The sequence below is a fragment of the Amblyomma mixtum genome, chromosome 3 (assembly GCF_055824585.1).
Source record: "Amblyomma mixtum isolate Tamu chromosome 3, ASM5582458v1, whole genome shotgun sequence".
NCBI lineage: Eukaryota > Metazoa > Arthropoda > Arachnida > Ixodida > Ixodidae > Amblyomma > Amblyomma mixtum.
The window spans coordinates 288,614,236-288,686,031 of NC_143014.1; the positions used below are offsets into that span (position 1 = coordinate 288,614,236).

The window sequence follows — 71,796 nt, forward strand, 5'->3', positions numbered from 1 at the left end:
AAAGCGGGCCACACGAGAACATATGTTCGCGTAGGTCTAAGTTTAAATGGACCTCTACCGGGTTGAGAATTGATAGAAATGTTAAGAGAATAAAATTATTTATATAAACTCCAATACCGGGGCAACTCAAAGTGCAAGAAAGTTTTGTCTGCACCGGGACGTCGAGCTGTCTCGCGATTATCCTACATCACGGAGATTGCAGATTTAGGCGCCAGCTATGGGCGGAAATAAATACTTTTCGTTCGTTATTCCCTTGTCATTTCCGCACCGTTGAAATGTGTTGGTTGTTTTAGCCTTTTCTGAAATAGTCATGTCAGAATTTTTATTACTGCATATATCTTACTCAGTTTGTACAGAGCCAAACTAGCTACCGTAGCGAAGCTCTCCCAAAGTGCTGTCCCGTACGCCGCCGTTACCGCCGTCGTCGCCATCTTTATTTTGCCGCACTCAAAGTTGTTGCGTTGAAAATCACGGTGTAATACACGAAATGGTAAAGTATTTGAGCAAACTTAGCACGGAAATTTCTTTCAGTTAATAAACTCAGAAATTGAATTTAATACGCAATCTAGGGGCATGTGCTGTAAATGCGGCACCACCACGGCCTGTGCAGCGCCTGGCTGGCCTGACCTGTATGCCTGTAGTTCGTCCATTGCTTTTCGAAGTCGGCGGCGGCGCATGTGAGAGGTAAGTGCTTGTTTCCTGATTTTGGTCTTAGTACGCATTTCTCACCATGCCTAAAATGAAGCACAAATCGTAGCAAGTTCGTGTTAGTAGAAGAATAGCTAAAAAATCATTTTCACTGTTTGAAGGCAGCGGGAATGCGACGGAGCAGCGCGAGCCAGCAACGCGAGTTCTGTTTGAAAACACGTGTGATCGTGGCGCATCACCCGGTTGCGAATCCGCTTTTGTTGGGCGTTCAGAGAAGCAATCCAGTGCACCCAGCGCCGATCTAAGCGTTCCATCCAGTTCTGTAGTGATCGATGGCGCACACGAAACGCAAGGGGCTTGTGTTTTTGTGTTTACGTCTAAGTTAGTGACTGAGCGTTGCAACGATTAGAACAGCGAAGACAGTATTGTGGATACAAAGTATTGGAATGTCTGACATTGCAGCGATTAGCAAAGTAACAATTCTTGCGTATGCAGCGTGTTGTCGTTGTGTGTGACTGTGCCTGAAGAGCGGCAAATTTTGTATATTCTTCATAGTGTGTGACTTATGTAATTCCAACAGTCTTCTTTATAAAGTGCTGCTTTTACCTGGTTTATCTTGGGCATGCCAACACTTGTTCAGTCATTGCCTTCGCTGGCTTGGTGAGGTTGATGTCTTTGTTGTTTTGCTTTTGTGTAGTCATATATACTACTTTCCCTTGCTTCCATACTGTCATACAACGTTTGACACGCCTTGGCTCCTGCTTTGCCGTGTAGGGATGTTGCTCAGATGGATTCTGTGTAGTGACCAGCTACTTTTTTCTCTCTTTTTTTTTGCTTTTAATGCTGCACGAACATGATTCTGTGTAGGGACCAGCTACTTTTTTCATTTCTTTTTTTTGCTTTTAATGCTTCACGAACATGATTACCAAAACCCTGTGTAGGGACCAGCTACTTTTTTCCATTTTTTTTTCTTTCAATGCTGCACAAACATGATTACCAAAGCCCGCCGAGTTTTTCTACCTACCCGAGGTTTTTCATGAAATTCTCCCAAGGCAGCTATAACAACCACTTTTGCCTGCCCTTGACTCCTGCAAGTACTTTCCTCATCACTGTTTCATTAAATTAGTGTTTCAGTTCAGTCTTTTGGCTTGAACAACTTTATTCTCCTCAATTTCTTCATTTTTTTCTCTTTAACGTCTTTCCTATTTGAACTAAAATACATAATAAGTGGCCAGCATTAACCAGTGGCCAGCGTTAACGTTTAACCAACTCATTCATGCACTTTTTGATGCCTTGTTGCCTCCAATGTGTTCTATAAGGTGGCCCCTGATAACAGGTGCTCTCATCATCCCGGAAGGGTTCTTTTTGGCTGTGCCTTGTTAATATTTGTGGCATTAACTCTGGCCACATGTGTAACTTCTCTAATATCCAACCTTACCATGATTAGCCCAGCAGTCTTGTGCAGTACTTAAGTTTTTTGTTCACTTGTGTGGGCATGAAAACTGCTCCATGGTATACTTGTCATCAGTTTATGCTTTTTCTTATTTTCACAGCTCACTGGAAGTGGTGAATGAAGAGAAATGGACCAAGCATTTTTGAAATAAAAATTTCAAAAAAGATATTAGCTTGTCAGTTCAAGTTTTTTATATGTGCATGAAGCAACTGCCTAAATTCGAAGGGGTGTTCAAGGTGCATGCATATTTAATGTTCAGTGGGAATAACTGTCATTCTGGACACCCAGAAGACTGAAAGGAGATGTCAGTAAGACATCGCAAGGAAACTTAAAATATGTACTGAAGATGTTGACAGGATATCCTCTCGCCATCTTATTGGGTCTCCCTAGGACATTCTGTGGATTGCCACTTTGTGTCAAAACACCTGTCCAGAGGATGTCCAGTGGACATCATGTGGGTATTAATGGACATCATATGGATATCTGATATCTTCAGGGCGATATCAAGTGGATGTCCAGAGGATACCACCTGGTTATCTGGGATGACCTGTAACTAGAGGTAAGTCCCCTGTATAATTATGTGCTCGAAATATGCGAAGTACTATCAGCTCTGCGAAATAAAGCGAGACACTTGTTGATCGTAGTTTTCAGTTGTTGCATGCGATGCGCAGGGCGATCCACTTACGTGCGAGTCGAAAGGACATACGACCAGGCAACAGTTCGTCAACATTCTACTCCACCTTGGGGGAACCCCCTAAACATTTGACCACCATTGTTCACACTTGCAAGGGCGACCTGCGGGTCGCCTTCTCGCCTGAAACGAAAACTCTCCGGAATAACATTGCTTGCGCGCTTTCGAGAATTTCGTCTGCTTTGACCGCGTCTCCTGCACTCGCGCTCGGTGCGATTCGGAATGCACTACGGCGACCAGGACGATGTCGTGACGGTACTGATGTGCACCGCAGTCGTATAAGCGTCATGATGACAGCGACAGCGGCGCTCTTCTCAAGGCCGGCCTGCCGCCGCCGTCAGAAAAATACGCTAATATTGTTTGTTCGCGTTCATACCAAACCCTGGAGTAGAGCAACGTCAAAAATGAATCATTTTTGAGGATCGTTGGCCAATACCGAGCTGCTGGTAGAAGGGATAACTGCGATGCAAGCATATTTCTTTTCCAAAGCCGCTTTGCTGATGCCCAGTGCTGCTCGCCTGTTGTCACCTGGCTCCGAAGTTAAGGCATCACGGAAATCGATCGCGTCTTTGTTTTATTATGTGACGGTGAACATAGTAAAACGGTGACGCGAGTAGCACCTTTATTACAGCGCTGGCCAGTTCCGAAGTGCCCTCAGCTGCAGCCTCGATGCGAAATGTTTAGGCTTAGCGCCGACTACGGCAGCGAGGGAGCAGCGCAGCTCGTCGCCCGGCGTGGCCGCGGGCGACGTCGTTGCCGAAAGCTCCACTGTCCGCGGACGGCGTCATTGCCAAAAGCTCGACTGTCACGCGGATTAGTTCAGCGGCTTGCGACTCGCAGTCGCAAGGCTGGAAAATCGAGCAGCGAGCGACTTGCCTGCGCGTCGTCTGCCACTTTTTTCTTGGATGGTAGGGACAGACTCACTGGCTCTCCGAAGAGCGCGGCCGCATACTCGCGTGTTCGCGGTAAGAGTGGATCACCGTGTACATACGCTTTGGTTTTTACATTACGGCCTTCGTACTACGTCCTTTTTGCTTCGCCGAGACCGCGTCTGTCAACGCGAAGATTGCGCCTCGCGCGACTCTCCCGTCGCGCGTGCACACAAAGCTAGCAGGGCGTCTGCTACGGCGCCGCCCCGAGTTTCCGCTGCTCGCCGCTGCGGCGCTGGCGTCGCGCTCCCAAACTTGAGCTTGGGTTCCCAATATGTTTTCTTTCTTCCGGCGAAGTTTCGCCACTTCATCGACACTGGCGCTGGGATCAGCGGTCCGGTTCGGATGACGCGGCTGGTATTTTATCTGGCCGCTTGCGGCCAGTGCGTCACCCGCGCAGTGTCTCACCTATATATCTTACACCGTGACCAGTCTCGACTCGCTAAAATAGAGTTCATGCAAACACGCAGTGGTTGAGTTGGGCTGACCTTGCTCAACTCGATCCCCCGACTCGACCCGCCGCTGTCGGCTTCATGCAAACGAGGCTGACGAGGCTACAGAAACGCGATACGGGGTCGTTCATTGCATCGGAGGGGGGGGGGGGTGCTTTTGTGGCGCGGCTTCACGTGACACGTTTCCCGCAGTTTTTATTCTACTCTTTCTTGTTTCTTCATTGCTGTACTTACGTTACAAGAACAGGGTAACCTGAAGCTAATTAATACGTCCGCGTTAGCATGGTTAAAATCGCGGCTGAAAGCTAACGCGAACACGCGGAAACAGCGCGCGCAGTTTTGTCAAAGAACAGGCTACTTTAAAGAGCCGGCGCGGGCGCGCGTGAGTCGGTACTTTTTCCACGTTGGCGTAGACTTCTCCTCCGCTTTACCGCATCCACCCGGAGATAAGACAAAAACGGCGGGAAATGTGTGTCACGCGACGCCGAAAGCCCCCCATCCCCCCTCCGATGCAATGGACAAACCCGTACGGCGTTTCTGTGGCGTCCTCGAGCCGAGAAAAAAAGTGTGTGAACGAATAGAGGGAAGAGGAGAAAAGAAAAAGGAAAAAATCTGGAGGAGGAGGGGTACGGAGCTGCGAGGAGAATTAAGCAAGGCTAGCGAGGAATTTGCCGCCTTATCTGTAGAGGACTGGATAGGGTTACCTCCCAGGGGGGGGGGGGGGGGGGGGAAGAAAAAAAACATGACGACAATTTATGTCTACCATCTGTCCATCACATTATCAGCTCAATGCCGCGAATCGAAACCACGTGCGGCCGCGCCTCGTATGTACCGCAAAGAGCCTTGATATTCCGAGCTGGCCACGTTAACGATACGCCGATGCTAGGACCATTTTGGCGCACGTTTTTCTTTTGTTTTCACTTCACGCCACACTAGTATAGCTGGTTCAGCGGGTTTCTTTTCGTCGCAGGCAGTGCATATAGTGAGTTGTTCCCCGCGAAAACAAAGTGCCGTCTCGATAATGACACCGCTGATAAGAGATGAATGTATACATACCTTGAAAACGAGCAGCACCTCCGTCGTCCGGCCAAGAGATGCTGCTTTGGTTGCTACACAGTTGTAGCACTTGTATTTTCAGTCTCCTTCAGACAATCTTCGTAGGAGCTGCCGCATTATGTGGCACTCCGCTCTGCGTGCAGCGGCTCCAGGGGTGGTATTACTCCACAGGACAATAATGTCCCGAAGAATATAAACCGCCATTTCAGTTTGCGAAAAGCCTGCATGTGTGTGACGCTTCTAATAAGCGTACAGTCGCTCTGCGTAGCGCCGAGCATACACGGAGATACCAAGGCTTTTGCACTTTAGTTGCTCATTTCTAAATTGCGTAGCAGTTCCCGTTTCGAAACAGGAACTATACCTGACTTGCGTAAATCAGACAAAATCGAAAAAAAAATTATCTCGGCCTAACTGCACGTATGTTCGAGCTCAGATTTCGCACAGAGGTTGCGTTTGGTAGTCAATTTTGTTGGTACTTGCCTGATCCCCATCGTCTGCGGCGACGGGGAACCGAAACCGAAAGCCTTCGCCTCAATGGTGCCCGTGGCGTCATCTCGCACCCACCGGAAAAACGAGCCCTCTACCGAGGACGGTGGGGGAGGCTGCGCGGTTTCTTTATTAAAAGGGATTTTCTTCACTACGTTATCAATGTTGGACATAGAGAACACTGATTGCCTAAAATTGCCGCCATTTCAACGAGTTCGGTTTCTGTCTGTCGCTATAAAGCGACACAGAGCGAGCTATAAAGCGACACATCTTCGTTTCGCGCTGTCTGCTTTCGTTTTTCTGTCACCGGTGGCAGCTGTGCTAAGTTGGTTAGCGAATTATCTTTGCTTGGTGCTCTCTTCTGCCAAGCAGCGCAAGATACCACCGAAAATGCGGTTGTACAGCGATCAAGAGAAGGCCATAGCCGTGACTTGGCTATGCGAGTCCAACTCCCTTTGCTTCGTACGGAAGCAGTTCAGGGCGACAGTTCATCGTCGGCCGCCCCATCGCTCGTGTCTGCAAAGATGGCTGGACAAGTTTCAAAGTACGGGGACCGTAGCAAGGGCACGCAGATTCGATGCCGGGAGCTCCCGCGGGGGCAATGGAGGTACCACTGAAGGCGCATTTGAGTCGGATCCAAAGCTGTCATGCAGGCGCGCTGCGCTAATGTTTGGAACCGTAGCCTCGACCGTGAGCCGCGCCCTGAGGAGAAAAGGAATGCGGCCGCATAAAGTTCGTGTGCCGCACGAACTGACCGACGGCGACCTGACGGGGCGGCAGCAGTTCTGCAGCTGCTGACCCTGACCATCTGCAGTTTCTGCTTGTCATCAATGAGGCCGAGTTCCACCTTGAATGTGTGGTGAACAGGAAGAACACACGCATGTGGTCTCGACAGAACCCTGGGTTCGTCATGACACGCCCTGTGCACTCCCCAGGTATGACAGTGTACGTGGCGCGGCATCTGGAGGGAAGGGGTTATTGGACCGTTTTATTTGACGCCACTGCGGACACTAACTTGCTGATGCTGGAAAGTAAGTTCTTACCGGAACTCAGCGCGAACCATATGCAGAAAGAAGTCTGCATTTTTCAACATGACGGCGCACCAGCACATTATTCCGCGAAGGTTCGAGACTGGTTGCATCAAAATTTTCTGCAACGATGGTTGGGTCGCGGATCCCCATATGCCCTGGCCTCATTTTGTGAAATCCATCGTATACAGCGCAGGGAGACTCAGCACTGTTGACGAACTGAAAGTGCGCATTGAGGATGCGTTCACCCAAATTGACGACTCCATATGCGGGAGGATGCCTTGTCAAGCGCATTGAGAAATGCATTGAAGCAAACGGCGGCCACATCGAATGCTGAGCTCAACAAACACTGCCTGAAGCACTGCCCCATAAACGGCCCTCTTCAGGGCCACCCAAGTCCTGTCTGAGTCGAGCTAACTCGTCTGCTGCCATGTTGCCCCTCATCCCCTCATGTCCAGGAACCCACACTATACTATGTTTAGTGTTTTTGTGTCTTCTCGTCGTGTGTAGAATATGATTGGCGATGCTGTCGATCCTGCCTCTTGTGTAGTTTCTACATGCTTGTTTGGAGTCCGTCACTATAATGAGGTTGTGTCCCGTTGAGTTGCCGTGCGATATTGCAATGGCGGCTTCTTCAGCTGCTTCTATGTTTGGGTTGTTTATCGTTGCGCTGGTTATTTCTTGCCCTCCTTCGTCTGTTACAACGGCGATCGTTTTGCGTTGGTATCGGTACTTTGCTGCGTCCGTGTAGACTACGTTGGGATTTTCGCTGAGTTCCCTGGTGAGTGCTCGGACTCTGGCTTGTCGTCTTTCATGATGTAAATTCGGATCCATGTGTCGGGGTATTGGTCTTACCCGGATGTTGTTTCTGTCTTTAATCTGTTCCTTGTCTCTTTGTGTACCTGAAGTCGCAAACCAAACGTCAGGGAATGACGTATTCGTGGGCGGGGCCCAGTCCCAGAGCTGCTTTCTTTATTTTTTCTTGTTGCTCCGCGCGTACGAGTTGAGGGGGGAGAGGAGGAGCGTAATTTTTAATCGTCTATAACTTCGTTATCATTGATGCTAGCTCAAAAATTCTTGCGCTGGGGTGACGAGTGATGGAATGCCTATCTCTCGTCTGCTTTACGTAATCGCAATTAATTTACGGCATTGTCCCTTTAAAAGAACTTTCTTGACTACGTTATCAATGTTGCACATAGACAACATTGTTTGCATTAAATTGCCGCAATTTCAACCAGTTCCGTTTCTGTCTATCGCAATAAAGCGTTTACATCTCGCTTCGCGTCGTAATATGCTTTCGTTTTTCTACCAACGGCTACTATATGACGATGTTGAACTTGAGACAGCAAGCAGCTGCTGTGCCACGCCGTCTGAGTTGTTCATGTTTTGTTCTGGTTTATTTTTAGAGAGGAGGGTGCGGAGCGGCGGGGCTGCGCGGTCTGTCGCCAGACTCAGCACTTTGCACCACAGGCACCTTTGACCCAGTTACCCCCACGTACTCAGATATACTCGAGCAGGGTCAGCGGAAACGCTACCCAGCCCCACACAAAAGGCTCACCAAAGAGGAGGCGGTAGACTAGCTGGCGCAGACTACAAACCGGTACCTACCCACACCTGCACAAACTATACACAAGTTTTTCCCTACACAATATGCAGACGAATGTCCGTGGTGTCAGGGTAAACCTACACTAGAACATGTCACAAGGACCTGCCCTAAGGAAGACTTAGAGCCAAGAATAAACAACCCGATCGAGTGTGATGCAGTGGGAGCACTTGCTGGCCAGCGAGGACGAGGAAGCGCAACGATTCCTCGTGCGCCGAGCCACGATGGCAGCAGTCAGGTGCGGCATCATGGACCAAGGATCGACCACGGCGCCCAGTGACCCGTAAGGGTCAAGAACGCCAATTTATTAACAATAAAGTTTCTTCCATCCGGTTGTCGCACCTAGCCTCACGGCCTCACCCAGCACCCCAGCAGCAGCGTCGGCAGTGTCTCTCCTCCTGGATCGCGGCGCACGTCGGATTTCTTTGCTTGTCACTGCGACAAAGGCACTGCGAGTGGTTTCCGAACTCCCGACAGAAAGAGGCGGCAGAGGTAAATTGAAAACATATGCGTGAAGGCAATGCTCTGGCTCGCGCTTGCCCGAGGGGGTCGCGCGGCGGCTCCGGCTACCGGAAGCGTGCCAGTGACGTCGTGGCTGCCGTAGCTCCAGCGAATGACAATGTGTGGTGGCCTGCCAACGTCATGGGACTAGTGACATCTATTTTCCCGATTTCGGTTTCGAAGTCGGTCACTACGAAGAAACACGGTTTTTAAAAATTCATAATAAATTGCCGGCTCAGTTCCGAAGACTCCTATTTGGTGTGAATGCTTCTTAGCATCATTTACAAACATTTGCAAGTGACTTTTGATTCATTGCATACTCCCTTTAAAGCAACCGCGCAGCCTCCCCCACCCTCCTCGGTAGAAGGTTCGTTTCTCTGGTGGGTGCGAGATGGCGTCACGGATACCATTGCTGGCTGCGAAGTCTCGGTTTTGGTTCTCCGTCGCCGTAGACGATGGGGATTTCCAAATAATTCAGATCGATTCACGCAGGTACCCCGCCTAAATGCAGTATAAAGCAAAGCTGCAAAAATGCAACCTCTGTGCGAAATCTGAGCCCGAACTTTGGTGATCGTGCCGACGTGCGGGGCGAGATGTGTTCAAATTTTCCCGTAGATTTACGGCATTTTCTAACAGTGCAGCGACTTCTTAAGGAACGGCCTCAGCCGCTATGACACGACGCAGAAGAACTAAAATCGGGAGTGCAAGAAAAATTTCGCTAATGGTGACGCATGCCAGAAAGCTTGCTTCAAACAACGGGGAAGTGCCCATTTCACTTTGTACAACTGATTGTGTCCGATTACGTTAGTATCGGCCGAGGCGGCCGTAAGAAGACACCACGCCCAACGTAAATTGTGACCAAGGACGCAGTTTATTGGACGCGCGCCGTTAGCGCCGTGGAACAAACAGCCGATCAAGAAATACATGTAAACACAGACAAGCAAATAGCCAATCCATAAATTTGAAACCGAAAGTAAAAGCAATATACAACATATATTTTTTTTCAATATATGAGGAGAACGCTGGCTTCAGTAGAACAGAAATGCAATCGCTCTGAAATGCACGCTGTGACGTAAAATGAACTAATCTCTCGGCACGGTTGCACATTCCAAGGGATTCTGCCAGCCTTTGCAGGTTTCTCCGCTAGCTGACGAAGTGCTCTCCAGGTGGGGTGAAATCTGGCAACAGCTCCGCATGGGCATCGTCACCATCAGTAGTCTTTCTAGGAACCCTACCATCAGTATTGCTTTTGTTCACGGTGCTTTTCACATTCCAGGAAGTTTAATTATTATTTTCATTATTCGCGTAATTCGCGAATCTTTTCTTTCTCTCTCCGTCCCTATGTTCTGCGAGCTGCTTTTATTCTGACAGCGCATGAGCTTTGGAACCGCGCACATCACACCTCCGAGAGCGGGTGACCGCGTGCTTTCGACGCGCGTGCACGGCAGCCTGGCTTGCGCATTCTCCGGTGGCTGCTCTGCGACTGCCGTAAGGTAAGAGAAAACGCCGTACTTGTAGCTTTCCTATATGTCAAGGTCTCTTTCTTCTCTCTTAGCAAGCGTGACTGACAGCTTCCGCAGGTGCTAATCTCAGCAGCCCGCAGTCAACTTTCGTTCTTTGCATTTTTCCTGCCTTAGAGGTAAGACCGGGATGTGAGCGGCTCTGTAGTGAAAGGCTTGGAGGCAATTATAACACAGTAGCGTTCTCCTCACCTGTGCCGACTTCTTGGCACACACAAGTGCATCTACGGAGAATGCCGTGTTCTTATCTGGAGGATTTAAAAAAATTCCTGTGAGCAAACTACTGGCCTAATCGAGAGCAAACTTAGCATATTAAGGGGTAGCATATTATGGTCTACGTCCTTTGAGACGTAATTAAACGTCGGTACTGGCCTGCGTTTCCTGAAATTAAAAAAAAAAACTGCTGTCAGCTGCAAGTAAAGCTGTCGCAGACGCGAGAAAAGCAGCTGCTTTGACAGGGCGCGCCATCTGCCCGAAGGCGAGGCAAATGACATCCCGGCTCAGTGGATGGGAGGGTAGCGCTCTGGCTTCGAAGATAATGCTCGTCTGCTCGTCGAAATGAATGCGACAAGAAAGAGCTGTCGCTAATACTCGCCTTCCGGCAGATGGCGTGCCCTGTTAAAGCAGCTGCTTGGCTCTCGTCTGCGACAGCTTTACTCGCAGTTGACAGCAGGAAATGCAGGCAAGTACCAACGTTTAATTATGTCTCAAAGAATGTAGACCATAATATTGTAACGGAAAATAGGGCGACAGGTCGCTAACCAGCAGAAAACAGCAGCCAGCCAGCCAGCGCGAGACACTTCAACGTCTTCGAAGACACTTCAGTGCCACCTGAGAACACCAGGTGGCATTACTCCCTCTCCCAAAAAAAGAAAAACATAAAAGCGGGGTTGCAGTACGGGCAGTGGAAAGAGAAAAAAAAAAACAGCACAAGCACACAAAAATGTACAAGGGAGGTGGGTGAAGGTGTCCCACGCGAATACTAGCGGAACACTGAGCGTACTATCCATTACCGCGTGAAGTACGGTTTCATGCGGACAACGTGCACAACCTCAGAGCGGAATGGGCGACGCTGAGGCTGCACAGTCCCGTCAGGAAGAACTTCGTAGGTCACTTCTGTGACGCGGCGCAAAACTCTGTACAGTCCAAAGTAACGGCACATCAGTTTTTCAGACAAGCCTGGGCGGCATACCGCGGTCCACACCCAAACTTGGTCACCCGGATGGTATTCGACGTGCCCATGACGGAGGTTGTAGCGGCGCGCATCCGTGCTCTGCTGCTGCTGAATGTGGATATGGGCAAGTTGACGTGCTTCCTCGGTGCGCTGAGCGAACTGCTCTGCGTCTGGTGTGAGTGGGTGGTCATCAGTGCAGCATGGAAGCATTGCATTCAGCATCGTCTGAACGTCACGTCGGTAGACCAGACGAAATGGTGTAAATCGGGTCGTCTCCTGGGTGGCCGTGTTGTAAGCATATGTGACGTACGGGAGAATCTCGTCCCAGGTTTTGTGCTGCGAGTCTATGTACATTGCGATCATGTCGGTGATCGTTCTACATGCTACCCCGTGAGCGAAGTTTGCTCTAAATTAGGCCAGTAGTTTGCTCACAGGAATTTTTTTTAAATCCTCCAGATAAAAACGGAATTCTCTGTACTCAGTGCTGCCAACCCTAGGGATCTTTCCCTAGATCTAGAGAATTTGGACATTGTTTAGGAGAAAATGAATTTTTTGTTTAATCTAGGGAAATTTCATTTGTCGCAGAGTTTTTTTTAAATTTTCTCTCTCAAATTGGAAAGACAGTACAAGCTTTTCATTGTTTTTTTTCACTACAACTGATGGAGGCCCGCACAACGCCGCGTGCTCGAGTAAAGCCTGTTTCACATGCAAGTGAAAACACTTTGTTGCTGTGGCGCAAAAGCTGCTTAAAGCCATCGCGGCAGCTCCAGGAGTCAGAGCGGCGATGTTCCAATAAGTTACAAATTTTTCGCCACTCTGCGCTGCTCAAATTTCAGTCGCTTGCATACGTGTGACCCAGCCTTTACATGGATGTAGTCTGTTGTATATGGTCCCTGATGCGGCCAGTAGCACCCGCTGCTGTGATCTTGCACGCCACCGCGCATTCCCTCAACACGCGCGCCCCTTCCTTACACTGTATTGGGAGCTCGCGGCACGGCATGAAACTCCGATTTAGTAACCATACCTGCATGTTTATTTTGATAACTAGGAAAGAACGAGGGCACCATTTTTTTTTCATAAAGGAGTGCCGTGTTGGAAATCTTAGCGAGTCTAAGTAGGGGAACAATTCCCAGTTCACCCGCCGAGGTGGCTCAATTGTTATGGCGCTCAGCTGCTGACCCGAAAGATGAAGCATCTATCCCGGCCTCGGCAGTCGATTTTCAGTGGAGGCAAAATTCTAGAGGCCCATGTACTGTGCGATGTGAGTGCATGTTAAAGAACCCCAAGTGGTCAAAATTTCCAGAGCCTTCACTATTTCATCCCTCATAGCCTGGGTCACTTTGGGATGTTAGACCCTCCAAAATCATAAACCATAATTCCCAGTCCCACCTCGACGAAAACTGAGTTGAGGTCACATGAGGCTCACAAAAGCTGTAACAATCACTGCTTCATTGTTTTAACTGACTCAAAATTTTACATCAGCCACCCTCTAGAGCAGTCGCAGCTAAGGAACAAGAAGCTTTTATATCGCAGTTTCCGTACACTCCTCAAGTGACCTACAGGCATTTTGTACGTGGAATCCTTCAGCTGAAGTTGAAACCGACACAACATGAGGGGAAAAAATTCAGTTAATTCTACATGCCGATGCACGTTTACTATCTTGCATAGAGTGAAAAAAACACAATATAGAGCCTTTAATTCGTAATTTCCAAACAGCACTAAGGTTTATCTTGTAGCTTCATTTAGAAGTTCTTCATTTTAGATCCTTCATTTCAAAATTACAGCTAATTTGCTTACCAACGTCTGGTAATAGGGTAGCTGCATGATAAAACTTGCTACTGAACTACGCATAAATATATATTTTTTCACAACTGAACACTATTTTTCGTATCTAGGGAAATCTAGGGAATTTTTGGTTGCAAATCGGGGGATCCAAGAATGAGTAAACAAAAGGGCCTCGGGGCTTCCTTTGTATGTTTCGTTTTTTAAACGAAGATGCCAGAACGTCCCATTCAAAATGTCATGGTGTGCTCTGCCTGATTGTCATCGTTCTTATGCATGACCTGCCCCCGCAAGAAAGGAAGACGAAGATTATTGGTCTCGAAGCAATCCGTTGACCCATTCCTAAACCAACATGGGCATGGAGTATGCCCGAACGGAGGGTGCTGGACACGATGGGGATGGCTGCCTCATCGTGGTGTGCCATGCCGAAACCAACCACGAGCTGTACGTAGGCGGCAGGGAGCAGCAGCTGCTGGCAATGCCATATGCCGACGACCACCTCCAACCGATGGGGATGCAACACGGCTCCGTAACAGCCTGTGAGTGCAAAACCGACCTGTTTCAGCCGGTAGCACCCGTGGGTTCTTGCAGCTACTTGAAAAGCCAGGACGCACGCATGCCCGCCTCTCCTCTGTCGATGCTCAAGGCCCACCTTCGCCGACGTCGCAAAGCAGGTGAGTGACAACTACTATGTACCTTTGGCTCGCAAACTGTGCAAGCCCAGATTACATCTGCGAACCTATGCGAAAGGGGAAAGTCTATACGTAAGCAGAATAAAGCTACGGTGGTGCCTAGTGAATGGGAGATTGTAATACGCCTTGCTTCTTTAGCAGGCATTTTTTCTTTGACAGAAGAGGCATTGCCATGTAGTTTCAGATGGACAACAAGGAATATTTTCACACCCCCCCCCCCCCCCCCCCCACGCCCCGGTTAAGTTCTGTTCTAGTCTCTCTTAAGTCCCACACCACCTCATCGTGTCGCACCCTCCGGTGAGGCAGCCAGTGCAAGTTGCTTTGGAAAGGAAGGGACGGGGTGAAAGGAAATTAAATTGAAAAGCTGGAAGCTGTAGAGAAGAAAGGTAATCCATTATTTGGTAGCCCGAATATTGCTGGTGTTTCAGAGAGCACTTTAAAAACCTGGTAGCTACCAGCGGATGTTGCGTTTGCACTCAACTTTCTGCAAACCTCAGGCATTCAGCTTGTTTTGTGTGGAAACAACCACCGGCTTTCTTCGGGCTCTGTGGCATAGAAAATGGCTTTTTCTTCGTTTCCAAACTGATGACATGCCTTATCTGCAACTACGAAGTTGCCAATGATAGTAACGAGCAGACTGTGTGAATTAAACAGAAAAATTGAAAATGTTAGATCATTGGCCATCTAAATAGTATGACTTTTAAAGCAACTGATGTCTGGCCTGGCTCGCAGTTTTTTTTCCCCTTTTTTTTCTGTATTTTCTTAAGTGCTCGCTGAAACACCTGGTATAAAATGTGGGGATGAAATTTTTCGATATCATGGGCAACAGCCTGACTGCATCACTTATGTCATTAAGGCCATGATGACTTGATCCGTTAATGAAGTGCAAATAAAGATATTGGGTGTCCTCCATCACTGACTTTCCTTCATGAACATAACAGCTCTGTAGAGCAGTGCCATTTCAATTCATGAGAAGAGACACGCAATTCATCTTATTCACATTTCTGCCAGTTGATGAGGACAAAACACATCCAATTGAAAATCAGAATGCATTTACTAAACAGATTTAGCATGATGTCATCATACTAAGGCCAAGACAAATTGTAGCCAATTGCAGACTAACCCCGTGTACCACAGTGTGTCACCGCTCTTTGCCAGCCAGTATTGACACAAGGCACGCTGATTCCAGCCCCTGTGGTGCACAGTTGTGCGAAGGTGCCCTGGTTTTGCTTCATTGTATAGTTGAGCAAGTGCATTAAACGGTGGCCTGTAGTGGTTCGAGTGACCTCCTTGCATACGGGAGGTGCGAAGTTCGATCCCTAGTCCAGCAGGTTGCTCGCCGGTGATACAATGGGTACAAGCTTTCCCCTGGCCTGATCAGAGTAAAATTCTTGGGAAATGGGCCTCTAATCCACCTCAGTCAGGCGAAAATACCTAGTACCAATCCGCTCCTTGACCAAAGTTTCCCTTGCGCAATTAATATCTACCATCATCGTCATTTCTAAGCGAATGACTTCTTTAATTTAAGGAGCTCACCATGTAAGCTAAATAGAATGTTCACAAACTACTGCTCATTCAAGAGGACCATGATCCTTAATTTCCTTAATGATCCTTGAAACATTAATTTTGTCTGATTATTAGGGTTCGTAGAAGACCTCACATGGCAGAAATCAATTCCATGTCCTCCGCTGACGTCGCCGCTGATAGCACAACATAACAAAATAAATGATTTTAAAAATGCTAAGACATTTTCAAATGCAAGACATTTGAAGCCACGAAAATACGCCGAATTTGAATGGCTTTTGTGTGAGACCGTTAAGACGGCACATACCTGGGTACAATTCCCATTTGCCACGCACTCTCTATTTGTCACAGAGACGGGTATTAGCTAAAGGAGCAGTTGCTAATCTCAGCGTCAAGCAATCAATAATGGATCTTAGATGCTACTAGAGGGTTTAAGAGGCACCAATAGCCTTTTGTATCCTTTGGTTTTTTCGTGTTTCCTTTATATGCCCTTTATGTCGGTAGGGATATCGCTAGCTTTGTCCTACTTGTTACTTCTCTGCATTCTGTGCTATTTTTGAGCTGTCGCCTCACTTGATATGTATAAACCAGCTGAATTCCAAAGAACCATAGAATAATCAACGATCACTAATCACTGAAGTGGCCAATTCCTTGCGTCGACAGTTCTCGCGAGCATATACCTATACATGGTATGTAAGGTGAGGACGAAAATTGGCATAAATACGCAAGTTGCTATAATGAGACTGAATCAGTAATGTTGATGGTCGGTAGCTGCGAAGAATTACGTAAGTTCTGGTTATTTTTGGAAGCTGTTCCTAAGGATACTAAAGTAACTATTAAACAACTGAAAAATTGATGAAAGTTTCTGTTCTGAGCTATTAAGGCAAAAATAAACTGGAAATAAATGATAGCTTTATTCTCAGGTACAAGTGTACACGATGCAGAAACTGCAGAAAATTGTGGCTGCTCGGCGACTGATAGCGACTACAGCTGCAGAAATTGAGCGCAAGTGTCCGCGTTCGCAGTGAGAGCAGTGCATGGAGCTTGTCGTTCAAAAAGTAGTGTTGCGATCCTTTGGCATGTCGCGCTATTTCAATGGTGGGCAAGATGTATTTCCCCATTAAGACAACTCAGTCCCACAGAAACGGGCAGATAAAATTTTGTTTGTGGTTGCTATGAAGTATTTAATTTAATATTTATCTTTGAAAGGGTGGAAACTGTGCTACAGAAACTTGAAAGTAAAATACAATCTACAAGATGTGAAAATAATACAGCGTTATCAAGATACCCCCCTGCACGCATTAATTAGCATACATTAGAGACACCATTTCATGGTCAGTTTCACTACATCATCTGAGAACATTGCTTAAAATATGCGATGTCACATTAGCTGTAACAGATCCATTTCCAGGGCGTTGCATTTCTTTAGGGCTGAGGGTCTTTGTCCACTAATAATCGGCACTGCATCTAAATGTGACTTCATCTCAAAAACACAGGTTTCGAGTCACCTCAACCGCACTTCTCAAAGCTACACTGTGTTTGTACTTGCCCAGCCTAATTGCTATTTTTTTCCTGAATTCGTTCTGATGCTCAGGCACACCTGTTGAGGGTAGACGAATACAAAGAAGCCTTCTTCGGTACCTGTCTCTGTGTGCCTAAAGTTCAAGGCTTTACCGCACCCAACATACGCGTCCTTTATATACAGGGCCCTGTGGACACACAGAGAGAGGTGAGCCCCACGTGTGCCAGAGGAGGCCGGCTCCAGTGGATTCCACCCGCCGACAGGAGGTGCAGCGTCCGCAGAGCTCTGGCCCAGGTGCGACCCATGCTCTTTGAGGCACACAAAAATAGTACGCACAGACTTCCAGCCACTTCCAACGCTGGCATATTCGAGAGCACGTTGTCTACCCTGTTGACTTTCCTGGCTTGGTTGTCCCTACTGGCACTCTGGTTCTCGACTTATCAGGTATGTGTGTAAACCACTGGTCAGGCCGAGTTGCTTCACAAAGAGGTCCGGGCAACTCGGCTTGAGTGTTTTGCTCGAACGAGGCCTGGGGTGCAATTGAGGCCTGTTTTCACTCTTTGCATTCTCTTAAATAGACCACCTGAAATCATAATGTTATATTTTATTAGTTTATTTTTCGAAATGAGTCATATTCAGATGCCTAACTTAAACAGAATGAAGCCATATTTTTCACTTCGCCCAAAGATCTTGCCTCTGAAAATCTATCGAAATGAAATGGACCATATAAATAGTATTGCAACACATATCATGTAACAACTTCCAGTGTGTTGCTGCTGATAAACTTCTACGTTTTTACGATGACTGTCCAGGTAAATTTGCCTAAAAAAAAGTACTGATTTGTTGATATGCTTCCCAAATGCTCATTTTGAGCTGATGGTGTTGAAACAGAGCTCATTTGCGGCAGCTGATATAAGACTAGAAGTAGGTGATGCAGGCCACGAGGAGCCTCCATAGTAATATGTGAAGTGCACCAAGAGGAAGGTGCATTTTAGCTTTTCGGAGAATAGAGCGCATGGGATCACGGTAAATAGAAATTTCCTTGGGATGTAATGCAGTTACAGGGCGGCTAGGGGACAGGAACGGTATATATGCGCATTCTGTGGCTAGGCGTCACATATACCTAACACCGGAGGCGGCCAGGTGGTGCAGTATGTGCTCGTGTGAGAGGTCATAAGGCAGGGAGTTAATCTGTGCTTGTCTTATATCACCCAATTCACAATGACTGAGGTGTAGGAAGTGGAATGAAGCGGTGGGAGTTAAGTAGCCTTTTGAGCACCTCTCTTCTGTGGTTTAGGTGCATAGCTATGGTGTGGAAAGCGTAACCGGTCATTGGCTAGCGCATTAGGCAGCTGTGAAGCCTGCAGCTGGTTACTGAAGTCTTATAGTTTGTATTGCCCTGAAGAAAAGTCGAAAATACACAGTTAAGTGCAATCAAAACAGGCAAAATTAACGATTTTAGAGTATCATTTTCCACTTCACTTCAAACAGTTTTCGAGGTGTGCGCTGCTGTATGGGCTCAAGGTACTCAGAACATAAAAGAAGGCTGTGTTTCCTAGGCACTAACGCAAGAAAGGCAAAGCAAAAAGCTAAAACACGCTAGAGGAGACTTCCCGACACCACCCGATCCAAATGATTTTCAGTCGTAATTGAAGAGCATCGTGATATGCCCACATTCCCACCCCTCGGTGCCCCAGCAGTGCAGGTTTGGAAGGCGCCATAAAAATGACTGCGGTATGGGCTGCCGGCTACCCTGTTAAAATATGTTCTTTTCTTAGTCTTCATCACTTTAGCGCAGTTGAAACTGTGCACTCAAATGAACCATCGTGAGAAGTGTAAATTGATCCAAAAGCCCGCCTCACCTAGCAGAGGTTTTTTAGGCAGTTATATCTGCAGTGACGCAAAAGGGCATACAACTGACCAAGCAGTGCCAAAGGTGATGTGAGGTCAAGAGAGTACGAGATGCGTTCACATGACTAGATCATAGAACCCGGTGACGTCAGTTTTCTCCAGGCACCTCTACTGTTGACGAGGACTAGACACATCGAATTGGAAATCAGAATGCATTTCCTTAACATATTTAGTGTGATGTCATTATATGAAGGCCATGATAAATTGTAGCCACTTGTAGACTATCCTCGTGTATACCACATCAATTTGTCACCGCCCTGTGCCAGCCAGTATTGACACAACACACGCTGATTCCAGCGCCTATGGCACACGGTTGCGCAAAGGTGCCCTGGTTTTGCTTCAATATATAGTCAAGCAACTGCATTAAACTATGGCCTGCAGTGGTTTGAGTGACCTCCTCGCATACAGGAGGTGCGGAGTTCGATCCCTAGTGTTGCAGTGTGCTCACCGGTGATACAATGGGTACAAGCTTTCCCGTGGTCTCATCAGAGTAAAAATCGTGGGCAATGGGTCTCTAACCCACCTTGATTAGGCAAAAATACCTAGTGCCATGTGCTACTGACTCACTATTTGCCACAGTGAGAAACGGGTAGTAGAGAGCTAAAGGAGCAGTTGGTAATGTCAGCGTCAAGCACTCAATATTCGATGCTAGACGTTACTAGAAGGTTTAGGACGCAGCAATAGCCTTATGTATCAGCAGCGCGAACACAGTCAGGAGAAACATGCAGATAGGACACAGCGCTCAACTTCCAACTTTATTTCAAGAAACTGAAAGCCGCTCTTATATGCACACCAGGTCAAACGCCCACCATGGGCAGTAATCACGTTACAGTAAGAGCGCGCAAACGTACTGGGAATCATACGTTGTCCAGGGCATCTAAAGATAACGAGAGGAGCATCATTGCTAAAAGCACACTAGACAATGAATTCTATGTAATAAAAGACAAATTACATGTGAAAAAAGAATGAAAAAAAATAGGGTTAAATGTTTTAAAATGCCAAAAAAATATAAAAGATGAAAAAGAAACAGAGTTAAGGGCGCGATTTTGCTAGAAACGTGAGAAGGTGAGAAAACAGTAAAAAACAAAATGCAGTATAAAGATGAGTATAAGGATAAGGAAGAGCAACATGTGAGGTTTTCAGAAAGTGAGATAGATAGGGTGCTTACGCAACCTTCCGTAAGCCGTGAGATGTAGGCAGCTTCAACGATTTCCCATGTCAATGGATTTTATGTTCCTTCCGGATGGTTGCTTTCTTAAAATGAGGGATGCATTTCTTTTGTCTGTCACATCCCTGGCAGTGGGTGGGAAAATTTCTCAATGGCACCCCAGATAAATCATTCTTGTGTTCCATTAGACTTTCATTTAATCATTTTCCTGTTTGGCCTATGTGCGCCTTTCCGCAGGTTAAAGAATGGAATATACAACGCCCTCCTCAAAAGGCACAAAACGGTCGCGATGCCTGACTGCACAGCTACTGTTACTTTTTTATTTTGGTTAACTTTGTTGCACAGGCTCGACAGGTGCAGCGGGGCTGAAAAGACTACATCTACGGCAGCTTTTCTGCCAATTTTCTTCAGATTATGTGATATTTTGTGCAGGTGCGGCAAAACAGCAACCCTTTTGTTCCACGGTTGCGTTATCTCTGGGGCTTCACTTTCATGCTTCACACATTTCAGGACTTTTTTTTTGCTACAGATGAAAGGAGAGATTGTGGGTACCCTGACTGCATCAGCCTCAACACTTGGTTTGGAAAATTGTCCGAAAAATTGTGTTCACAAGATTTTGTGAGAGCGTTCTTAAGAGTTGGTTTTACAATGTTCCCTTTTACCAGTTTTGTGTCGGCTGAATTGTAGGACAGGATGGGCTTATTGGCACTTGGTTCAAACAACCAGCACACGTGGTTCTGTCCGAGAAAAACCTTCAACTGTAGGCATAGAATTTTGTTCAGGTAATTCATAGGTAACTTCAAGAGGTGATATAGTATTTGGAAGAACGTGGAGAACTTGAGTTGCTTCTGTTTGAAATGCATCAGTGTCGCAATTTAAGAGAACCAAGAAGTCGTCTACGAACCGGAAAATTCTGAGAATGCTTGAATTCTCCATCTGGTCCCTCAAGGATATGTCGTGCATAGCCAGAAAAATGTCGTTCAAAATGGGGGCAGTGCATGAGCCTGTACATGAGCCTTGCTTTTGAATGAATCTCGAACCATTCAACTCACTTACTGTCTATTTTAGGTAAACGCCTAGCAACTCAATGAGGCTGTCAGCATATACGCCACGCTCATTTCGGAAGGCCACCAAACCGTGTCTATTGATGATGTCATGAACGCATTCTATGAGGGCATCCGGGGGAAAGGAATAAAACAGGTGTTTTGTATAAATGGAGAAGCCATTGAACGTCTTTCTTCTGTTCTCATGCAAGAACCTGAAAACTTCTTCAGTGTTTACTACAGGAAAGGAGCCAATGACTGAACACCGCTTGTCAGCCTGAAAGAAACTTGCCAGCTTCTTTCTGCCGGGCCAACTTTTCAGACACAATCACACGCAAAGGATATCCAGTCTTGTGCGTTTACTCAGTAAAAGCATTTCCAGACAGGCAGTCTTTTTTGCTTGTATTGTATGTGACAGGTTCTCCGAATTCAGCGCTTGGCATAGCTTCTTTGCATTACATCTTAGATTTGATTCGGACGTCCTGGTTTTACAGAATTTATTTGAACTGATTCCGTGGCTGTTGACATGAAAATGCGTTTCGGGAGGACGGCCTTAATGAAACTAAATCAGTAATGCCGCTGGGGCGAGGCAAGAAACTTGCCTGACCATGGTCAACATTTCCGGTACTGTCCTCCTAGACTCCACAGCGAACTTGGGTCCAAGACTAAGGAAACGCTGGACCTCCTCTGGGACACTCCTGACACCTCCCACGAGGTGGACGGGATCTCCACTCTTTTTCTTCTTTGGCGGCACTTTGTCATCCGGTTGGCTTGCGCCACAGCCTCATGCCATTTCCTTGTTCCTGTTGGCATTGGCAGTGATGCGAACACCCTTGGCTGCAGATGTTCCCTATGGAGGCTCGCCTGGTGCTGCCATTCAGCCCGTTCACGCACTCTGACAGTCATGTTACCTTGGTTATTCCCCACGATGGGCATTTGACATGGTGTGTATATAAGTGCGAGTTTCAGTTTCTTCAAATAAAGTTGGAAGTTCAGGGCTCTGTACTATTGGCATCTTTTTCCTGATTGTGTTCACACTGCTGATATATATCGATGGCATCCGGCCAGCCCAGCAGATCATGTTAAATCAATAGCCATTTTTATCTTTTTTTGTTTTTTTTTTGTTTTCCTTCATATGACCTTCATGTCGGTAGAGATATTGTTAGCATTGTGCTGCTTCTTCACAGCGTTTTGCGTTATTTTAGGTTCGTTTGGTTTATGGGGTTTTAACATCCCAAAGCTACTGAGGCTATGAGAGACACCGTAGTGAAGGGTTCTGGAAATTTCGACCACCCGGGGTTCTTTAGCGTGCACTGACATAGCACAGCACACGAGTATCTAGAATTTTGCCTCAGTCGAAATTCGACCGCCGTGGCCGGGATCGAACCCGCATCTTTGGGGTCAGCAGCTGAGCTGAGGTACCAACCGGCTCAGTTCCAAAGAACCATGGAATAATCAATGATCACTGATTACTGTAGCGGCCACTTCCTTGTGTCTACAATTCTAACGTGTATACCTATATAAGGCATGTAAGGCGAGAGCGAAAATTACCAAAGATGCTCAAACTGCCTTAATGAAACTGAATCAGTAATGCTGATGGTCAGTAGATGCGAAGAGGTTCATAACTTCTGCTTATTTCTTGAAACCTGTTTTTACGATACAAAAGTAACTTTAAAATAGCTGGAGAATCGATAAAAGTGTGAGTTTTAGAGCTGAAATAAATTACACTTTTATTCTAAGTTACAAGTGTACACGATGCAAGAACAGCAGAAAGTTGTGGCCACTCGCAAAAACTGATAGCGACTACAGCTGTTGAAACTTGACCGCAAGTGTCCGCGATCGCAGTAAGAGCCATGCACGAAGCTGGGCGCTAAAAAACTCATGCCATGGCCCTTCGGCATGTCGCAGTATTTCAGTGATGGGCAAGAAGCATTTCCACATTCAGACAACTCAGTCCCACAGAAATGGGCTTAAAAATTTTTCTCTGTGGTTGCAGTGAAGGTTTTAATTTAATATCCAGGTTTTGAAGGGGTGGTAATTGTGCTGAAGAAACTCAAAAGTGAAATACAGTCAGTAAGATGTGAAAATAATCCAGTGTTATCAAGGTAACCCCCCTGCACACGTTAATTAGCATCCATTAGAGGCTCCAAAGCATGGTTAGTTTGGCTACAGCACCTGAGATCATTGACAAAAATAAACGACGTCGCATTTCTGTAGGACCGAGGGTATTTTTTCACTCATAGTCGGCACTGCATCTAAATGTGACTTCATCTCAAAAGGACAGGTTTCGAGTCACCTCAACCGCACTTCTTAAAGCTACACTGTGTTTGCACTTGTCCAGTCTCATCGGTGTTTTTTTTTCCTGAATTCATTCTGATGCTCAGGTGCACCTCTTGAGGGTAGACGACTACGAAGCAGCCTCCTTCGGTGCCTGTCACTGTGTGCCTAAAGTTCAAAGCTTTACCGCACCCAACACACGTGCCCTTTATGTACAGGGCCCCAGGGACACACAGAGCGAGGTGAGCCCCACGTGTTGGAGGAGGCAGGCTCCAGTGGCTCCCGCCCACCGACAGGAGGTGCAGCATCTGCAGAGCTCTGGCCCAGGTACGATCCACGCTCTTCAAGGCAGACAGAGACACTACGCACCCTCTGCCTGCCACTTCCAAAGCTGGCATATTCGAGAGCACGTTGTCTACCCTGTTGACTTTCCTGGCTTGCTCATCCCTACCACCACTCTGGTTTTCAACTTATCAGGAATGTGTGTAAACCACTGGTCACATATCATGCATCAGCTTCTAATGTGTTGCTGCTGATAAACTTCCAGGTTTTTTACAATTGCTGTCAAAGTAAATTTAGCTCATCAAAAAAAATTCATTTCTTGATATGCTTCACAAATGCTCATTTTGGGCTGATGGTGTTGAAGCCTAGAGCTCGTTTACGGCAGCTGATAAAAGAGAGAGGAAGCAGCCTTTATTGTGCGTTTCACTTCTGGGTTGCTTTTGAATGTTAGTTGGTTGATGCTGCAGTTTGGCACCGCGTGATGGTTGCCCTACAGGTAGGTGATGTATGGCTCGAGGAGTGTCCATAGTTATGGGCAAACTGCACCTTTAGGAGGGGGAATTATAGCTTTTCGGAAAATACAGCACGTGGGATTACGGTGGGTAGGAATTTCTTTGGGATGTAATGCAGTTACAGGGGGGGCTAAGGAATTTCCTTGGGATGTAATGCAGTTACAGGGCAGCTAGTGGACAGGAACGGTGTGTATGCCCATTCTGTGGCTAGGCATCACATACCTAACACCGGAGGTGGCCAGGTGGTGCAGTATGTGCTTGTGTGAAAGGTCATAAGGCAGGGAGTTAATCTGTGGTTGCCTTACATCACCCAGTTCGCGATGACTGAGGTGTGGGAAAGGGGAAGAATGAAGCGTTGGGATTTAAGTAGCCTTTTGAGCATCTCTCTTCTGTGGTTTAGATGCATGGCTATGACGTGTAAAGCGTAACCAGTCATTGGCTAGCACGTTGGGCAGCTGTGAAGCCTGCAGTTGGTTACTGAAGTCTTAGAGTTTGTATTGCCTTGAAGGAAAGTTGAAAGTACACAGTTAAGTGCAATCAAAACAGACAAAATTAACGATTTTAGAGCATCATTTTCCTTTTTGCTTAAACATTCTGCGAGGTGAGTGCTGTACGAGCTCAAGGTACTCAGAAGATGAAAAAATGCTTTTCTCTGAGGGCACTAATGCAATAAACAGCAAGCAAAAGCTAACACACCCAAGAAGAAATTTTCTGACACCACCTGCACTCAAATTATTTTAGGCCGGGATCGGAGAGCATCGCAATATGCGCTCGTTCCCGTCCCTCGGTGCCCATGCAATGCGGGTTGGGAAGACGCCAGAAAAATGGTGGACTATCATCTCAAGGTGTGTTCTTTCCTGAGTCTTCGTCACTTTAGCGCAGTCTAAATTCAGCCCTCAAATGAACCAACTACTGGGGGAAGTCGTATTGATCCAGAAGCCCGTCGCACCTAACAGAGGTTTATCATAATGTTTTACCAGCAGTGATGCAAAAGAGCATACAACTGATTTAGCAATGCCAATGATGAGGATGTGAGGGCGAGAGTGTGCTAGATGTGTTTGCGTAACCTGACCATAAGGCTCAGTGACGTCATTTTTCTCCAGGAACGCCTCGCCCTTCACTTCTTACTGCTTGCACATAGCTTAAAATCTTCCTCTGTAAAAATTTCTTAGTGTCTCTTTCAGCTAACCCAGCAACTGGTCGCTTAAAAAAAGTGGCTGATTATTAGGGTTTTGATCAATTCCTGAGGCTTAAATATGACGCGTCTGAAGGAAGCTTTTTACTTCTTTACAGCCCGTTCTGCCTGGAAAATTGATGCACATTGATGCCTGTTAGGCTATTACGGTTGCACTTTGGCTTGTTTTCTGTACTGATATTCGGACTGGTTGGTATGAATGTCAGTGATAAAATGTAGACTACCACCTATAACTCATGGCTCATGTTTAGTGCATGAGCTTGATCCAAGTAGACTCTTGGCAGTCTCTGAATAAGTTTTCTACAGCCTTAACAAATTTTTTGCTGTGTACCTGACGTCTTAGTGAAAAGAAGTGACATATCATGTAATTCAAATTTTGGTCGAGACAAAATTACATGGCTTGCACCAATCAAAGCACAGGCATTTTTCTTGGTCTTGAATAATCATCAAGCATGGTTCGTGAACTCTACGTTGAGCCGCCACCTTGAAAGGGTGAATGAACAACGTCAAGTCAGGTAGTTGAGGGGATTCATTCAAGTTCACTTTTGCTTGAAATAGGCCAAAGAAGTCATGTTTGTTTTCTGTGCCGCTTCGAGTTTCCCTTTTTCTCGGCAAACTGAGTGTTAGTTGGTATCCATGGGTAGTGAGGGAGTTCAAATGAAGAAGTGGATTGTGATAAGTAAAGAGCCTAAGATAATGTTTAATTTAAACATCCATGAGATATCAATTTTACAATGAGACATCTGCGAGACAGATTGATACCTGTGACGATTGCGACACTTCATGCCTCGCCAGCAATGCGTATGAGAAAGAAGTTATGCGTGCTTCACAGAAGAAACTTCTGCAGAGATCGTTTAGTGAAGAAATATTGCCGACGGTGAGTTATTTCCTTACAAATAATGACCTAAAAATACACCTGCTGCTTCAAAAAAACTCACTTTAGTCTTTAACGAGGGGCACTACGAACGTTTGAGAGATCGTATTAGGTTTCGTTGATTTATCTTTAAAAGGCATAGGCGAGAGCAGCTGCCTCTGCTGTTCACTTCAGCAAGTTTCACCATTTGCCCAGCGTTCCTTGTTTTAAAGGGTCAGTCTACTCACCGAGATGAGTGTATAAATAATGGCATATTCTGGTAGTTGGCACCCGATAACATCAATAACGAGGGAACTGCTCCTGGTTTAGGCAGGAATTTATATTTTATTTCGGCATTAAAAGTCGCGTAAAAATGCATGGTGACAACCCCAAACGTTCATTTTGTTCAAGCAGGTGGTAGCCTTTTTTTTTTAGAAGCATAAGTGAATATACTACGTACCGTTAGTATGCCCCAATGTCACAGAAACGTACGTTTTGTTCTAGTAAACTGTAGAAGGCATACCGCTCGCTTTTTCTGTAACTCATATGATTATTTCTTGTTATACGTACGCTAAACGCAGGCACATTCCCACTTTTAGTTCAGCGTATGCTAGCAGAGACGCAAAAATAAACTCAGCCTATAGTGGCCCCATCTGGTTGTCAGGACGGGAAACATTGCTGTAAACAAACCGACTCACCACTCAAGCCTAGAAGCGGCAGAATCGTCACTATAATTATTAAAATAAAGCAAATTTAGCACTTATATGTTTTCTTATAGGCTAGATGACACGAAGCGAAAGACCGGCGCCCCATTTATGACCAGTAAAAGCATTGAAAAAGGCAGCAACAACAAGAATTCAGTCCGAAGCGAGAGGTCCAGCTTCGACGGGCGCCGCCATGTTTGTCGCCGCGCGGCAGAAATATAGATGGTTGCCAGATGAGACTACCATCTCATACAGATGTGTTCCCACATCAATAAATTCTGTTTTAAAATGTTCTACCGCACTTCTTGGCACCACACCTGGCTAAACGGTAATTTGAGTAAAGAGCTATCGGTTGCCGCAAAGAAAATATGGCCGATAAAATTCAGTAGACTGACCCTTTAAAGATGTTTCTTCTTGTCTGCTTCACAATCATCCGTCGTCAGCAGTGCACCTGGAAAGACTTTCTCACGATGACTTGTATGTTCTCAAATGCAGCTCAAGCAATTCGCAAAGCCTCGAGCACTTGCACATGCTTTTTGACGGAAATAATTTTATTGCCACTATACACTCTTTTTTGTGGTAACAAAATTTTTTTTAGGCTATAACTTGTGGGGTTTAAATTGGGGGAGATAAACACGTTCTCCCCGCTTAACCGCGGCTGACATAGTTCAAAGCCGCGCAGACCCCACCCCGTGGTCGCGAACGCTACCGAGCGCACGCTGACCACGGCGGGCCTTGCTCTGCGGGAACAAAGGAGCGACACACTGGCTGACACAAACAAGGCATTTATTGCTATAACAACAATAACGCCAGCTTGCAACAAAATACACTGAGGAATCTAGGATGTCCGACTCACCAGCACGGCTACGAGCGAACGTTTGCCCACGCTAGGGCAAAGGGAATAACTCCGAGGCCGGACGGGACGAGCTGAGGGGAACACGTTTCCACACGAGGTCGCCCACCGACGAAGAGCGAAGCTTTGCGCGTGAACGTCCAACACGCTTCCCGGGCCCAGGGAGAAGAGAGCCAGCTATCCATCGCGCGCGCGCAGCAAAACGCCATCCGTGGCGCTGGTGTCGCTGCGACGCGAGCGCCCTCCCTTGTTAGTTAAAAGTAACCGAACCGAGAGGAGTGCTTTTCGGGGGCAGCTAACAACAGTGGGGTGCAATGCGGGAAAGTGAACGCAGGGGACGAAGGCGTCCCCACAAACTATAACGCTAGACCACATGAAGCACGCGTGCACAGCCACAAAACTGAGCTAGGAAAATGTCCTAGCTGTGAAAATTCCGCTCCAACACTATCGAGTTACACTCAAGGCTTTGAAGAGGTACAGCTGCAACAGAAAAAGAACGGCACAAGTGAATCACGACCGGAACGAAAAAATTGCGGCACGCGGCGCTATTGTAGCCGTGTGCGCATATAGTGAGAGTGCCTTGCACATTCCACTTTCCAAAGTGGGGGTGGCCGACAGAAAGCAGCCCATCCTAAAGCTTCCATTTTAAATGATAGCTTGTGCGCTGCTTATCGGTAAAATCAAGCGCCAATGTTGGTGTGCACATGACTCCATTTCTTTATTTTTTTTAGCTGTCATTGTGAGCAGCGGTATTTTCTTTATCGAAGTTTTCCCTCAAAGTCATTATTTGCTGGACAATAGACTGTCAATGGCTGTCAGCGCTAGCGAAGATAAATGGCATCTTACATGAACTTGCGCATTCCAGACATGAATTTACTTTTGGCAACAAATGAACGCAGCAGTTTCAACTCGCAATTTTCTCTTTATTGACAAATTTCCAAATTTCCTTTATTGACAAATTTGGCGAGCACGCAATGTCGTGGAGGCTGGTGGAGCATTTGCCCGTCACTAATCCACTAGCTTGGAAGAGCTTCTCATAATTTGACAGTTGTCAATTCATTTTACACCTTTTTTATTTTCATGCTATGCTAAAATGTCGAGGAAATTGGTCAATAAAGAGAAAATTGCGAGTTTAAACTGCTGCGTTCATTTGTTGCCAAAAACTAAACTCATGTCTGGAAAGTGCAAGTTCATGTATGATGTCATTTATCTTCGCTAGTGCTGACAGCCATTGACAGTCTATTGTCCAGCAAACAATGACTTTGAGGGAAAACTTCGATAAAAAAATACCGCTGCTCACAACGCCAGCAAAAATAAAGAAATGGAGTCATGTGCACACCAACGTTGGCGCTTAATTCTACCGATAAGCAGCGCACAAGCTATCATTTAAAATGGAAGCTTTCAGATGGGCTGCTTTCTGTCAGCCACCCCCATTTGGAAAGTGGAATGTGCCAGGCACTCTGGCTATCCACGCATACAGCTGCAACAGCACCGCGTCTCAATTTTTCTGCGCCGGTCATGAGTCACTTGTGCTAATCTTTTTTCGTTGCAGCTGTACAGCAAACTGAGTGAGTGTCAGTATCCTAAGCAATCATTTTCGAGTCAGGAAAATTTCATTCAGATAGAAGCCTCGAAATGTGACTCAAGGATAGCGGATCCCTCTTAACGGTGCGAAAAAGTTTCAATGACGCATGATGAAAGCAAATCTATGCGTGTTTTCTGGTACTGTTGCATGTAGTTAGTCCGTAAAAATACTGCCAGTCAGGGTTAAGAATTTTGCCTGGGGAAGACCAGCCTGGAGAAGTAAAGTGCCCTCAAAGTGTAGGTGAGGTAATTGTGCAGATGTTTGTCATGAACGGTGTCTAGGCAGTGCTTACAACTTACTAGCTAGTTACTAGGCAGTGAAAACGTTCTGCAAATGGAAACTCGACGTCACCTGACTGAGTGACATCCTGCGATAAAGAATACGACTGGCTCATATTTATTGTTCTTAGAACGTATCATATCACCCTCAAAGCTCATGCCACATCCTACACTTCATGGCATGACATTAGCCATGTTAACTTCTTGGTCAGTAGAAGAAGGGGGCACAGACGCATTTGACAGTTTGCCCGCCTTTGCGTTGCAAAGCCCTTCTCTCCATTTTCCACTATGAACATATGAGCTTGCATTCACCTTTCACGAGGATATGCCTCAGTGGTGAGTGAGTGAACATCAATTTTTGCTGACAACGTGCAATGCCTGCCTAGTTTACCGCGCATATTGTCGCATTTGCCACTGTCCGCACATTGACACTTGACCACAAAGTGTCAGAACGGTTCCTGTCGCTTGCGGAGTGAAATGCATTCTGGACCATTACTGCAGGTAGAGACCATTGAGGACATCCGTGCAGCTGTGGATCCAGGACCCTCTGCAGGAGCCGGAAGACACAATGGACTCGGGCGCCAAAATGTGGCATTAGATTGCTCGTCACCAGTTCCTCGGCTCCTTAGAATGCATGAGTTCCACCATGCAGCGGAGTGTGTGCCGCTTGAGGTGGATAAAATGGCAGGTGAGTGAAACAGCTGGTATGCCATGGCTTTTTTTAGTAAAGAACAGAGGTAGTCAACAGAGGAGGAAATTCTTTTTCTCCTTCGCTGCTGTTGCTTCTACAGTTAACAGTTTGCAAACCTTTGTCCCCCCATTTCATCGCGCAAAACTATATAGCAGCTAGCACCAATAGCCACTCTTCTCAAAAGGAGCAACAACTGAGGTAACACGAAGGGTGTGGGTAGGTGGTCATGGTTTAGGTCAGCCAGAAGCATGCACCGCGTGGTCCAGGCTGACCTTCACCGCATGTTCTTATGGATGAAGAACATCCGACAGTTACCAGGCTCACTATTTTGCCCTGGAGGAAAGGTAAATTATTTCTCTAGAGAGCATTTCAAGAGGCATCCTGCCCGTCCCTTCTTCGACAAAATTTTGAGGCACGTGGACAAATGCTTCCCAGCTTATCAGCTATTCGGGGCTACTGTTGCTGCAGTCAATAACAATTTGTAAACCAATCAAGGGCTCTCAGGTTGACACATGCAAAGGTGTTCATTTCCCTAGCTTAACACATTTTCTTGGCTCTCAAACAGTTCCGAGACGGCTGCTTTCACGCACACTGGAAGTTCAGCGCTTCAATGCCTACGGTTACAGTGTTGTGAGCGGAAGGGTTGACTGTTGGTTTGAACTTTGATGATATCTTTTCAAATGAGAGGAGTTTTGAAACTTCCACTGCTAGTGAGGCACAGCCAGCCTGTAGTTGCTGCATGTGGTCTAGTGTGTTCTTGGGAGTCTGGTGGCTGCCTTTCTTACAGCTCTCGCTGAAAATGTTGCAAGGTCACAGTTTTATCTACCATTATTATTCTCACCAGCGCATGCCTCTTCAGAGCACGCCGGCCTCCACATTATTCTGCAGCAGTGTCGTAGCGTACTACTCTTGGCGTCCTAAAAAACTACTTTAACAAAAAGGCATTCGCTTGTTAATCATATGATGTGAGTTACGTTGAGTAGAATGGCATTCTCAGGAGTAGTCATCGTGATCATAGCAGGTATAACGGGTCACTGCTGGAAATAGATCGAACTAGAATGTCTAGTTCCAGGCCATTACCACAAAAAATGAGTTGAGTTTATTTAAGGAAACTGGTAATTGCTGCCATGAAGCCCGAAGGGCTGTTATATCCGCAGCCCAGCTTCAGATAGAGGCCATGTATAGCTTATTCAGCTGCCCTATGTGTTTTATGATTTTTTGTATGGATTTCTTGACACTTCAAGTTACACAGCTGTTATCCCTGCGTCTCACTTGCAAATGCGGGAAGTACTGGAGGTCCTCATCTGTGTTCTTGAAGTCAAAATGTCTGAAAATTCTTCAAGTATTCTCTCCTCTTCTGATCTGGTCATGTTTGGTTAAACAGTACCATACGGCTGTTGTTTAGAAGTTCAGCCTTTCTAGAGGCCGCTTTTTTTTGTTTTGGATCAGCACAGCAGAAATATGTGCAGGAAAGTACACGTCATTATTGAAAATCATTGCGCTGAGGTTAGCACCATGGCGAAAATTCACCAGTTCGTTTTACGCAAGGCATGGGTTGTTTGCAAGACATCAGAATATAAGCTTTGACTGCTGATGGAACAACTAATGTGATATCTGCTCGCAGGGAGTGCCTGGGACAGTGCACCTTCCCTGCGCACACTGCTAGCTTGCAACCTCTTCCTGGATGACAGCAGATTCTGCCCGGGGACTTCTTGCGTCACCAGCACGTGCCACCACAAGTAGGGAGGGGAACTTGAAAGGACGCCCTGTTCCAACGTGTGCACACAAGAAGTCGCCCGGAGGGCTGTTTTCAGGGCGTCATCGAGGAACATGGAGCAGCTGCGAACTAATTGTGTAGAATTTTGGGCGTTCTGCATTTTAATTTAGTAGTATGACGATCTCACGCCTATGAACGTGCAATCTAGTTATCATTTTTGTGTATAAATATGTACGATATTGGAAAAATTGGCGTTTTTTCTCTTGCAGCCATGGAGTCTTCTTTTACACATATTATCACATTACATTTAATAACGGCAGTGAAATGTAATCCGGAGCCCTTCACTACGGCGTCCCTCATAGCCTGAGTCGCTTTGAGACTTTAAACCCCAATAAACCAAACATAAACTAACGATAACAGCAGTGATGCTGTACTGAAAAGTGAAAATCGCTCGGTCTCAGAAGCTGCGCACCTGGCAGCGTAGTTGGCCAGTTGGCTGCTAGCCCATTTTTACTAGGAGGGTTTAAGTTCTGCTGGACGGAGTCTCGTATTAGGTCATTGGTTTTCCCACCATCACAAGACTGCAGTCAAGTGAAGGATCTGGCTGATAATTAGTTCCATCGCACTACGTACGCATGCGTTTGAGAGCAGACTAGAGCTTACATATTCCTTGATCAGAAATTCCCTGTCGAAAAATATGGGAGACTTATGCCCAAAACAACAAAATATTCTGCAGTCCTGTCCTAAGGAGTATTTTTTTTTTACACTGCAAATTCGTCTTTTGTCACAACAGACTGCGTTGATACTTCAAGGGTCTCCAAGTACTAGAGAACATTTTGCTGTTACTAGAAAGTTGCGTCCCAAGATAGTATACAAAATTTGTTGTGACGACCGGAAATTTTTCATTCTGCTTGTTGTTAGGGCTATCCTTTTAAAAGGAAGATATCCCTTGCCTTCTTGGAGAAGGCTGGGTTGGTTTATGAGGACATGCCCGTGATGGACAAAATGCGCACCCGCGCTGGAACCCCACACCGCTCTGCTCAATTTACGACACGTCCTAGGGCTGAGTCGAACTCGTGAGTGACATGTTTGCCATCCTGGAGCGCTGCCGCTGCCCTTGACAGCATATTCTAGAAAGGAATTTTTCGTTGCTACATACCAATGTCGCACCGCATTTCGAGCAACAATGGTGGAATAATCTCATCGACGTCTGCAGGTTTTCCCACTGAATTTAATCCTAGTGCCGGAGGAAATAACCTAAGCGCTGGCTGGTATAATCTGCATTCAATGTAATGCATACACGATGCATAGAAATGCATACATGATGATGATGATGACGGGTACCACCCTAGTTACCCTAGTGGTGTCCTCTACAACTTTTACACTCTTGTGGTCTTGGCTTGGCTACTGTCTCGCTTTCTGGGCAGAGTGACTTGGTCATGTCAGCGTGGCTAGCTGATCGTTAACTTGCATTAACCGGGTAGGTTCATCAATTATGCTGAAATGCAGTGCATTAGGTGGTATCCGTTGTGTGCTTTGGCAGCTCTTTGTGGACGCAACATCTGCAATACTTTTCGAATAGAAGCTGGGCTAACTGGTGACCCAGCACTCACTCACGGAATTCTTGGCTAACGCCCGAATGTGCGGATGCGCTCGTACCCTTCGCGGAAAGATTGAAGCGCCCTTCTACGTCGCATTCCAATAGCAGGTGATTCTGGTTGATTCATAGTGGACTGACCTACAGCGTTTGCTGAAATAATAATAAATATTGGTTGCGCAAATGTGTGTCCCCTCTTTGTTGTCACAGTGGGTGTAACTGCAGTTAAGGACTGATAGTACAGCACCCGAAGCTAAATGTCTGTTACAAGCGAGATTCAGCACCAAAATTCCGGGATAACTTGCTTCTTTACAACTGGTTGTCTTCTATATCTGGTGTCTGTTACAAAAGAGATCCAATTAAGGACACATATGGGCCAGCCAAGCTTGTGGGTGCATAGTATCTCTTATACCCGATTGTCTGTTACATCCGTGCCTCTTATAACGGGGTTCAACTGTACTATGAGAACGGAGCAAGGCACAGACATGTGCACTCATTAGTAGAATTCTCTAAACTTTCGTTTGGAAGAAAGTGATTTGTTTTCGCAGGGACATAAACATTGCTAAAAATACAGAACACAAGAGAGTTTCAAAAGCAGACTGCAAGTTTTGCGCCTCCATTGAGTGTGCCGCATTGTCGTCTGCATTTGCACAGTGGAGTTGAGCCAGATGGTGGTGGTGCGCAATGGTATACTATAAGCAAGTGGTTGTTTGCATTTATTGTCATTCATCTGGCATGGATATTAACGCTCAGTATTTTCTTCCATGGAAGACGATGAGCCGTGCTCTCACTTCCTAATTGGACACGGAAAACTGGGACCGCCGTTCGATCCTCCAGATGCACTAAGAAACAACAGCAAAGTCTCCGAAGTAGAATTCGCGATGTGTTGAGGCGTGGAAGAGATGTGGAGAAAAAGGCAGACACGCTGGGTATCAATTTAAAGACAAAGATCTATTGCAGCCGTCGATAAAGAGGAGTTGAAGAAAGGTGAAACTTCGAAGAGATTCAGAAATGAGGTTGTAGCCGCTCTAAAACTTATTGTGGACAACGACCCTGCTTTCTTGATAAAGCAAATAAAGCATGCGCACTGCTGCTGTATAAAGTTGGGAACTCGGACACCAACTGACTGCAACAGAGATGACATGAAACGCAGCCGCAAAGCATGCACGCAATGGCTGCAGTGTTGCCGTTTGTGCAGGTTTTAGGTAGAGGAGGCTAACTGTATATATTGTGTTCGAGGAGCTTCGGCTGCGTGGCTAAGGGACAGCCTGCGGTGCAGACGATGACTGGCACCAAAGGAGCAACCCTTAACATTATCACCTGCGTGTCAGCAAATGGTGTCATACATTGGACGGCTGTCTACAAGGGGGTAGTGTTCAATTAATTTTTGAGCGCCATATCAGCCCGTGTCCAAAATGAATAACCTGGTTCAGAAGCATTTTTTTTTATTGTTGACAATGCTCCCGCTCACAGCCTTGCGGAACAGGGAAGTCTGACCAGTCAGATGCTCTCGATCAAGTGGCTGCTTCCTTACAGCCCATTTGTTTAACCCTAGAGAGGAAGTGCTTTCGGAGTGCTTTTAAGCAAGATGATGACACATGTGCTGTGTGTGGAGATCTGTAGAAACAATTGAACACCTCATACTCAAATGTGATGGTATCCATCCGGATGTCGATGCAGGCACAGTCACTCTTCCTGAGGCCCTAGGGTTTAAAGATAACAATGGTCATGTAAATAAATCTGCAGTGGAAGTTAGCAAAAAGCGATTGGAGGATTGGTGGCTGTAAAGCAGAGAGGTGACATCAGGTTAGAAGTGTAGGAAACCGTAGTGAAAGAAGATCGCGAATCTTAATGAATTAACGGCGCAGTTGAACAAAAATATAGAAAAAAAAGCTGAGCATGGTGGCAAGCGCCACCACCCAGTTTCAAAGGGGGCGCAGCTATCCATCCGTCCGTCCATCCATCCGTCCATCCATCCGTCCGTCCGTCCATCCATCCATACATCCATCCACCCGTCCGTCCGTCTGTCCACGGGAAGTAGGAATGTTCAGTGCTTTCTATGATCTTCTAAGGCCGTCTGAAATAGTTTGTGCGTGCGGAAAGCATGTTATAGGTCAGACATAGCATTTTGTAGGTCACATTTAGTAGCGAGGCGGAATAGCCTACGAAGATAATCCACACGTTCGCGCAGAATCACTCGGGACTCTCTAGCTTTCTCAAAAGTACAAGTTAAAAAATATCCCTTTGAGTTACGCTTTGTTCGCTAATGCCAGCCAGCAGATGGCGCTATAGTTGCTGATGCCCAAGAACAGGGAGAAAGGAAAACAAACAGAACAGGCTGTTACATCACATTTTTTGAAGCCGGACTTGAAAGTACCCTTTCCCTCCCCCCATTCCTATTTGGCCGCTGTTTCAGTGCCCTTGCGCATGCGCAGCAGACAATCCAGGGGACGACACCACGGCACCCAACGTTACTATTGGCTGCGCCGTCGGCCGAATACTCCCAGTAGTCCTTGCGAAAGCACGTTGCTTTTGGCACAATATTTGGCGTGCAACTTCGAAAGCGAAGGCCTCTTCTGAGCTTTCCTTCCTTCCTGTCCAGTAAAGATGAGCTTGAGGCTTTCAGGCCTTATGCCTCGTATAGCTGCCTCGCGGACCGTCTCTACGAGAGACATGGAACGTGACCCGACGTGGGCACCATATTTTGCTGAGACAATCCAGTTAGCTACAGCTGGGCCCATATTTTCTAAAGATTCATTTTCTTTCCATATAATTTGGCCTTCTTATTTTAATTTCGCAGGTTTTCTCAGAGCGTCAATGTCAGTTTACCAATATCCCTCAAGAGAAAAGTATATAACATCTGTATATTACCGGTACCCACCCATGGGACAGAAACATGGAGGCTAACGAAAAGGGTCCCTCTTAAGTAAAAGACAGCGAAGTGAGCTATTGAAAGAAAAATGATAGGTGTAACGTTGAGGGGCAGGAAGAGGGCAGAGTGGATCAATGATAAAACGTGGGTTAATGGCATCTTAGCGGAAATCAAGAGTAAGAAATGGGCTTGGGCAGGGCATGTAATGCGAAGGAAAGATAACCAATGACCATTAGGGTAACAGACTGGATTCCAAGGGAAGGGAGGTGTAGCAGGAGGCGAGTGCGAATAAGAAGTTTGCGGGGATAGGTGGCCGCAGCAGGACATTGTTTATTAGAGAGGTATGGGAAAGGTCTTTGTCCTGCAGTGGGCGTGATCAGGCTGATGAATATGATTAATTTTCCCTTAACGTCAGTAGCGACGAAAGCAGCAGGCGGTGACGAAGCACTCACAGACACGGCCGGTCTAGTCGCGACGCCATCGCTGTAGCCATCACCTTACTGCGTCTGCATCTAGCCTGAACATGTCACAGGGACTATGCTACGACAATCGGTCACACAAGCACCGCTCAGTTTCTTTTCCTAGACGAAATTAAGCAGCCACGAAGCTCGTCATGCATGTCTAACACTACGTCGCGTGCTTTATTATTCATCAGTATCGGCACCGGTTCGCAACTGCGACACTAGCGTGAGGGGCGTTTGTGCGAGTGGCACCACGGGCGTGTTCGTTACGGGACTAGCGTGACGTCATCCCACGCAGCCTGCAAACGAGAACGGAAATTAATCGCTTCAATACCCAGCCCCTAATTGTCATTCCACGAGACAAGCTGCGGTTCCAATTGTCCTAATCCAGTAAAGAACGGATTATGCTTAATCCCCTACAGAGACCCGTAATTGCGGGGCAGCCTAATGTCTTTACCTTTTCGCTCTCAATGACTGCATCTTCCTCTGCGACTGCAGTGTGACCGAGCTGCTGAGATGAAGAAATTACGTTGAAGGTTGCGGAGTCCCTCATTCGCTGCACAAAGACTAAGATACTGCGCACTTAAAAATTATCTGTAAGGTATTAAATGAAGTGTGCACTAACAGTGGCTCTTGCGTTTTGTGCCTTCAGGGTCTTCGGGTGGGTCCCTACCGGATGCCTGCGCAATGCGTGCAGGCCATCAAAGACATCATTCTAGGCTGAAACGACAGGATTGACACTATAGAAATAGTGATGAACCAGAATCGAGGAATGAAAGAAAAGATAGAAAGCAGCCACAGAAGAAGGGTCAAGAGTGTACCGTATTTTCTCACATGTTATCTTCGTGCCTTCGCCGTCATGTGCGCGACGACTACGACGGACAGCCATGTACCCCGACGAGAAGCCTGGTCGTCTCAACCGCCGCAAACAATTGCCGTCGACGAAGACGTAGATGGAGGGGAGCCTTCCTCCGCTCTCGCTGGCGCTACAATGCAGAACTGTTAACGATCAACAACGACGGTGTTTTGCGAAACGTCGGGACAATCTTGCACAAACGTATTTGGACGCACCGAAGTTTCCCGTACTGTGGCAGTGCTGCTGTGAGAGTATGAACGCCAGGGACGTTGAGCCAGGGACAGCTGGCAAGGAAGTTGACATACCATGCAAGAAGTCGGTTTCTGTATGCTCTTCTTGTTTAGTGGGTGGTACAGGTATGCCTGGATAACCTCGTTGTTATCCTACAACATCCGTTCTTCGCCCTCTAGTTCACTCTCTCGGCGACGTATGCATACTCTGAAACGCATGCTTCCAAGAGCTCGCGGGCTGCGATAAATTAAATGAAGCTGCTCCAGCTGCAACCGCTTCACTTAAACTTCTTGAGGTCTTTCGTAACGTTTAAAGCATGGCGCCTTGGTGCCGTCGGGCTAAAGCCCAGTTTTCCAACCAGAGCCCATGACTTTGCAAAACTCAAGCCATTTCTTCAGAACAGACGTGTGGTCAAGGTGTCATTCCTACAAAGCTCATTACCAAACATTTGCGCACTATCAAGCAGTGGCGGTCCCAGCGATTGGTTATAGGGAGGGGGGGGGGGAATGGGCTTCCGTACATAAAAAACGGGAAAAAATAGAAACAACGATTTTTATGTAAACTCCATTTGTGGAACAATTTTTGTGAACTTTGTTGCTGAAAAATCAATGGCGAACGATACGATGTTATACCGAAACTCACGCTTTGAATGCTAATGGTTACATGAACAATATTCATTTGTGATTCATATCTATTCATGATTTATATATGAATATTGCTCACGTAACCATTAACTTGCATAATTCATATATATTTACGCAGTGGTCGAATTTCGATGGAGGAAAAATTTTAGCGGCCCGTGTACTATGCGATGTCAGTGCACGTTAAGGAACCCCAGGTGGTCGAAATTGCCGGAACCCTTCGTTACGGCGTCCCTCATAGCTTGAGTCGCTTTGGGACATTAAACTCCCATAAAACATACAAACAAAACAGGTATATTTATATCACAATATTTCAAATTGAATGATAGTGTCAGTCATGAAGTGCAAAAAGTAACTGTGAGGGCACGGCAGGACCAGGATACTTCGACAGTCATGTACGAATTGCACTCGTATAACTATACCAACCTGTTGTATAACTAATACTGTAGTAAGACAGTATTAGCTTACAACGTGACTTACTAGTAGGAAAATGGTGTGGAAAATGACAAATGTCTTTAAATAAAGTGTAAGGTCTCGCTTTTCCGTACACGCTCCAACTTAGTATCACATAGCTACTTTATCTGCGGTTCTCATTTACATGCTACTAAAGCATGCAAATATCTTGGATTACACCTGTCTGGCGATCTTAGGTGGTCAACGCTCATCAATCACATCACTGCAGCATCCAGCCGATCCCTTGGCTATCATCAACACTCAATGAAGCTTGACCCAGCACATGTAAAATTACTAGCCTACACCACATTAATGTGCCAAAAATTACACTATGCATCCGTCATTTCGAACCCACATGAAGAATACCTTTCTAAGAGCATAGAAACTATCAAAATCACGCCATTAGATTTGTTCGGTTTGGTTTGGTTTATGGGGTTTAACGTCCCAAAGCGACTGAGGCTATGAGAGACGCCGTAGTGAAGGGCTCCGGAAATTTCGTCCACCTGGAGTTCTTTAACGTGCACTGACATCGCACAGTACACGGGCCTCTAGAATTTCTCCTCCAAAGAAATTCTAGCCGCTGCGGCCGGGATCGAACCCGCGTCTTTTGGGTCAGCAGCCGAGCACCATAACCGCTGAGCCACCGCGGCGGCATTAGATTTGTTCATGATTATTCATCCTACACAAGTGCAACCGATCTGAAGAACCGATCCAGCTTGCCATTATTAAAGGTTCAGTGAAGAGGAATCTGAACTCGTCTTTTTACCGCGGGAACTCAATCCACACGTTCCGAGCATTCCTAGAAACCTCCATTTATTGCCCTGTGTGGCCGATTTCCCTAATTAAATAGAATGAAAAGTCCGGGTCCCGCCTTTTTTTTTAATTCTCCCCGTACGGTGGGCGGAGTAGACCAACGCGTGGAGTGGCGTTCAGCCAGCTCCGTGGAGACTTGCCGCTCTGCAATCGGCGAAGTAATAAGTAGTAATCCGTAGTAGCAAATAGTCAGTGCGTATTTTTATTTCTGCGGGCTTATTTTGAGGCTGCGAATGAAACTAATTATTATCGGAAAACTAAAAAACAAAATAAAGCGAAAGCAAAGCCTCCACGGAGCTGGCTGAAAGGCACTCCACGCGTTGGTCGACTCCGCCCACCGTACGGGGCGAATTCAAAAAATAAAGGCGGGAGCCGGACGTTAATTCGATTTAATTTGGGAAATCGGCCGCACAGGGCAATAAGTGGAAGTTTCTAAGAATGCTCGGAACGTGTAGATCGAGTTCCCGCAGCAATAAGACGAGTTCAGATTCCTCTTCAGTGCACCTTTAAAGCATAGTAGAAAACTAGCCAGTTCAGCCCTTTTTTATCGTTTCTACCATTCATTTCCTTTAAGCACCTACGTCACAAAACACTCCCTGTTTTCAGCTCGTCACAAGAACAGTCAACACGTGTCATACCCTTGCCCAAAAACACAAACATTTAGGCAGTCTTTCTTCATCCGCACAGCGAAAGATTGGAACGGCCTTCCCAATGCCGCTGTAATAATAGAAGACACTTTTGCATTCAAAGATGAGCTTAAATCTTTAGACACATTTTAGGTTTTCGTGTACCTTGGCATTGTACAGTATGTTCGTTTTTTGTTGGTATTCCTGTAAAACCCACCCCTCACGTAATGCCCCTTGTTTGTGGTCTTTGAGGTACTAAAATAAATAAATAATCCTGTAGAACGTAGAATTGTGTGAAATAAGGCAGCGGCTAAGACGGTGAACGTACAAAGTAGTGGACTGCTTGACGCATCACAGAAAAAAAGCTTTCCATTTCTACGTCAAAAATCAGGTCTCGCCTTATCAGAGCCAGAAAACGGACGTTTGGGAAAATGTGCAAAAGCTTTTGGGGGGGGGGGGGAGGGGGGGGCGACCCCCCCCCCCGGACCGCCACTGCTATCAAGTATCAAGTGATTACGCGCAATTCGTTATGAATGAATTACAATGATTTACATATACGTACTTCACCGGTCACAGCTTTAAGACTGGCTACTTGGAGCGAGCTCACGTTGACAAAACAGCGCGATAAGAGCAGCATGCTGAAAAAAACACTCAATTTATGTTAGTCTTCATGTGCTCGTTTCCGCGCTATTGCCTCAGCGTGATTCTATTCGGCGTAGTTATGCGGGGAACGCTACTAAGTGGCAACGGGCGGGTATCGCGACTGGTTTGTATGCGCTGTGTGTTCTAAGCTGCGTTCTTTAGGAAAACAAAACCTTATTTGGGGGGCACTTCTATAACGGTCCTCCTAGTGCGTTGTTTCCAGTCTCCGTTATGACATGCTCAGTACCCTTACCTCGTTCACGCATATGCGTATCGCATGAACGCTATGAAAATGCGTTGAAACTTTTTCGTCGGCTAGTTGATCGTGATATATAAAAAACATTTCTGTTCTCATGCTCGCAACTACAGCAATGAACGCTCGCGGTAAGTGTATTAACTTAGCAATTACTGCTGGGCAGAGCCGAAAACTTTAGAAGGCACATTCAGGCTGGAATGAAATTCGAACAACGCTATGAACAAAAGAAATTTTACCCATGTACATCCAGCTACAATATGCAGCTAGCCTGATTCGTGTTTCAGGATAAAGGATCGTCCAAAGCACACGTTTATAAACCCTTTCTAAATGAATATCCACTGCAAACTAGAAAAGTACGCCATATGTGTGTTCGCGTGTCATTCCGGCGTGACTCGGTAGCTGGCGGAACAGAGAATGGCGGTAATGACCTTGTAGCGTGTGACGAAGCGGTGGACACGCGCAGGAGAACGCCGGCTCACGCAGAAGAGAACGCTCTACTTCGGCCTCGCCGGACGCTGCCGCCGCTGCTCTGTCGCTACCTCTTCTCAGGCAGCCTCAAATAAACGTGGCCGTGGTCGCCTCCTGGGCGACCTCAACACTGGCCTCCACATCGTGGTGACCCGGAGAGCCGCGCCTTCTATCCCAGCGGCGTCCCAGCATGGCAGGCTGGCAAGACCTGGATTTCAACCCCCCGCTTCCAGCGTTCCGGCCTGCAGGCGTAGGCGGGTGGTTCGCCCAGCTGGAGGCTGCGATGTACGGCATTACTATCCAGCCGTTCAAACACGCAGTCCTTTGCGACATTCTCCCGCCTGACCTCCTCTGCCGACTCGCCTGCCCTGCCTCGGGATGCCGGCCCTACGACGAGTTGCGCGCTGCCGTCCTCGTCTACTACGGCGCATCATACTACCCGCTGCCGCTCCATGATGAGGCGGACTCGCTTTCGCCACCGCCAGCGCCTGCGCCCGCACCAGCATCGCACTCGTCTTCGGCTGCATCCTCGATAAACAGCACGCCGCAACCGTCACTGGCCAGTACTCTTCCACCCCAGTCCAGCGTCTCCGGCCCGGTTGCTTCAACAACGACCGCACCCTCGAATTCCTGCCCTCTCGCCAAGGACCTGGCTCAAGACGAGTGGCAGCCACCCGAGCTTCTCGACCCTTCACGTCTGCAGCTGTGGCCGTTCCGCCCGCACAGCCCTGTCGTTTGGTTTCTGCAAGTGGACGCTCAGCTACACGTGAACGGCGTGGAGGCCAGTGTTGAGGTCGCCCAGGAGGCGACCACGGCCACGTTTATTTGAAGCTGCCTGAGAAGAGGTAGCGACAGAGCAGCGGCGGCAGCGTCCGGCGAGGCCGAAGTCCAGAGCGTTCTCTTCTGCGCGAGCCGGCGTTCTCCTGCGCGTGTCCGCTTCGTCGTCTTCCGCGTGCCGAAGCGGTGGCGCTACAACCTCACTGGCAGAACTTCCAGTATTGTTCTCAAATTGTGATAAATTATTGCGAGTTTTTTGTTGTTGCTCTTGTACGTAATTCTCCTGTTCACATGTCAGTGATCGAGCGTGCCTAAAAGCGTTCGCTGCCACTTGTGTAACACAGGCGCCCGAACTTTATATGCGCAGGTATATAAAGCGTTATGCGCAGTTAATTCGGTGCTGGTTTAAAGAGCGCTCTTGACGTGCTGAAATGTCTACGGCGGCCAATTTAAGCAACCTACTTTATTCCACCGCGACGTACACCTTCTTAAAAATGACGGCCACTGTAGTGACGGCCACTTGACTATCGTTGTTCTTGCTCCAAGAGACGAAGGTAGCGCATTGCGTGGTGCAATAGTCCAGGTAGTTTGGATTGGATGCCGTAAGCATTGCACCACGTCACAAGAGCACGTTTGTTTTGCGCTGAACTTTATGCACTCCTCGTGCTCTCAATTTGCAGTGCGCAGAAAACTTCGCAAGCTTTCTTCGACTTGCACGTGGCTACGAACCCGCCCATTCCACTGACCAACAGACTGTGTTAATTAAACAGTGAGATATAAAATGTTACTTTGTTGCCCACCCAAAGAATATGATCTATAAAGTAACTGATGTCCGCCGGAGCTCGCAGTTCGTTCCTGAAAAGTTTTTTCTTTCTCTTCCATCACACTATACTAGGAATTTTTGTAATTGCACGGTGAAACCCCCTCTATAAAGCATGCAGATAAAAACCTGTCGATGGTCAGCGGCGACAGTCTGACTGTATTGTTTATATCTTCACATTCATGCTGACTTGAGCCATTCATGAAGTGCGATTAAAGATATGAGGTGTCCTCCAGCATTCACTTTCCTTCAGAACATGACAGCTGCGTAGAGCTGCGTCGTTTGTTTAAATCCACGATATGAGCCACAAATTTCTTCTGGTTTCAATTTATGCCATTCGAAGAGGAGAAGACACGTTGAACTCAACATCAGAATGCATTCACTTAACAGATTTTAGCCCCATGCAACCAGTTCAACACCAGCAAAAAATTGTAGTTAATTGTTGGCTAGCCCACTGTGCAAATTTAGTGGGTCAGCGCATTTGGTCGGCCACTACGAACGCAAAGCACACGAACCCTAGTACCAACTTCTCTCAAACAGTTTCGGTTGGTGCCATGCTTTTGTCTTGGTGGATAGTTAGGCTACTACATTAAATCTCAAGAGATTTAAGTTCAGCAGCTTACCTTGTAGGCTATAGAAAGCTTGCCAACTACTGCTCCAGAAAAAGGCTCGAGTGCTCCTGTCAGTTCAATTAATCTGCTTGGTTTCCCGGCCTCCACTGCCAGTTTTGGCTTTAGAGTATAAAGGCGTTAATTTCGTTAGATTATACGCTGCGTGAACAATCATGGGGGGTAGAAAAAGTAATTCTATGCCCTCCTCTGTCGGCCTCTGTCGGCGCTCCTGTAGCCCAAGCACGTGGAGTAAATTATTTATCAAAATTTTAACACGATACATGAAGCCGCAAAAGTATGCATCATTTGAATGGATTTTCTCCGTGAACGTGAAATCTGCACATACCTGTATGGATGCGTTCGCCATTTGTCGCTGTTCGCAGTTCAGAACTAAAGGAGCGGCTGGTGGTCTCCGCGTCAAGCGATGAAAATTCGATGTTAGCCGGTACTTAAGGCTTCAAGCAGCAGCAGTAGCCTTTTCTAGCCTTCTTTTTTGTTTTTTCGTGTTTCCTTCATATGCCATTGTTCATGACTGTAACGCCATTCTTAGGGTATCCTGCTTGTTGCTTGGCTCCGTTTTGCGTCATTGTCAAGCTTACTCCTCGCTCGACATGTACCAAAAGGCTGACTTACAAATCATCTTACAGTAATCTATAACCGCTGATAAGTGCGGCAGCCACTTTGCTGCGTCGTCAGTTTTGGGTGAATATACCTACACAAGTGTCAGGGCAAAGAGAAAGGTAAAAAAGCCGCAAGCTTTCGTAATGAAAGGGAACCAGTAATGCTGATGGTCGGTGCAGTCCATAGGCGTAAGATACGAAAATAATCCTGCACTCTGAAGGTAACCCCACTGTGCATGTTAATTAGCACACGTTACAGATAGCAACGCATGGTTATTTGTGGCCTCACGCTAGCTGAAATTGACCCTTTTCTAGGGCGTTGCATTCATGTGGGCCTAGGGTGTTCACTCATAATAGACACGGGATCTGAATAAGTCTTCATTTCAAAACGACCGGACTCGTGCTACCTCAGCCACACTTCTTAAAGTTACACTGTGTGTCTACCCAGATTAAGAGGCGTTTTCGTTCATCAATTATTTTCAGGTCAGACGCACCTACTCAAACCTTGTGTATATGTACTAATTTATGGCATTTGTAAATATGCCTTGTCATCTGCCCTTCCTGCTTGGACTGCATGAGGTCTGCAGTATTATGTGAATGAAAAATAAATAAAATAACGCTCACAACGTTGCCAACTTCGGTACCTGTCACTGTGTGCTTCAAGTTCAAAGCATTACCGCACTCATATCACGCGCCCTAATTTATGTACACCATGGCTGCGGGGACAAGAAGAGCTGGCTGCGCTCCATGGGTGCCCAAGGAATCTGGCAGCAGTGTCTCCCACTCGCCGGCAGAAGGCGCAGCGTCCGCAGAGCTCTGGCCCACGTGCGAGCAATGCTATTGGAGGCGCTATGAGACAGTCCACAGACACTGGCGGCCACTTCTAAAGCTGGCGTGTTCGAGAGCGTGTTGCCTGCGCCGTCGACTTTCCCGCTTTCGGTTGTCCCCACTGGCGCTCGGGTCCTCGGTGCGTCAGGTAGTACGTGCGTAAACCACTGGTCAGGCCTAGCTGTTTCACAAAGAGATCCGGGAAACTCAGCTTGAGTGTTTGCCTTGAACGAGGCCTGCGCCGGAATTCAGGTCACTTTTCAATCTTGTTTGCATAATCTGAAACAGAGCGCCCGAAATCGTAATGTCATATTGGATGATAGTTCCGTTTCTCTACAAAGTAACAACATCCCCATCCCAGACAACGAGTGCCCCACAATATTTAACACCTTCTTTTCATCTGTGTTCTCTTCTGAAGATCATTCTACTCTTCCTGAAGTTTCCGATCTTGATTACCGCTACATGTCATCTATTCAATTAACTGAAGAAGGTATCGCGTGTCTCATAAACTCTCTTACGGTATCTACTTCAGCTGGTGTTGATGGCATTAATTCAAAAATTAAAAAAAAAACACAGTTCCAGTGGTAAGCAAAATTTTATTTCATATTTTTCAGCAATCTTTAACTACAGGAATACTGCCCTCAGACTGGAAGATAGCTAAAATAGTACCAATTTTTAAATCCGGAAACAAAAACTCAGCTGAAAATTACCGTCCCATATCTCTCACGTGCATCTGCTGCAAAATGATGGAACATATAATTGCATCGGATGTTTTCAGTCATCTTGAGCAGAATAACTTTTTTTACACTAATCAGCATGGTTTCAGGAAGGGTCACTCCTGCGAAACACAATTATTCGAACTAACTACTGATTTGCATTTTAATATGAATAAAAACCTTCAAACTGATTGCATATTCCTTGACTTTGCCAAAGCATTCGACCGCATAGCTCACTGCCGCATGATTTCGAAATTATCTTCACTCCGTCTAGACTCGCTAACTTTAACATGGCTTCGCAACTTCCTCTCGCATCGTCAACAGTTTGTATTTGTTAATAATCGGTCCTCTAACCTTTCCCCGGTTAACTCCGGTGTGCCGCAGGGCAGTGTGCTTGGTCCCTTATTATTTCTTATTTATATCAATGACTTGCCTAATAATATAACTTCCACTATGCAAATTTTCGCAGATGATTGCATTATTTATCGCCCTATTAGATCTACAAATGACCACCTGGCGCTCCAATCAGACCTTCTTGTTATTAACGACTGGTGCAACTCATGGCAAATGACTCTTAATGTATCAAAGTGCAAAGTCATCTCTTTCACCCGTAAAAGTAACAAGTCTAGCCATACATACCGTATTTAGAATGATCTACTCTCTCACGTATCACATTACAAATACCTTGGCGTTAACCTTTCTTCAGATCTTTCATTGTCATTCCATATCTCATCCATATGCGCCGTCGCCTCAAAGTCATTAGGATACCTACGCCGTAATCGGCGAAATTCACCATCTAATATTCGAAAACTAGCATACCTCACTTTTGTTCGTCCACAACTTGAATTCGCTTCTTCCATTTGGTCTCCCTATAATAAAAACATGATCACCGCGTTATAATCTATCCAGAACAGGGCAGCGCGATTTATTTCACGAAACTATAACTACCGTTTAAGCGTCACTCAGATTAAAACCGATCTTTCTCTACAATCATTAAGCAAACGCCGCGACATCGCTCTCCTAACACTATTTCACAAATATGTGCACTCAAATAGAACTAGTTCATTTCGCCTCGATATCCCATCCCGCACGTCGAAAAGATTACATAATCAGCTCACTTTCGCAAGGATATATGGTGATACATACGCTTTCAATTCAGCTGCACTACCACGAGCCATCAGATTATGGAATGATCTACCAGACAACATCGCTTCCGTATCTAATCTCGATTCTTTCCATACTCAGCTCATCACACATTTCACTGAAACCGTCATTTAGCACGCCTCCGTTGAAATCTTTCTTTATTATTTTTTGTACTTTGTTGCTACTGACGTGCCTTCTTGATATTTTCTTACTTATGTTTGCCTATTACGTTCCCGTGTTTGCCTTAATCACGTTATATTGCTCATTGTTACAACGTTCCGCGAGTGCATTATCCTTTATAGTTGTGCTTACTTTGTGTCGCGTATTTTTTTTTGCTGTTGTTGTTTCCGCCTTGTTTTTACTTCTCTAATTTTTTGACACATTGTTTATCATGACTGTATGTTTCCCTTTTGTTTCATTGTTATTAATGCATCGTATTGTTGATTTATTTTTTGTCATGATCCTATGTTTCCCCTTTTGTTTCCTATGGCTATTAATGTACCGTATAGAATTTTTCGCCCCCCTTGCACAATGCCCAATGGGCCTGTAAGGTATTTCAAATAAATAAATAAATGAGTTTATTTTTCGAAATGAGCCAAATCCAGACGTCGAATTTAAATCGACCGTAGTTGCAATTCTCAGTTCACTCATAGACCTTTGCTTTGGAAAGCTATGAAAATGACATGGTTCGTTTAAATAGCATTTCAAAGCATACCACGAAATCGCTTCCAGCGTGTTGCTGTTGAATAAAATGCTTCCACCTTTTTCTCGATATCTCTCACGGTAGATTTGGACCGTTTAAAAAAAAAAACTCCTCATTTCTTGCTGCGCTCCAGAAAGGCTCGTTTCGGGCTGATGGTGTGGAAGCCTAAAGATCATTGGCTGCAGCTGATATCAGACAGACCGAGAAAAAATTATTGTGCATTTCGTGTCCCCGTCACTGACTCACTGGTTAGTGTGAGTAGGTTGAGGCTTCAGCTCGGCGCCATGCAATGGCTACCCCACACGTATGTAAGTTAGACCACGGGGAACGTGTACAGTTATGGGCGCAGTGCAGCAGGAGAAGCAATGTTAGTACGCCGCTCGTCCTTGGGAGCCTGCTGCTAGAGCCCGCTGCGACTGCAGCGCCACTGATTTACACGTGTGGTGGCAGTTCCTCGCATCACAGCGCAGTTTCTAGTAAGAGTGCAGGAGAAACATATCAGTTTTTCCGAGAATACGGTAAGTCGGAATACAGGGGGTAGGAATTTTCGAGGAATGTAGCATGCGGTTGCAGAGTGGCGCGTGGACAAGAACAATATGTATTAGTATTCTCGGGATAGGCATGGCATGCCTGGCACCGGAGTGGGTCAGGGCGGTTGAGTATGCGCCCTTTTTAGAGGTCATCAGCAATGCAGTTAGTCTGTGCTTGCCTTACATGAGCACATTCGCGATGAGTGAGACATATGGAATGAGGAGGAATGAAGCAGTGGGAGTGAAGTAGCCCTTTCAGTGTCTTTTTTCTATGCTTTAGGTGCATGAATATCAGGTTGAAAGCCTGACATACCATTCGGTACGCAATTTGTCTGCTGCGAAGCCTGCAGTTCTTTAGTTTCATTTCATTATTTGCATTGCCTTGAATGAGAACTGAAGTTGTATACAATGAGGTCCAAACAAAAAGGCAAAAAACGATTCTAGGGCAGTGTTTTTCACAGGGCTTCAAACAGCCTTAGAGGTGTGTGCTGCAGTACGATGTCAAGGTACTGAAAAAAAATAGAAGAAGCGTTTCTTCAGATGCACTAACACTAGAATGAGCAAGTAAAAACTAAAACACGGGGGAGGAGACTTGCCGACACCAACCGCGCACAAATGATTTTCAGCCAGGATCGGAGAGCAGCGCCACGATATGCGCACGTTCTCTTCCTTTGCTGTCCATGCATTGCGGGTTGACAAGATGCCATAAAAAATGGCGGCTGTAGTATGGTCGGCCAGCTACCCTCGTAAGATATGGGCTTTCCTTAGCCTTCGTCACATAAGCGCTGTCGTAACTAAGCACTGCAATAAACCAACTATCGTGCGAAGTCGTATTGATGCAGGAACCCTCCTCACATAGAAGAGGGTTCATCATCATCATCATCAGCCTGACTACTCCTACAGCAAGGCAAAGGCCTCTCGCATTTCTCTCCAATTAACCCTCTACTGTTCCAGTTGCGGCCACCTTGTCCCCGCAAACTTCTTAATCTCATCCGCCCATCTAACTTTCTGCCGCCCCCTGCTATATACGCTTGCCTTCTCTTGGAATCCACTCCGTTACCCCTAAGGACCACCGGTTATCTTGCCTTCGCATTACATGCCCTGCCGAAGCGCGTATTCGCCAACTGCAGCCTGTACAGCCACAAGGCTTGAAACCACGGTGAATTGATCACGGTGACTGAAGATTGTCACAACGGCTTACCTAAAAGGGATAATAAATCCTCTTTAACGGCGTTATATGCCACTAAGCATCACGATTTGCGACCTAAAAAGGAAAAAATGGGAAAAAAATGGGAAAAAAATGAAATTAAAAAACAATAAAATTACAGTACAGAGAGCGGAGTCGAACGGCCGACCTTCCATACGCAACAGGTGCCTCTAATCCACTGCGCCATAGCGGCGATGTGGAGCCGTCGTTCTGAATGAATATTTATAACCAGCTTTAATGTGGCTGCTACCTGCCGGTGGGCGGCGCTGTCATCGCTGGCTGTACCGGCTGCATTTGGCGAACACGCTGCCGAAGCCCGTTTCCTCCTCTTCTAGGATGTCATTAACCCGCGTTTGTACCCTCACCCACTCCGCCCCCTTCCGATCTCTTAACGTTACACCTATCATTTTTCTTTCCATAGCTCGCTGCGTTGTCTTTAGTGTAAGCTGAACCATTTTCTTAGCCTCCACGTTTCTGCACCATAGGTGAGTGCAGGTATGATACAGCTGTTGCAGACTTTTCTCTTGAGAGATATTCTCAGGTCATGAATGACAGTGTGCCAATAACCCTCAAGAGAAGAGGTTTATGATGAGGTTTTTCCAGCGGTGACGAGAAAGAACCGACAACAGCTTAAACGGCGCCGATGGTGAGGAAGCGAGTGCAGGAGAGTGCGCGGCGCGTTCATGTGAGCTGATCAGAAGGACCGACGACGCCTTTTGTTCCCTGGAACCTCTTCCTTCTCCGCCACTTCTTTCACGTAGCTTAAAAGAAATTGATTCATTAGGTGTGTCTTCATAAATAGCGAAGGGTCAAATATGAAGCCTCTGAAGAAAGCTTTTTTATTTTAATGGCCTCTCAAGACTGCGCAAACTCGTGCACAATGACACCTGTCATGGTTGACACTGCCTTGTTTTCTGAAGTGATTACTATACCACTTAGATTCGTACTGATTAGTATGATTGGCATTCGTACTAATTAACATTCGTACTTATTAGTGTGCATGTTTGAAGTTTATTCATCCTTTCAACACAGAAAAAAAGCGCAAATGCAGGAGCTAAACCCGTAGCCTGACAAGGGCGCTTGCTTCATGCAGCAGTCACAGATTTCGTAAACACACGAATACAAAACATCCAAATATCGATAGTTAAACATTTCCGTAATCATTTTCTAATATTTCTTTCCTCATCGAACGTTTGGATATACGCGAACTGATATCAATGCCACCTTCTAATTTTTTTACGCCGAACAAGGACCTAGTAATTGACAATGTTGCATTTATTAATTATTATGGATTCTTGGTGTAACTTTTAAAGTCTCCTTGCGCAGGCTGTACCGACTGAGTGACATATTTTATGTATTTTGCTGGTCTAAGGTAGTTTATTTGATTAGCTTTAAATATTTCATGTTTGAGGAGCAGAGGATGCATTCATAATTCTTGGGGTCAGCTTCGGTAATTTTGAAAAATTCTTTGTAGCATTGTTTGACCTGGTGTAGATTTGTTTAGTCGTCGTTCCCAAGACTAGGCTACACTATAATATTCATGAATAAAATAACATGTAATATAACACCTTCTTTAAGTAAAGACCATCAAATCAGTTTAAAGAGGCATGAGACATCTTTGCTCTGTTCTGTACATAACTTATCCACACGTTTGTTCCATGATACGTCACTTTGAAACCTCACACCGCAAGACTTCTGAGTAACAAGTTGTTCTTTTTTATTATTAAATATCATAGTTATCTTTCTGTTAATATTTTTATTCACAGATACCTAAGTATTATACATGGCTTCACTTGCATTTAACTAGCTTTTTCACATGCAGCCACAGAGATAATGAAACTAAATATGCATTAACCATCAGTTCTAAATTTCTAAGCGATGTGAATACAAAACCACATTGGCATCATCATCGTACATAATTAAGCGAGGTGAGGGCGTGTGTACGCCTTAGTGAGGGTTAGGTTTTGGGCTAGTGGGTGGTCGACATGAGTTTCCACAGCGCACAACAAGGACGGGACACACAACACGAGCGCTCGTGTTTTGTCCCGTCCTTCTGTGCGCAATGGAACCTCATGGCTTAGTGAAGAAGGGCATATTATGTTTAGTTTACTGAAATTTCGGAGAGAGATATAATTACATGACATTCACCTATCGAAACACAGAAATTTTTCTTGGTCTTGAATAACCTAGCTCGGTTCGTGAACTCGATGTAGAGCCCCCCGGCTCAAATGGTGGAATGAAGAACGTCGAGCGGGGCAGTTAAGTGAATTCATTCAAGTTCACATTCGCTACAAACAGCGGAAGGGATTCGTGGGGTTTTTGAGTGGTGCCTCTAATATCGCTTTTATCAAGAAACTCAGGGGTAGTTGGTATCCATCGGATTGAGGGAACTGAAACGAAAAACGAGTGCTTTGCAATTCTCAGAGCCTAATAGTATGCATAACTTCAAACATCCTTGAGATATCAGTTCTACACTCAAATATCCGCGAGGCAGTGGACAAGTCCTGAGGATAAGTACCATTAACGAACGGGTGAATATGATATTTTTCGCTCAGAACATGCAATGTCTGCATAGCTTCCCGCACACAGTGCCTCGTTTCCAGCCGACCGCACAGTAGATCATAAAGTGCGGGAATGTCGCTTCCTGTCGTTCGTAGAGTCAAACGTATGATGGGCCGTCACTGCAGGCAAGGACCGTCGATGACATCTGCAGAACCATGGTCTCGGGACTCCCAGCAGGAGCAAAAAGACGGCCCGGACTCTGACGCTCTACTGTTCGCGGCCATCTCTTCAGCTCCTCGGAACGCATGAGTTCCACCAGGCAGGGGAGTGTGCGCAGCTTGAGGTTTATAAAAGGGCTGTTGCTGCTGCCATAGACAATTTGCTAACCTTCGTCCTGCCATTCCACCATGTGATACTATGTACCAGCCAGCCCCAGTATCCACTCTTTTCAAAGGGAGGAACATTTGAGGTAGCACGAAAGGTGTGGGTGGGTGCTCATCGTTCAGGTAGGCTAGAAGCATGCCCCGTGTGATCCAGATTGACCTTCACCGTGCGCTTTTGTGGATGAGGGACATGGGACAGCTAATATGCTCACTATTTCACCCTGGAGAAAAGGCAAAATATTTCTCTATCGAGCAGTTCAAGCAACGGCCTGCCCGTCTCTTCCTCGGCAAGATTTTGGGGCTTGTGGAGAAATGCTTCCCAGCTGATGAGCGGTTCGCAGCTACTCTTGCTGCGGTCATTAACAATTTGCAAATCACTGTAGCGCTCCCAGGTTGACATGGAATAATAATAATTTCCTTAGCTCAACCTCATTTTCTAGGCTCTCAAACAGTTCTAGGCATTACTCTTGCGGAGACTTGAAGTTCAGCGCGTCAGTGCCAGTGTTTACGAAGGTTGGGCGGCGCAGTTCACTGTAGCTTGGAATTTGCAAGGTATCTTTGAAATTGGGGTCAGTTTGGAATGCCCCACTGATGTGATGCGCAGCCTGCCTGTAGTAGGTGCATGTCCATGGTGTATTCTCTTCGTGTGAGAGTGGTGGCTACCTTTGTTACAGCTCTTTTTGAAAATGTATCCAGGCCCTATTTTTGTTTATCGTTATTATTCTTTTCACCTTATGACTGTTTAGATCACGCCGGCCTCTGTATTATTTTGCAGTAATGTCCCAGCTTACTGGTCTTGGCGTCGTAAAAAATCGTGATTTTAACGAGAAGACAACTGCTTGTTGATCATATAGTGTTACTTTGGTTCAGTACAACGACGTTGTCGTGTGTAGTCGTTGTGATCATCGTAGCTGTGGTGGTTCGCGGCTGGGAATAGAGAAAATTAAAATCTCCGAGTCTCAGACAGTTAGCAAAAGAAACGAAGCTGGTAATTTCAGCCATGGCTCCCACAGGGTTACCATATCCTAGCCCGGCTTCAGACAGCGGGCCACCTCGAGGTTTTTTGCCTGTCGTGTGGGTTTTTATATTGTCTCTATGGATTTCATGGGTTTTTACCTTGCACTGCAATTGTCACTGCGATTCACCTGCAAAAGGGGGAAGTATTGAAGAACCTCATCCGAGTTCTTGACGATAAAATCTCTCTAAATTCTCCAAGTATTTCTACTTCTTCACGCCTGCGCATGTTTGATTAAAATGGTACCATATAACAGCTTTCAGAACGTGAGCTGTTCTAGCGGCCGTTGCTTTCATTTTGGATCTTCACAGCGTAAATATTTGCACGAATGTGCACTTGACTGTTCCACGTCATTTTCCTTAGGTTAGGGCCATGGAAAAAATTGGCCGATTTGTTTTACGGAAGACGTGATTTATCTGCAGGACGACAGGATGCAAGCTTTGACTGCCGTTTGAACACTTGATCTGGAACATGCTAGTAGGTCGAGCCCCGGACACTACGCCTGCGCACACTGCTCGTATGCAACCTATGCCTGGAGGACGGTCGATACTGCCCGGGGACCGAGAACAGCTTCTCTTTGCGTGCACATGCCACCACAAGTAGGCGGGAGCACTCTCAGAGCACGCCTTATTCCCACCTGCGCAGACAAGAACTCGTTGGGAGAGCTGTTTTCAGGAGGTCTTTGAGGGGCACGGAGGAGATGTGGACAAAATTCCTAGAATTTTGTGCGTTGCATGTTTTCATTCAGCCGTGTCGCGATCTCACGCTTATGAGTGTACTATATAGCTTTTCTTTTTGCATATAAATGTGTGCAATATTATAAAATTATTGTCTGTTGTATTGCTGCCACGAAGTCCTGTTTGACTTGTTTTATCACATTTAATTCGATAACGACACTGGAACTATAGTGAGAACCATAATAATCACTCGATCGCCGCAGCTGCACATGGCAACGTAGACGATCCATCCGATACTATTCCGTTTTATAAGTAGGCATAAGTGTCGCTGGACAAAGTCTCGGTCTAAATCATTGTCTGCACCACCCTGAGAATACTTCCGTCGAGAGAGGGAAGTGGATGATTATTAGTTCCTTCGCATTACGTGCAGATTCGTTTCACTGCAGACTAGCGCCTACACCTTCACCGGTCTGTCGCTCCCACTCAAGAAATACAGCCGGTCCGAAAACACGGCAATATGCTCTGTCATCCTTTCATAGGACTTATTTTTGCCTTATTGCTAATTCGTCTGTTGTCAGAGTGGACTTGTTGTGTTGTTACAAGTGACTCCATGTATTATTTACAAAATATTTTGCTGTTGCTACAAGGCTATGGCCCAAAAGCTGTAGGGCACTTAAGCTCCGCCTTAAGGGTATGACGCGATAGCCTATCGTTCTTACCCCATATATGCAGACGGTCATTATGATTTTTACAATCATAGATTCTTAGGAGTCCTAGGACATCTCCTTGGGTAGTGGATCGAACAGCGGTTAAGCGATGCGTCACCGCCTTGCGAAGGTGGGCGCTCCCAGGGGTGGGGCTTGAGCTACCCGGTTGCTCTTCCCGAGCGGCCAATCATAAACTTAATTACCACGTGTCACAGCGGGGAGTTTCCTCACTCTCCAGCGGGCAGTCTGTAGTCTGTCCTCTTCTGTCGCACCGTCTTGTTTTGTCATTCTCATGTACCAAGTAGCCCATACAGGAGTTCTACTTGAAGGTCACTTCACTTAGTGACTGACCTGCCTCCTATGTGGCTCTCCGGGCACCACGTGACACAGTCATGCTCCTGGTTTTTTGCTCACAATGCCCACACCTACTACGCCGACTACGCCGTCACCAGATTTTCAGAAGAACGGGGCCTTTAACGCTATCGCGTTAGAATACTGTACTAAAATATCAGCTGTGACGAAAGAAAATTTTCCGCTATGCCTTGTCGCTTCCGCTGGCCTTTTAAAAGGGGATACTCCTTACCTCACTGGATACTGATGGGTAGTGTGATGAGGGGATGGCCTTGGCGCTCAAAATTCCCACTTGCGCATGACCCCCTCCTCCCTTTATTAACGACACAGCCTAGGGAGGAGTCGGATTCGTGCTTGATATGCTATCCGCCATGGAGCCTTGGGGCTGAACTGTTCCATTGCTACATATCAGTCTGTGAACTCAGTTCGAGACAAACGTTTTGGACAAATCACCTCCGCGTCTTGACACAGATGTCCCGCGAAGCCGCACACGTCCAACGTGGTCAGCTGACTTTGTGCTCTTCCTCGTGTTGTTCCGCGTAGCAGCTCTCGATCGTGACCCGCTCAGTCATTTCCACCGTGAAAAACCCGTTAGCAGTTTAGTAAAGACAGTCTAAACCGGCATTCTTAATACGGCGAGCAAAGGGGCTGTGACACCCAAGGGTTGTCCAGCTCCGCAAGCAAGAAAAATAAATTGTGTCATTCTTTAAGCTTGCCAGAGAAAAAACGCGCCTAAGCGCATAGGTGGTCGGGAGACATTTGAGGCACCTTAAGCAGCAGAAAAATTACAGAGATACAAGTGAGAAGACGAGGGCACTCTCGTGTATTCTGTCCTCCTTCCTCGTGTCCACGCCCTTTTAGGTCGGTTGCGATGCCCCAGAAACGAGGCACCAAACATGGAATCACCAAGCTGCTCTCGCTTCGCCGAGCGCGGCTTCGGCCGCTTATCTGTTTTTGAGCAGCGTCCGCTCCGGCGGACGCAGTTGTTGCTGCGACGCGCGTCTTTTCTTTCCTTTTTCTCTTTCCTCTGCTCTTTTAACTCTCCTCTATCTGCACGTGGCAGCGGTGGTGGCTTGGCTCGAGCCAGTAGCAGGCCCGTGCAATTTCTTTTTCAACCTTCTCTCAGTCACAACAACAACAACAACCAAACATAAGGAACTGCTAGCTCTGGTTTCCTGAGCTACTTCATGCAAATGTAAACTGCGCACTGCATGTTTGTTCTTTGCATAATATTAACCAACTCGCACATGCTTAGATCGCATGCATGGCACGTCGTGTTGGCGCACGTGACTCGGTTTTTCGTTCATTTTTTATCTTTTTTTTGTACATAAGCTGCGATGATCCAATGTCGCACCGATTGCCAATACGCTTGAAGTACCTCTGTAACTTCAGTTTTAGTAAGTGGTAGACTGAGATAGCGACCTAAATGATCGCTTTCGTGTGTATTTGCTAGAGGGTTGAATGACGTTGGTTCATCAACTGAACACCTGACATAGTGTGCAGCTGTCGCTGTGCAGCTGTTCTGTAGCCCAAACTAAGATTTATTCCTGACACGTCATGAACTTGACGAGATAATCATTGTTTGTCATCTATACCTGTACCTTACGTGATCTTTATAAGGTTTTCCGCGCCAAATAAAGATCGTTCAGTGGAAGTTTAGCGCTTGTGTTGTGTCCCTTCAATTTTGTGCGCTATGGATCCTCATGTTGGGATTCTGGTAGATTGGCCATGCCGGCGGAAGTGGATATTCTCCATTCCGACGGGAACGTGGAAATATATCGATATGCTATCTGTACGCACAAGAATGCACACATAGCTGTGGTGCTGGCTCGTAAACCGCAAAAGCCCAGTGGCCAAACGAGTTCGAAACAGAAAGGCTAAGCCAAGTACCTAAACATGCTCGAAATAGACAGGTCAGACCAAGTATCTAAACATGCTCGAATGTAGAGGCGAAACCATGTAGCTAAACATACGCGAAATAGAAAAGCAAAGCCAAGTATATATTTGTGTGTCAGCAGGGAGAATTTAAGAATACTGTCTATTGTGCATCCTGCTAAACCTCCCATATGGCAGCATATCGGCATGCAACGGCAGCACGTAGACTAACAACTATACAGACAGTGCATCACGAATGTAAAAGCGCGAGTTGGTATCTTGTCATGACTGTCCTGTCTTCTATGAAGCATTATAAAATTGGGGTACGAGTAATAGCTTCGGGAAGGTTGTTCAATTCCTTCTTGGTTTGGAGAAAGAATTAATGTACGAACATTCCTATGTACGGTCGAAGGTACGAAATTTGTGCGCAATAAAGCCTGATGCAGAGCTAATTTATTCATAATGGTTTCGTCTGAGCACCATTTCCTCTACTACACTTCAAAAAAAAATATTGAAATCACTTTATAAGAATGTGTATAGTGTGCCACATGCAGGACGAGACACAGGGGGCAGGACAAGCACTGTCCTGTCCCTCCTTCTCTTCGTTCGGTGGCACACTGTACAGGGTCTGTCCTCAAAGTAATGAGACAAGTCGCGGCGTGGTGTGCGCATGCCCTGGATTGGGAAACCTGTAGTGGGAGAAGAAAGGTGAACCTTCAGCTTCACAATGCAATTCGAGCCGGCGAAGCGAGTGAACGTATTTGAGCGTGTGCCCTTGTTTCGTCGCTGCCTCGAGGAAACTATGGAGCGAAAGTTGGAACAGCGCTATGCGGTGAAGCTTTGCGTTAAACTGAGTGAGTCACCTACCGAAACCTTCGACATGATCAAGACAACATGTGGGAGTGATGCAATGTCCAGATCGCAAGTGTTCCCATGGCACAAAGCATTTACAAACATCCATGGAGACGTTCATGATTAGGGACGGTGTGGGTGCCCGTCGACGGCGGTTACGGGCGGTAATGTTGATTGGGTCGTCCTGAACACCTTCACGTCCCTCTGTAAATGCTTTGTGCCATTGTAACACCTGCGATCTGGACACTGCATCATTTCGTCATGCTTTCTGGATCATGTTGAACCTCTTGGTAGATGACTTACTCAGTATAACGCAAAGCTTCACCGCGTAGCGCTCTTGCAACGTTCGCTACATGGTTTCCTCGACGCAGCGACGAAACAGGTGTACACGGTCAAACACGTCCATTCGCTTTGTTTGCTCGAACCCAACTGAGCTCGACGCATTGTGAAGCTGAAGGTTCCCCCTCCTCCCTCCAAAACCGATTTCCCAATCTAGCGCTTGCCGTGACTTGTCGCATTACTTTCAGGACAGACCCTGTATGTATTCACTGCCAGAAACATGGTAACTAATGCCAGAAAAACACAAGGGGCAAAGAAAAGATACCGACGCTTCAGACGCTAGGCATAAACTGAAGTTTATTGGACAGGTGGACAAAAGATGCACAAAGCACATCCGCACAAGCTGGAGAAACTCGGCTTTTTTCTTCTTGTACATGATCACACGGAATCACCGTTCACACAATTGGCCAATAAACTTCACTTCATACCTAGTGTCTGAAGCGTCGGTATCTTTTCGTTGTCCCTTGCGTTGTTTAGCGCTAGTTACTATGTTTCAGCCAGTGAATCAAAAGGCCCAACTAGCTTGTCTTTCTTCTTTAATTGTATGTATGAGTAACAACAGCTTCTAGCATGTTTTTACTGCCTACGAGATGTGTGATCATTGCGTGATGTAAGTGCTTGACAGTGATTTATGGTGATGACCAAGTGGCGGGAGAGCGGCACGTTCCATCAGTTCGCTGACACTTCTGACGGGTGTATATTCTATACAGGGAATCTAATTGCACGGTTCTATATGCCTTCTAAATTTAGGATCAGCTAACTACAGGAAATGATCCCATAGGGCTGATGCATGTTCCAATTTTGGACGGTTAAAAGATGTGCACACATGAATTTTATATTGTGTGGCAGAGGGGGGGGGGGGTAGCAAATGTTTGTGTGAGCTGTAAATAATCAAGGCATAAGCTCACACCAGGAATGCCATGGTTAATATGGATGGACTGTGAAGGATCTTTAGTAATATGAACGCGGTGAGAAGCAGATATTGAACGTGCACTATAGGGAAGCGCACCTGAAGTTTGCTCCCACTGCAGCAGCGCCACTTCTCCCCTGCCGGTCATTTTGGCGTTTCTGTCCGGGCACGTCGCCGGCGGAGCGCATTGCCCGCTGGCCCTCTCTCTTTCATTGTGAGCACGCGCCGACCTGCTCGCGGGCGCACAAAAGTGGTGTTGCCGCTCGCTGTGAGTCATGGCTGGAATTCCGCGACGTTCTAAGAGTGAAGAAACTTGTTGTGTGAGGGGCTGTCACAGTAGTTCTCTGAACATCAAGGGCCAAGGACTGCCCGTGGAATTCTACAGATTTCCTGGACATGTCCTACATTCTTGGGGAAAAAAAATAATATTGGAAAATTGTAACGTACAGTAATTGAAATATTGAAGATAATGGTCCACCCTTTCTAATGTAGCAAAATCTTAAAAATTTTTCATTGCTCGTATCGAGCAGTTGACGATAGGAAAAACATTAATACGAAAAAAAAATGCAAGCCTATCGATAGGAGATTGCTAGAGTGAAATCTTCCAGTATATGACAAAAAAAAATGCGTTCATACACTCTTTTCTATTCAAAAGTGTTTGCCCAGAATTGTTGGGTATGAAATGGATGAGAACGAGAAACGGCAGGCCTCGATAAGTGCTGTGGGCAGGATGAAGTAAGCGTTTTTCTGTTGCTAAACACGTTTAGTATGTTGGACGCGTAATATTCTGAGCAGTTTTTGCTGTAATTCACTACCCTAGCAAAAATTCTGATAGGATAAACTGTTAAGAATCCTATCAGTTCTGTCTATTGCATTATGAAACGATACAACTAATACACTGATAAAATTCCTTTTAGTTCTATTCTGGATGTATCAGCGTTATTCTGAGTATATAAGTCTATCAGTGTATTAAAGTATTCGTATTAGTGTACCAGATCTATGGCCTATCAGTACCTATATGTGTTGTATAGGTGTAGTATGTGCATCGAGGAGAAACAAGCTTTCTCGACAGCCAAGAAAATAAGTAAAAAACAATCTTTCTGTATTATCACAAAAGGCAGTACATATAATTCAAATGATGAAGCAAACAATTTGTGAAGGAATGCATAATAAAAATCTACACAACAAAATTAATGTACCAAGCAGTTCAAAAGCTACTAATAAATTGATCACATTTAAAACAGCAAAGGTTTTTACATTGAATAACAATGAAACCCACATCGTATTCACACCTGCCTTGTCCTGCAGGAAACAAAAAAAAATGCTGTGAAGAAAGTATTAACCCAATAAAAATCAACCACACCAACAGGAGGAGTGACAGAAAGTATTTCAAAACACTGCATATCCTGCAAGTTGTAAACCATAAAACAAACGAAAGGAGCCACTGACTAGAAATTCACTGTAAATGAACACATACCTTCTCGTCAAGAACACAACAGGAATAGCAGAAGGGTGATCACATTTAAAACAAGAATAATATTTTCGCATTAAACAGTAAAAGCTTGAGCCCAGAGTAGCAGGCAATAAAAGAAACCTGCTATAATCAAACTACAAAAAGCAATCAACATCAACCACAGAACAGGTGGAGAAAAAAAATGCAAAATATCTCTGCACTCCTGAAAGACACGAAACTGAAGCAAACTTTGACTAGGAATTTACACCAGCGCTTTTCCAATTCGTGAAACATGTACCAACCAGCCCGTATTTGCCCTCTTCTGTAATATTCTACCGGGCTTTATTAGTGTGTCAGTTGGAATTCTATATGTTGTATGAGGATCTCTGTATTCTGTAAAAGACTGATACATCATCCTATCAGGTCTTGTACATGGCACAGTGAGATCTATCTGCTCCCTACCAGTCTGGTACAGAGTTCTATGGGTCAGGTAGGAATATAAATCAGACTAATAGAAGGACCCGTACGACCTATACACATTTTTAAGAGACTTGTAGAAATTTCTATCAGTTTTTTTGCTAGGGTAAGCATGCAGTGTTTAGTAAAGCTCGCGCTAACGAAACTCATTTTTTTGCCATTTTTTTTATTTTGGAGGCTGACAACAACAGCTAGCGGCGTTATGCAGACGCGTGTGAGGCAAGGTCAGTGACCGCCTCAATGTTCCGACTTGCTCAATTTTCGAAGTTGCTCTACATGTAAAAAATTTCTAAAAATAAAAATAATCAAAATATTTGCTTGCATATGGACGAGCGTTTGCATATGAGCGATGGCTCTGCAAATAAATTGTTTTGGGGATGCGCATGCGCTGTAATCGGCATTAAAATAAATATACCAACCGCTCATCTCTGTTGTAGCGATTGACCAAACTAGAGCATTTTTTCTCTCAGCCGTATATAGCAAGCACCTGGTAGGCGCATTTCGTGCGTATTTTCGTTTTTCTCTTCAGCCTCGCGTGTCGCCTTAAGGCCACTTTATTGTGAGTTAAAATAAAAATTATTTCCATTATTATTCAGCAAAACACGTAACAAAATCCTTATTATTTGGCCAACAAACCTTCATGCACCGAACTGCTCAGCCACCCAACGAAATTGAGTATCTTGCGAAGATGGCTGCGCCAAAAAAATGGTATTTACCTCGAATTCCATGTCCTAAATGATCTCGTTATTTACTTGCGATACACATTTCGCCGTTACGGTACCGGCTTTTTCGTCAACCATCTGCTTCACGGCATGGGCCTGATCCACTAGCAGTTCTTTTTTTCAAGTTTGCACAGCGAAAAAAAAATTCACTGTCCACTATTGCTTTTAACCTACATCTCAGAGCGTACTGCCGCGACAGGAAGAAATGCGAACAGCGCGGTGCCTAGGCGCTCCGCTGTTGGAATTTATTTTCGTCACGCTTATACTTGGCTCGCAACACAAATACGCTAGAGACATCCGTGATACAATAATGTACCAGTCTAGCGTCTTTTTGTTACTACCGAGATAAAAACGCATTATAGATAAATTCCGACTACGCAACGCGTGGGCGCCGTGCTGTTCGCATTTCTTTCTAGCGCCCCTGTACTATGTACATTTTGCTAATCCTCTGAAGCTCGTCAGCGTTCAAGCACGAGGGGGAAAAGCCAAAAAAGCTCGCGACTGCACAAAGAGATTTGCAGGCTGGCCAACACGTGCAAAGTACGTGCAGAACTGCCTTTTTTTCAGGAGAAAGCACGCTGCTCGAGGGGTGACCGGTTTGCCCGGTCAAAAATGCGGAGTCGGCCGGAGAGGGCGCATTTCAGTGGCGTCCGCAGCGCCCCCTGCGAAGCTGCGGTCCCCTATTGGTGTCAGTGGCTCTACCATGGTGCAGAAAGTGCGCGCGCCCGTGCAGCACTTCGAACGTGATTGTGTTTCATCACCTACATTTATTAAAGAAGAACATGACATATAGCCCATAATGAGTAGCGTGTTAACCCAGACCAGGAGAAATAAAAATGCGCCCGTAGAGTAAGGTAGCAAGCAGATGTACTGATTAATAAACTGAATTGTAGATAATGAGCATTTGTTTCTTTTTCGAGCAAAACGTATGCTTTGTAATTTCAAGCAACTACTGTTAGTACCTTTCATTTTCAGATTTTGGTCCCCATTGCATCCGTTCTTGCTTCAAAGAAACATGATATGAGTATTACGCTACCTTAAGTAGTGCATAAATAGAATAACTCAAAATGCATGGTGTGAGATAAAAAGAACTCATCTCTCTGCCCGATTGCAGAGTGCTGTGTTGTGCACTTCGCTGTAACCATGCATTGAAAAAGTGCAAGAGTTCTCCCGGCATTTCCGCAAATCTTTCGCGGTATTTCTCGACTAGCTGACGGACGTGCTCGCCGCATTTTTTTTTGTCTTTTCTAACAGCCGCAAATGGGTCACGATCATTATTAGGCTTCGTGTTCATTGCTGTGGTTATCACACTCGAGGCTCCTTAATTATTATTTTCATTATTCGCATAATTCGCGCTTCTTTTTTTTGCTGGTTTTAGCTGGTTTTACGATAACAGCGCGTGTTCTGGAGCCGCGCGCATCAGATCTCAGAGAGCGGGTGAGCTCGTGCTTTCGACGCGTGCATGGCAGCCTGGCTTGCGTGTTCTCCGGCGGCTGCGCTCTGCGATTGCCATCAGGTAAGAGAATACGCCTTACCAGCTGTGTTCCAACATGCCGAGAACTCTTGCTTCATTGTTAGCGAGGTGACTGTAAGATTCGGTACATGCTGCTCTCAGTAAAACGCAGTAAACTTGTGTGCTTTGTGTTTTTCCCGCCTTACAGCTAAGCTCGGGATGTGATCGATGCTCTAGTGATAGATTTGTAGGTGATTTTGACAGGCTGGCGTTTTGTTCTCCTGTGCCGAATCCTTGGCACACACAAGTGCTTCTATTTCGTCTCAACCGGAATACAACCACTGCGACAGGGTGTACTGCATGAGGTGGACGCATGCCGCAGGCAGTGTACCTCGAGCGTACCCTGACTACCAGAGCCGCTGTGAGTCTCCACTGCGCGGGACTGGCGCATTAATTTCTTACGTTGCAGCGTGCCCAGCCTTCAAAAACAATTCTATATCCGACGCGCGAAGCACTCAGGCGTTTGAAGCTAACGAACATGTTCTAACACCCCGGAAGTTTAGGGAATCAATGGCGTACCTTCCAAGTGATGGAAAATGGCAACACTCGTCCGTGCCCACCGTTCTTATCCGCCGTCCTGCGTGCCAAATGCCAACGGCGAGTGCTGTATCTCCAGGCGCTGCGACGGCTTCCTCGACAACTGGCACTCGTGCCTGGAGCGGAGATGAGGTTGGCGTTCCCCTGACCTTAACCGAGGGTACTCAGCCCGCACCACCGTCAGGAGTGAGCCTGCGACGTCCACCTTTCAGAAGCCCATAAGCGGATCTCCAAGAAGACCATTTCTTGGGTGCCAGCGCGTGGGAACTAGCGCGCTTGTCTCTCGATGCACAGGCAGTTTTGTTCGTTTATACATCTGCGATCCGCGGGCAGTGCAGTGTCATCGTGCCAGTTATCAGGACGCCGTACCTCGCTATGCACACGACTATGAGTTCAATTCTTTTTCTAACCCAGGGAGACTTTCAACTCGTAAAACTACTATCCGGGAACGCTGTGACATATTTGCCTCGTGGACATTCCTCGACGTTTCCAGCGCCCTAACTCCTGCGACCGCACGGCTGGCTCCTATCTCACGCTAACGAGGCAAGTTATGTTTTGATTTTTCGGCCATTCCACACCTTTTCTGCCTTTCGTTCTGCTACTCCCGTGTTTAGCTCCCGTCTCAAGTTCCATGCAATAAAAGAAGCCAATGGTCGGGATTTCAGTGTTGTCATTCAGCCATCCAGTAGTAATAGACGGCGGGAGAGAAAAATAAACTTTATTTTATTCCTATGTCCAGTCCCTTAGTCATCATTTCCATTCCGAGTGGTTGAAAGAGTACCGGCTGCAATGGTAGAGACATGGCCACGGTAGTAGACTTAGCTATATCTTAGACGCAGCTACTGTAAGCCCAGCGCTACCTCAAAAATTAATGGCCGCCCAGGACACAAACAACGTAAAAGTGCTGCGCGGATATCCTTTGTGTCCCCATTACAGAGGAAAATCAAATACACTGCCAGTTCCTTCGTATCACTAACAAATCAACTCCGGCTCATCTTACTGCCACTCCTATACCTGCATGACCGTGACGTGCTGGTCCACCTATGAGCGAGGCGATGGAACAAGCAGGCCCAAGAGTAGTAGTTTGATTTCAAAACTCTTGCAGGCTAGCTTTCCTTATTTTGTGTAGAGCTTCCGTTGTTCACGCGCATCTGAGCATGCAGCTTAGAGAATTGCAGCTGCAGGGTATCTTTAAGCGCGACAGAGAGCGCACGAATGAAAAGTTGATTGCAGTGGCATGTGGAAGGGGCGATGCCATCTGCACTTTCAGCTTCTGGTCGTCGTAAACGAGGGTGCTGCTTCCTGCAAAGTGGAGCAAGAGTGTGGTTTTCCATGCACTTATTCGGCGTGAAAGACATGAGAGCGCAAAACAGGGACACGGACGAGTAAGGGAACAGGACCAGCGCTGCACTTTCAACAGGATTTATTCAGGGAAGAATGTTTATATAGCCTTTGCCCTTATCCATGCTCTTAATCGCAGACATCTACCTCTCAAAAGCATGAATAAGGGCAAAGGCTATATAAACGTTCTTCCCTGAATAAATCCTGTTGAAAGTGCAGCGCTCGTCCTGTTCCCTTACTCGTCCGTGTCCCCGTTTTGCGCTCTCATGTTTTTCACGAATACGCACCAACAAGCCCAGCTTCAAGTACGCCTTACTTATTCGACGCCTTTTAGTTCGGTAGGAGACGTCTCTATCGTGAATCTGTATCCAACTGGTAATCTTGCTTGGTGAGCCGCTTAACACCATTTTTTTTTCAGGATGGGCGGTTGGATTCAAGGCGCATTTTTTTGATGGGCTTAATGAGTAAGCGTTCGACTAAATCCGTTGGTAGGGGAACTGGTGAGGTCATGGGCAACTATGGGCTGTCCTAGCGTTGATGATGTACAATTCCGTCTCCTTGATAGGGCCATTAACTGAAAGGATGGCTGAATGGGTAAGCAACAGGTTCTCAAGTCTTTATCGAAGCGGCTGTTTAGGCGTCTTTTTTTCCTTTTTGAAATCTTACTGCTGAACGGCCCTTCAAAATGTCATGATGCTCTTCTATTGCCGTCGCTCTTAAGCATAAACTCTCTCCACAGAAAAGAACGGCGGACAGTCCGTCTCGGGGCCCCATGCTCACGCATGCCACACGCCACATGGGCGTCGAGTACAGTCAAAGGGAGAACTCTGCACACGATGAGAGTGCCGACTTCACCGTGGTGTCTCGTGTTGAAAGCGACCACGAGCTGTCCTTTGGAGAGAGTGAACAGCGGCTCCTCGCAATGCCACACGCCACCGACGATGGCCACCAGGTGGTGCGGCAACGCGGCTGCGTAAGGGCCAGTGACTCCAGAATCGTCCCGTCCCAGCCGGTAGCTCCAGGGGTTTCCTGTAGCTGCTTGCAGAGCCAGGACGCACGCATGCCCGCCTCGCTCCGGTGTCCGGGACTACGGCCCAGCACCGCCGATATCACGAAGCAGGTGAGCGACACCCACTACTTAGCTTACAGTGCGACAGCATTAAAGAACCCATGTTACAAAAAATCCGGCGTCGGGGTCATTTTCCGTGAGTGAAAAGTGCACGAAAATATCCCCAGTCAAGCAACCGAAATGGGCCACTCAGTTCTCTTGGCGGTGCGGCGTCATCACAACCTGCCCCCCGCGTTGTGAGAAAACTACCCGCAGTGGCAGGTGTGCGTTAAATCAATTACTAATTGCGAAAGGTTGCTCACGAAGAGCAACCCCAGCCACTTCAGCCCCGGCGGCGGCAATTCTGCAATCGAAGGGCAGTGGCGCATGACTTAACCGCTGCGGGATTGCGCCATAATTGGTTCGAGGACTGTCAGGGATCTGTGAGTTTAAAGTAGTGAATAACCAGTTCCGCATGTTTGAGAACATAAACATTTACGCTGTCGCGTCAAATCCTTCGCCTCCAATTTTTGCTCGACAACTGTGCAGGCTCCGATTATATCGGTGAAATGAAGCGACAATGCGGCAGTCTAGACGTGAACAGAATAAAGCTAGGATGGTGGCGACTGCATGCAAGACTTGTTTCTTTCGCAGAATAAGCATTGCCATGCAGATTCAGGTGGCTAATTAGGAATTTTTTTAACCGACTTCCCCCAAAATTACATTCTGTTCCGCTGCCACGTCTCTCCTCACCTCATGGTGTCGCATCCTGCGCTAGAGCTGCCAGTGGAAGTCGCCTTTGAAAAGGAATTGAAGGTGTGAAAGGCAATAAAAAGTAATGGCCGCAATTCGTCGGCAAGGACGAAAATTGATATCCTGGTGGCTCGAGTGTAACTGGCGTTTCATCTAGTGCATTAAAAATTCATAAAAACAGGTTACTTATTTAAAAAAAAATCTTTTCAGCAAGAAACCGTCAGCCAGGGGGAACGTCAATTAAAGGCCATAGCCATGAGCAAAATAAAAACGCAGATATATTAAATAAATTTTTGATTAGCGCAATCTGGGGGTTAGTACCAATGGTCAGCTGGTAGCCACTTACAAGTGGATGTCACATCAGTTTTTGAAACGAGGAAAGTCGTTCTCCAAAGTGTGCGGCGTGAGGATACCCGTCGCTTTTCTCCGCTCAAAACCGAACCTGAGTGCGCGAGGTGCGCTGGAAATTCGGTGCTAACATTACGACCCCTCTTGACGTGCTGAAATGCGTACGATGCCCAATTTGATCAACCTACGTTCTTTGTCTGAAACGCACGCTTGCTGTAACACGATGGCCATGTAGTTTGTGATGACTATCGTTTCTCTTGCGCCATGCGACGAAGTTTGTGCATAGCGCGGGGCAAATAGCGAAGGTAGATTTAATTGGCTGCTGTAAGCATAGCAGCACGTCAGCTGCGCACGTTAAGTTTCTGCTCCGCTTTCTGCGAGCTTCAAGTGGCCAGATTTATGCAGAATAATTCACAAGCTTTGTTCAACTTGCCTCTCGCTACGAAATCGCCATTGGCAATAACCAGCACTGTGTGCTAATTAAGCAGTTAAAAATAAAAATTTTAATTAGCCACCAAAATACAATGATTTTTAACGGAAATTGTGTACGCCACAGCACGCAAAAAAATTCGGTAGGTGCACTGGTTTCGCTTTGCAGACAAGCAACTGCTTCAACTCTCAACAAGTAATTCTTGCTTAAAATCAGCAGCTGGCGTTCGTTATTTGCCACTGACTCGCCATTTGTCACAGGCAGCGAAAAACATTTGAGACCTATAGGAGCGATTGGTGATATCCATGTCGAGCAATAAAATTCGACGTTAGACGCTACTGGAGGCATCAAGAGGCAGCAGTAGCTTTTCCTCGGCTTTTTGTTCTTCGGGTTTTATTTATACGACGTTGTTCATGTCGGTAAGGCTATTGATAGCAGCATCCCGGTTATTGCTTCCATGTGTTCTGCGCCATTTTCAAGCTTGCACCTCGCATGAAATGCACCGAAAGGCTCGGTGGCAAACCACCTCACAGTGGCCTATGACCACCGATCAGTGAGGCAGCCATTTTCTAGTTTCATCAATTTTGTCGTGTGTATAACTACACAAGGCGTGTCAGCTCAAAGTGAAAATTGCCAAAATATGGTGCAACCTGTCGTAATGAAATAGCATCAGTAAACCGTCAGCAATGATCATATTGAGCAGTGAGCTAATAAATGGAGGAATATGAGCTAATTAAAAAGGGGGGATTTCTTCACTTTGTCGCGAATCTGCCCGTGGAAAATCATGGTCTCACAAGATGCATCTAAATTTTCAAAACCAATTGGCCAGGCTGTTTTCGGCTGGGTTCCCTGGTTCGCTCGTAACGGCTATCACTAAAAGCCTGCTACAGAAGATGAAGAGAAAGGCTGTGAGAGTTGGGTATGATGTCCCTCGAGAAGAGGTGGTCCAACCTGGGGTGGTGCCCTACGTGACCAAGTTAGCCCACAATCTGAAAAACGTCGCGAGCAGGCATTGTGTGCCGCTTGTGTTTTCAGCCCCTGAAAAGCTCGGAAGCTTTTGCTCTCGTATTGAAAGAGGACGAAAAGAAGAGAGAGGGTGTGGCACGAATCATGGGCGATCGTTCATGAAGTGCGCCGAAGGAGCCGTATATGAAATCCCCCTCTCGTGCGGCCGCTCCTATATAGGGCAAACTGGGCGGTGCGTTAACGAGCGAATCAGGGAACACGAAAGAAACATTCAGAAAAATAAAGAAGGCCCAAGTATGCCTAAGCATATAAGGTCCCGTCCGTCACGCTCTTGTGAGCCATGTTTTTCCGGTGTACGAATTCTGTCAAAAAGCAAAGATATAAAAGCTAGGCAACTAATCGAAGCCTTTTTTATTGCAAAAAAAAAAGAATCATGTGCGTCAGCGACACATCCATATCTTTGTACAAGGCTGAGAGCAATTTTTCCCCCTTCACTATCACATCAACTTTGAAGATGACAGTATTCTTTGCATGTAAGACGACGTATATTTATGCATGTTTTCTTCGAATAAATCAGTTCTGAGTGGCGCTTTGTGCCGCCTTTCTGCCTTGTGTTCTGTCTTTTTTCGCGCCTGTAACCAAATATGATCTATTAGTGAATGCTCTCTCACGTTGAGGAATTGCGCATCTTGATGCAGCTTCTGAGGAGCGCCCTGTGCATGCATGCGGCCGACCCAAGGCTGGTGGTGGGCCTTGCTGCTCGGCCCCCTATTGGTGCTGCTTTTTCTGCTGCACTCCGGGACGCTTACAGACCACGGGGTGGGCGGGGACTGCCTGGCCTACCCGTACACCACCCTCCAGAAATGGTGCCAGCAGGCCAGGAGTGACCCGGGCAGGAAACTGCTGGTGGACATGCTGGCTCCTCTGGCCCTACGAGATGCCGCTGACCCTGTCAGTCCCGTGCAAGTTGGCTGTCCGCAACCAAGCATTCACAGGGCTACCGACATCTATCTCATCCGTGGTCTCGAGGATTGGGCTCCACGCGTCGTCCTCAACTACCTTCTGCTGGACATAACCGCACTGCGGTTTCCGTCGCAATGGTTGCTTGCAATCGCTTCGAAAGGGATGATGTTTAATCACATAAATTAATTCGAGAATTTGAGCTGTAGTCCTTCATGAGTAGCGTGTCTATTACAAAATGCGGAAAAAAATGGGCATTGTGGTCAGTCACAAAAGGCGTCAACAGGTTCAGACAGTTACGAGGTCATCACGTGACGTGACACACCACCTGTCCCCCCTCCCCCTCTTTACACCAGCATCGCAGGAAACCGAAGCCTTCTCACGGAAAAGAGCTGGTGGTCTGTCATAAAATTTGCGGATTGGTTCAGGTAGTTAGGAAGCCATCAGGTCACGTGACCTGCCTCCTTTCCCCTCCCTTCGCTCTATCCGGTGGTGTGGTCTGTCCTAAAAGTCGCTTATTGTAATGCTATCGCATTCCCTGCACGTAATGTAATTGTCACCATAGCTTTTTTTCTCTTACGGACACTATCTTATCCTTCCCATACTGTGGGTGAGCGCTGCTCAGTACGCGGGGACGGGGGTGAGAATTAGAGGAGGGGGTATGCGTCCGTCCGGCGCCTGATGGACTGATGTCCGTAAGCTGGCCCACAAAATCGAAGCCAGCCCAAGAATGTCCAGGTACTCCACGAGGAGTCGAAGGGCTGGGAGGTTTTTGCGGCTGGGGAGCAGGAGGCGTTGTCCTGTGTCGATTGGTACACCTGGATGCAACTCCTCTGCATTCGCCTTTGAATGGCTAGTTTTGCTGCGCTTTTTAGGGCCTCTATTTTTCGGTGCAGTTCATTTTAATTGCTGCCATAAGGAGTACCAAACTGACCCGGCTCTTGCCAGTGATCGGCTACAGTATGCGCGTAGTACATCTGTTATTTCATGTGGCCATTTTTGCCTACTCCGGAGTGCGAAGCTTAAAAGAACTACGCGGCTCGACACAACTGAAACCGGAACAAGTGAACAATAGCTTGTGCCTTGTGCGACTCAGTAACATAGGCTCATGTTGGCAGTAAGGAAAAATAACACAAATGTTAGAACTGCTGATTATGAGGGTGTGAGTGAGGGACGGCCGACAAATTGAGGTGAGGGAGAAGGAGGACCACATTTTACGAAGTGAGGGTGAGGGAGGCCGAGAGAATTTTACGAAATATTGGGTAGGGCCAATGATTCAATGCTCAGGCTATCGAAGGAAAGGCGAAAATGAAGGCATTCCCACCTCTGGTAGCGCCTTTTTGGTGAAGCGTGGAAGGATATTTAGAAAAATGGTAGGGTGTTTTCGGAGCTTTCGGAGTATAGCGATCCCTTCTTTGTGCAGTTTAGGTGTAAGCATACACAATAGAATTCAGGCCGGGAATCAGGTCATCTCGTATTTAATTGAAGGTAGGGGAGCCCGTCCGAATTAGAATTTCTTCGTGATGCCATCTGAGATGGGCGACAGCGATGGATATCCAATTTCTAGACCACCGTAAAAGCCGATATTCCCATGTTCAGTTTGTGAAAGAGTGTGCGTGCCTAATAATTTCCATGT

General features: G+C 46.4%; 2 protein-coding genes and 1 long non-coding RNA gene across 3 annotated transcripts; all 3 read left to right on the forward strand.

The window, feature by feature from the left end:
- Positions 1–417: 417 nt before the first annotated feature.
- Positions 418–2,269, forward strand: LOC149355110 (uncharacterized). The gene is made up of 3 exons (XR_016289698.1): positions 418–490; positions 570–684; positions 2,202–2,269. It is a non-coding gene; the product is annotated as an uncharacterized LOC149355110 (long non-coding RNA).
- An 11,406-nt stretch (positions 2,270–13,675) lies between these two features.
- Positions 13,676–32,398, forward strand: LOC149355111 (uncharacterized). The gene is made up of 7 exons (XM_089576066.1): positions 13,676–13,862; positions 13,927–13,997; positions 17,245–17,505; positions 23,679–23,787; positions 24,996–25,099; positions 30,224–30,410; positions 32,038–32,398. The coding sequence occupies exons 1-7, from the start codon at positions 13,676–13,678 to the stop codon at positions 32,154–32,156; spliced, it is 1,038 nt and encodes a 345-aa protein (XP_089432192.1). The 3' UTR covers positions 32,157–32,398.
- Positions 32,399–66,422: 34,024 nt separating this feature from the next.
- LOC149355112 (uncharacterized) lies at positions 66,423–70,245 on the forward strand. The gene is made up of 2 exons (XM_089577598.1): positions 66,423–66,775; positions 69,899–70,245. The coding sequence occupies exons 1-2, from the start codon at positions 66,428–66,430 to the stop codon at positions 70,085–70,087; spliced, it is 537 nt and encodes a 178-aa protein (XP_089433724.1). The 5' UTR covers positions 66,423–66,427; the 3' UTR covers positions 70,088–70,245.
- The last annotated feature ends 1,551 nt before the right edge of the window (positions 70,246–71,796 follow it).

Bases quoted from the DNA above. Each gene is read 5' to 3' on its own strand.
- LOC149355111 (XM_089576066.1), top strand. From the start codon at position 13,676: ATGGGCATGGAGTATGCCCGAACGGAGGGTGCTGGACACGATGGGGAT. The intron at 13,863-13,926 runs GTGAGTGCAAAA...CTACTTGAAAAG, and splicing joins ACACGGCTCCGTAACAGCCT to CCAGGACGCACGCATGCCCG. The intron at 23,788-24,995 runs GTACGATCCACG...AAATTATTTTAG, and splicing joins TCTGCAGAGCTCTGGCCCAG to GCCGGGATCGGAGAGCATCG.
- LOC149355112 (XM_089577598.1), top strand. From the start codon at position 66,428: ATGCTCACGCATGCCACACGCCACATGGGCGTCGAGTACAGTCAAAGG. The intron at 66,776-69,898 runs GTGAGCGACACC...ATCTTGATGCAG, and splicing joins CCGCCGATATCACGAAGCAG to CTTCTGAGGAGCGCCCTGTG.